Source organism: Notamacropus eugenii, chromosome 4 (assembly GCF_028372415.1).
Source record: "Notamacropus eugenii isolate mMacEug1 chromosome 4, mMacEug1.pri_v2, whole genome shotgun sequence".
NCBI lineage: Eukaryota > Metazoa > Chordata > Mammalia > Diprotodontia > Macropodidae > Notamacropus > Notamacropus eugenii.
Window position 1 is genome coordinate 123479046 of NC_092875.1, and position 72089 is coordinate 123551134.

The 72089-nt window shown below is 37.3% G+C and overlaps 1 long non-coding RNA gene across 2 annotated transcripts; it reads left to right on the forward strand.

Annotated features, from left to right (window-relative positions):
- Positions 1-22714: 22714 nt before the first annotated feature.
- Positions 22715-44916, forward strand: LOC140500554 (uncharacterized). 2 transcript variants are annotated; one of them, XR_011965788.1, is made up of 4 exons: positions 22715-22894; positions 35207-35366; positions 35501-35599; positions 44643-44916. It is a non-coding gene; the product is annotated as an uncharacterized lncRNA (long non-coding RNA). The 2 variants fall into 2 exon arrangements; XR_011965789.1 differs by lacking the exon at positions 22715-22894 and adding an exon at positions 23748-23818.
- The last annotated feature ends 27173 nt before the right edge of the window (positions 44917-72089 follow it).

The window sequence follows — 72089 nt, forward strand, 5'->3', positions numbered from 1 at the left end:
CATGGGGCCTTCAATTTATTTGCAAACTGAGAACATGACTGTGTCCCTGGATGGGACTGCTATATGCACTTGCTAATAAAAAAATTACAGTAAAGCCTTCTAGAAATATGAAGTGCTATTGAAACATAATGATACCTAGGACATCTTTGTTTCCCATCAGACCCATCCCAAGAGATCTTTCCTTCCTTGCAGAACATGTACAGTCAATGAAGTGTCCATCTGCTAAACGTCCTCCTTGCCAAGAGGAGAAAGGCAAAGTATTCTAAGGTAAACAACTGAGTGCAGGCTACGCAGAGGCGGAAAAGAGACGTGTACCTTGGTTTGGATTTGGCTTTCAGGGTCTCAGACTGGCAATGCCTGCTTGGCAATGCTCTAACCATGAGAGAGGAACAAGTCGAAGACTGGGTACCTAGGGCCCCTTCATTCTAACTCCTTCTCCTTCCACAAACATTACATTTGGCTAATGGAGCTGTAACTTTGTTTGGATTTCCTGCACTGTCTTGAGTTACCTAATATCTGGCTTTCTTCCCTCCATAGCTGCTGCTCAGATCTCTCTGGTAAAGCAATACTTACACCACTTTCGTTAGGAACTGAGCACTACATGATCATAAAGTGCCTCATGAAATGTCTTGATTAGTGGAGATCAAAGGCCCCATTGTTGGTCTTGCTTGACTTCCCTCACTTGACTGCCTTTGTGTTAAACTGCATTAACACGACTTTATGCAGTGTTTCAAAGTTTGTACAATCTGGAAGAGATAAGTTCCCCTGGGACAGCTGGATTTTCTTCTTAGCACATGGGCTGCAGATCCCAGTGACCATGACTTTGGGAAACAAGTTATCCACTTTTTCATTCAGCATGTAAGTTACAGGCTATATTTAGAGTAGATGAGCCTCTAGCGTAGAAAATGTCATCACCACTGCTATAGTTCAGTTTGACATTTATCAATTTATTTTTTAATCCCCTACTGTATCCTAGGTATTGTGCTGGGGGTGGGGATACAATAAAAATAATCAAAGTCCTTTCCCTCAAGAAACATGTTCTTTTGAGGGAGACAACATAAATACCGTGAAGTAAATACACAAAATATACACAAATAAAATTAACCTGACACAGAAAAAGAAAAGTCCTACAACTGGGAGGAATCAGAAAAATTTTCATGGAGGTGGTTAAAAGGGAGAAGATTCTAAGTTTGTGAGACTGTGTGTACAAAGGAAGGGAGGTGGAATTTTATATATAGGGAATAGTATAGGTCAAGTTGGCAGGAATATAGGATGTTTTGGGAGGAGTTGTGTGAAAGAAGTTTAAGAAGATATATAAAATATTTATGTTAAAGTATACATACATATACTGATTCATATGTACATCCTTACATTGTCCATTGGGGCATTAATATGTATATGTGTACATTTATGTGCATTTGCAGAGGTGCTTAGCATAGTCTTTGTGATATGGTAGGTTCTTAATGAGCAATTATTGATAATAAGTATGCAGGTGAGTGTATATGTGTGTGTATGTATAAGTATATACATATTTGTCATGTAGCTAGGTTGCCCAGTCATTAGAGTGTCTGACATGAAATCAGGTAGACTTGACTCCCTGAGCTCAGTCTGGCCTCAGATATTTACTAGTTGTATGAGCCTGAGCAAGTCACTTGATCCTATTTGCCTTGGTTTCTACACCTGTAAAATGAACTAGAGAAGGAAATGGCAAACCACTCTAGTATGTTTTCCAAGAAAACCCTAAATATGGTCATAAGAGTTGGACACAACTAAGGATGACTGAACAATAAATATACATATTCATATATGTACATGTGTATGTATACATACATATGCATAGGTATGTACACATATACAGAGAACATAGGTAGAGTCCAACTGTTCTACAATTTGTAGTCTAAGAGAGTTATCTGAGGACACAGAGAGTCTAAATATCAAAAGCTGGTTTCCTATGCCATGTTGCTTCTCATGTATAATCTCCCGACTTCACTGTGCCAAGGTTGAGAAAGCATAAGATCAATAGTCTGTGCAAAGGATATTGACCCATATCCATCCCCTCCAAACCAACCTAGATAACAATGGCATACTGCCCTAGGCACAACGAGGTAGCAGTCTTTAGCCTAGGAGTCAGTAGCCCTGATTCCTAGTCTCAGTTGCCAGTAACTTATATATTTGACCTTCAGTAGTCACCATCCTTTCAGCCTCAGTTTCCTCATGAAGAAAACAATGGCCCTGACCTAAATGATCACTAAGGTATCTTCCAGGTATAGAATTCTGATTCCAAATTTCTCCAAGCCCCAGTTGTATCAATGATATTCTGTTCCTGGATGGAGCTGTGACAAGTAGTACTTTGTCAGACAGCACAGCCAAGTACTTCTTCAGGAAGGAATTCCAACCATCTAGCCACTACAGCTACCATGCTTCCTCTAGAGAAGTATTTAAGTGAGGAGAGGGATATATGTCCTAGATTTTCCTAATTGGAGCCAAGACAAGTCTCAGACATTCCTATAAGCAAAAATAGGAAGATTAGAAATAGCAAAATTCTAGCTTTCTGTATTGTGCACTTGAGTGAATCAGATTCAAATATTAAGATAGAGTATAGTTTTGCCATACATGAAAAAATGTCTTTGTTTTCTTCCTAGTGGCAGAGCTATGTTTGAAACGTATATTCTTATGATTGCTATCACCACCGCTACTACTATTGAGACGACTGTTATTTTCATCACCACCATCAATCATCATCATAATTAAAGATTGCCTGACACTTTCCTGCCATGCAACTTCATTAGCTCCTGACAATGGATAGAGCTCTGGACTTGGATATAGCAAGACCTGGATTCAAATCCCACCTTAGACATAATCTATGGGATCACAGGCCCTTAGCTTAATATTTTCATTTTAAATTTTTTCATATATAAAATGAGAGGATTGGATCCCATGGCCTCTAGGAGCCCTTCCAAATCTAAATATATGAGAATTTTAACATAGAAAGTCACTCTAAATTCTCCCTTGAATTCCTGTTGAATGCATAACCCCGTAGTCAGCCACACTTTTGTGTCTACTGGTAAATAGACAAGGTGGGACAAAGGGAATGAGCATCTATTGTCTACTATATGCCAGACACTGTGCTAAACATTTTACTAATATTATTGCATTTGGAGCCTCACAACACACTGTGAAACAAGAGCTATTTTTCCCATTTTACTGTTGAGGAAACTAAGGTGGAGTTTTATTGACTTGCCTAGGGGTACAGAGTTAAAAATTGTCTGAGATCATATTAGAACTCAGATCTTTCTGACTTTAGGCCCTGTATTCTCTCCATGCCCTCTTCACCTTTGCTTGTTGGAATCACTGGTTTCCGTGGGGAAGAAGTTGGGTATAAGAATGACTAGAACACTGAGCTTGGAGTCAGGAAGTCCTGGGTTCAAATCCCATCTCAGACACTTCCCTAGTTGTATGACCTTGGACAAGTCACTTAACCACTGTCTACTCCAGTTTCCTCAAATATAAAATGAAGATAATACTGGCACCTACCTACCAGGGTGGTTGTGTAAATTAGATGAGATAGTATTTGTAAAGTGCTTAGGTGAATGATTGGCTTATAGCAGATGCTCTATAAATACTTGCTGTTTTCATCATCATCATTATTTAGGTATTATCTTACACATGAAGCCTTTCCCTCCCCCCCCTACCGCCAGCAATTTGTGGTATTTCTCTAAATAGGATTTTGGTTATTTCACAAAGATGATCCCTAAGGCCTCACATAGCTATAAAGTTCTATGCTTCTGGTTTTCCATATTGACTAAGGGTATTATAAGTTGATTTCTCTCTCTTTGTAATTATGAGTCATGATCTCTAGTAGCACAATTGAATCAGCACAAAAGATGTATTGCACATTTTATTCAACTATAGATTCCTTTTTTTGATCATTCTGATAACCTCCCACTTTACACAGATAAATAATGGGTAAAGGCAGCATCAATGTTGTGATTCATTCCCAGATACTAAAAGAGACAACTGTTTTAATAACAAAAGATATGTGCTTTCATCACATTGTTCTTTTTTTTTAAAAAGTTCATTCATGTCTTCTTTTTTTACACTACAATAGTCTCCTACTGTCCCTTCACCACCATAAACCTTCACTTCTAGCAAAGAAAAAAATAAACAAATGAAAGTCAAAAGACAGAGGAACACTGCTATTAGTGTAGGGCCTATTCTGTACCTATGATCCTACTTGTCTCTATTAAGAAAAGGAAGACACGATTCATCATCTGTTCTCAAGGGCTGAAACTGGTCATTATGATTAATCAGAGTTGAGCTACCTTTTGATATTGACATAATTATTGTCATTAAATGTAATTTTGCTTGGTTCTACTTACTCTTCATTAATTCTGAATTCCTCATACTTTCAATTTCTTACGTCACTTTAGGTTCTATTAATTCAGATACATTACTGACATTTGCTTAGCCATTCCCCAATCAATGGGTATATTTTATGTTTCTAGCTCTTTATTATTCGTGAACACATCCTTATTAATTGCCTGCTATGTGCCATGTACTCAACAGACATTGGTGTTACAAAGACAACAATAAAACAATCTACAACTTAAAGACACTAGAACTAACCACTCCAAACATTCAAATGGATTTGAAGCCCCATTAATTTGGGAGTTCCTTCCAATGATGCAGATTATAAGCTATCTTTACCTGCCAATCGTACATTACATTATCTATATCCTTCAATAAATTCATCAGAGAATATCTAGCCAGTGTGCTAGAGTCCCCCCTTGCTTTCTCCTGACATTATGATGTTACATTTAATGTGCTACTCCCATAAATGATGTTATGAATATTCTGGTATGCAGAGAGGTCTTTTCTTTCTCTCTTTAATCTCATTGGAATATATGACTAAAGTGAGATTTCTAAGTGAGATAATATGAAAAGTTTAGTGATTTTTCAAGTTTATCTCTTTGGATAAACCATTTCTACTACTAATGAAGGTTATAATATCTAACATCTCCATGCCTTTGCAGATGATTTCATGTATTGATATACAAAATAATAATAATAATAACAATGATCATAGCAAAAAACTATATACCTGGTGATTGTCCTTCAAAGTATCACGGTCACAGAGTTAGTGAGATATCAAAGTGGGTTTTATCTCTACTTGTCCAATTCTAATTTTTAAGAAATTATTTTCTTCAGTGAACTTTTGAACCTTTTTATTCCATTTGACAAACTCTGCTTTTTAATGAGTTGATTTCATCAGTAAACTTTTGTACCTCTTTTGTTTTTTTTCTATTTGACCAATTCGATTTTTGTTATTTTCTTCACTATTTTTATGGTTATTTTTACCAACCTGTTGTATTCTCACAATTTTCTTGCATCATTCTCATCTTTTTTCCCATTTTTCCTCTACCACTTTTATTTGAGTTTTAAAATCTTTTTTTTCTTGTTTGCTCTTCCAGAAATTCTTCTTGAGCTTGGGTGGATCCAATTGCATTTCTCTTTGAGACTTTGCTTGTAGCTGTTTTCATTGCTGTCTTCTTCTGAGTTTGTGTCTTAATTTTCCCCGCTACCCTAGAATTTATTTTTATGGTCAGAATTTTGTTATTGTTGTTTTTGATTCATTTTTTTCAAGTTATTTCTTGACTTGAAACTTAAATTTGGTTTCTGCTGAGGGGAAGGCATTGTCCTATGCTCCAGGTTTCTTCTGTTAGTTTCAGAGCTAGTTCTAGGAGTTTGTAAATTTTTGGTGCTCTTCATCTGGGGAAAGATGTGGTTACTGCTTTCCTAGCCTGCACTCTGGTCCTTACCCAGGAAGGAACCCTTATCCTTTTTGAGGGCTACTGTTCAACTGGATCCTTACTACTCTGTAATCACTTCTATCTAGAGCTGGAAACTGAAAGTGAATATGGGCAATGGAGCTGCCAAACAGTGTCCAGGACTGTACCCAGTGCTAGCACAGAAGTCCCAAATAATCTCTTTCCAATCCTTTTGATGTCTCTGGACTGAGAGCTCTCAAAGCTGTTGTTGCTACTGCTGTGGCAATCACCTTTAAGGCCCACCTACCACTGTTGTTGCTATTGTGTGAACTCCTGGTCAGTCCCACTTTGGTGTCAAGATCTCTCTTTCTGATGTCCTAAGTTGTCTTGGATTGGAAAAATATCTCATCCCTAGATTTTGTAACTTCTGCTGCTCAAGAATTCAATTATGAGGTGTTATTTCAAAGTTGTTTGGAGGGGAATGTTGGGAGAGCACAGCAGTAAAGCTTCCTCTACTCTGCCTGCCTTTTTGACTCTGCCAGAATATACTCTACTGGAAGTAAGATTCAAATTTGGTCTTCCTGTCTCCAAGTTCAGTACTCTCCCCACTGCATTTCACTGCCCCTCAGCCCTCTTGGCCTGAGCTTTTCTATACCAAATTAAGTAAGTACTTGGATGACACACTCAGAGCCCATCTCTAGGACTGCATTCAAAATCTTTTCATCTTTGTATAACCTGTCAGAATTTTTACACCATTACATATTCTTTAAGAACTTAGGGCAACCTCCTCCATATCCTGGAAAAGTATCAGGAGAAGACTTAAATGTAAAGTACTTTCCAGCTATCTCCTTACTTTGCTGCCTATACTCCCAACTTGATCTTCATCTTCCCATAACCACAATATTGCACTCCATCCAAGGGTCCCTTGGCTCTGATAGGTGACCTTTCACCTCATATCCCTAGGAACAAGACTTCAACACCACTTCTCAGTCATTTCCACATAGCTCCTCCTACAAAACAACTTTCCAGTTCATTTTTAGGTATCGTCTTCTTTCATTATTATGACAACTTCCTGAAGGCAGAGACTATGTAGTCTGTTTATTTCTATATTATCAGAACTTAGCATAGTGCCTGGCACATTATAGGCAAATAATTTTTATCTACCTTTATTCATCAATATAGCAAAAATGGAGAGAGACATGAAGGTTAATTGTAAACCCCTGTACTCATAGCTCTCAAGAGGATTAAACCAGTAAAAGTAAACACACAATTAGCACTAGTAAGGATTCAGGATAGCTAGATGGCATGGTAGATACAGCACCAGGCCTGGAGTCAGGAAGCCTCATCTTCCTAAATTTAAATCTAGCTTCAGTCATTTACCAGTTGTATGACCCTGTGCAAGTCACTTAACCCTGTTTGCTCAGTTTTTTCATCTGATTAATGAGTAGGAGAAGAAAATGGCAAACCATTCCAGTATTTTTGTCAAGAAAATCCCAAATGGGGTTATGAAGATTAGAACATACTGAAAAATGATTGAATAACAAATGACCCAGGAAAGAATGACATGAATGACCCTTAGGAATTTTACACTTACTAGAGAGACTCTCCATGGTGGTAAAGGTTCACTTCTGTGTCCTGTGTACTAAGAAGGAAAGAAACTAATAAATAAAACAAAGTGCTGGTTTTATGAAAAAACCAATAAAATTGATAAATCTTTGGTCAATTTGATTAAAAAAAGAAAGAAGAAAACCAAATTACCAATATCAAAAATGAAAGGGGTGAACTCACCTCCAATGAGGAGGAAATTAAAACGATAATTAGAAATTACTTTGCCCAACTTTATGCCCATAAATTTGACAATCAAAATGAGATTGATGATTATTTAAAAAAAATATAAATTGCCCAGATTAACAGAAGAGGAATTTGAATACTTAAACCACCCCATCTCAGAAAAAGAGGTTGAACAAGTCATCAATGAACTCCCTTGGAAAAATTCTCCAGGGCTTGTAAAATGGATTTACAAGTGAATTCTATCAAACATTTAAAGAACCGTTAATTCCAATACTATATAGACTATTTGGGAAAATTGAGGAAGGAGTCCTTCTAAATTCTTTTTATGATACAAATATGGTTATGATACCTAAACCAAGAGACAAAACAGAGAAAGAAAATTATAGACCAATTTCTCTACGGAATATAGATGCAGAAATTTTAAATAAAATTTTAGCAAAAAGAATACAGCAATTTATCACAAGAATAATACATTATGATCAGGTAGGATTCATACCAGGAATGCAGGGCTGGTTCAATATTAGGACAGTTATTAGCATTATTGATCATATCAACAACAAACAACAGAAATCACATGATTATCTCAATAGATGCAGAAAAAGCTTTTGACAAAATACAACACCCATTCCTATTAAAAAACATTGGAGAGCATAGGAATAAAGGGAACTTTCCATAAAATAATAAGCAATATCTATCTAAAACCTTCAACAAGCATTATATGCAATGGAGATAAGCTAAATACATTTCCAATAAGATCAGGGGTAAAACAAGGACGTCCATTATCACCACTATTATTCAATATGGAACTAGAAATGTTAGCTGTAGCAATTAGAGAAGAGAAAGTGTAGGAATTAGAACAGGCAAAAAGGGAAACTAAGTTTTCACTCTTTGCAGAAGATATGATGATACACTTAGAAAATCCCAGAGATTCAAGTAAAAAACTACTTGAAATAATAAACAACTTTGGCAAAGTAACAGGTTACAAGGTAAACCCACACAAATCTTCTGCATTTCTATATATTACTAACAAAGCCCAACAGCAAGAGATAGAAAGAGAAATCCCATTCAAAGCTAGGGTAGACATTATAAAATATTTAGGAGTCTACCCGCCAAAACAAATCAAGAGACTATATGAACACAATTACAAGACACTTTTGCGCACAAATAAAGTCAGATCTAAGTAAGTGGAAAAACATCAGGTGCTCATGCATAGGCCAAGACATTATAATAAAAATGACAATTCTACCTAAATTAATTTACTTATTTAGTGCCATACCAATAAAACTATCAGATAATTATTTTCTAGAGCTGGAAAAATAATATCAAAATTTATCTGGAAGAACAAATGTCTGGAATAACAAGGAAACTAATGAAAAGAAATGGTAGAGAAGGTGGCCTAGCTCTACCAGATCTCAAATTATATTATAAAGTAGCAATTATCAAAACTACTTGGTACTGGCTAAGAAACAGAAGAATAGAAAAGTGAAATAGACTCGATACTCAAGACTCAGTAGGCAATGAATATAGCAATCTATTGTTTGATAAACCCAAGCACCCCAGCTTCTGGGATAAGAACTCATTGTTGGACAGTAATTGCTGGGAAAACTGGATAAAAGTGTGGCAGAAACTAGGCATAGACCAATGCCTGACACTGTACACAAGAATAAAGTCCAAATGGGTATATGATCTGGGTATAAAGAGTAATACTATAAATAAATTAGTGGAGCAAGGAATAGTGTATTTATCAGATTTATGGAGAAGGGAAGAATTTTTTACTAGAGAAGAGATAGAAAGCATTATGAAGTACAAAATGGATAATTTTGATTACATTTACCTGATAAGTTTTTGCACAACCAAATCCAATGCAACCAAGATGAGGAGGGAAACAGAAAACTGGGAAAGAATTTCTGCAACTAGTGTCTGTGATAAAAGCCTCATTTCTAAAATATAGAGAACTGAGTCAAATGTACAAGAATACAAGTCATTCTCAAATTGATAAATGGTCAAAGGATATGAACAGGCAGTTTTCAGAGGAAAAAATTAAAGATATCTATAATCACATGAAAAAATGCTCTAAATCATTATTGATTAGATAGATGCAAATCAAAACAACTCTGAGATACCACATCACACCAATCAGATTGACTAACATGACAAAACAGGAAGATGATAAATGTTGGAGAAGATGTGGGAGAGTTGGAAAGCTAATTTATTGGTGGTGGAACTGTGAGCTGATCCAACCACTCTGGAGAGTAATTTTGAACTATGCCCAAAGGGCTACAAAAATGTGCATACTCTTTGACCCAGCAATATTGCTTCTAGGACTGTATCCCCAAGAGATCATAAAGATGAGAAAGGATCCCACATGTACAAAAATATTTATAGCAGCACTCTTTGTGGTGGCCAAAAACTGGAATTCAAGGGAATGCCCATCAACTGGGGAATGGCTGAATAAATTATTGTATATGAATGTAATGGAATACTATTACACTATAAGAAATGATGAACAAGAAAACCTCAGAGAGACCTGGAAAGACTTATATGACCTGATACTGAGTGAAAGGAGCAGAACCAGGAGACCTTTGTATGCAGCAACAACCACAGTGTGCAAGGATATTTTTCTGGTAGACTTAGAATTTCATTGCAAGGCAAGCACTTAAAAAATTCCCAGTGGTCTTTTAAGACAAAATACCTTCCACATCCAGAGAAAGAACTATGGAATTCAATTGCAGACTGTAGAAGATCATTTTCTTTTGTATTATGCTTTGGTTTGTTATATGATTTCTCCTATTCATTTTAATTCTTCTATACATGACTATGGTGAAAATGTATTTAATAAGAATGTATGTGTAGAACCTATATAAAATTGTATGCTGTCTCAGGAAGGGAGGGAGGTGGAAGGGAGGGAGGGAAAGAAAAATATAGGTTGTATGGTAGTGATTGTGGAACACTGGAAATAAATTTAAAAAATAATAAAAAAGGAAAGAAACATGAAAAGAAGAGCATCCTACTTCAAGCAAAAGTTCAAACCCTCACTGGGGTTCAGCATTGTAAGACCTGTCAATCCATGGAAATCAACTAGTGGTAAGAACCATCAAGGTTGATATAATTATATGTTTTAACTTACAGATTTAAGGATTTAAAGAAATTTAAGGATTTTAGGATTTAAGGAAAGATGACTTCACACCTCATCAAGGAGACACTAAATGGGTGTATCTACACTTTATAAAAAGGAGAGGATCCTTTTGATCAGAAACATTTCCTTGAGTGGAACTGAATTTCTCTTGCTTTCAGTTGTGATAGGAAAGAAGCTCCAAGAGAGAGAAATGGCTGCTGATATGGATACAGTCCAGAAACTGCAGAGGGAAATCACCTGTGGCATCTGCTGGACTTACTTTTCTCAGCTAGTCACCATGAACTGTGGTTACTGCTTTTGCCAAGAATGTCTGTCCTGGAGTTGGATAATTGGAGTCACACCTTTCTCTTGCCCTGAATGTCGCCAAGTTTCTTAAATCAGGGAATTTCCAGCACTCAGTGTGAGTCTGGGAAATTGCACTGACATTGGTAAGCACTGGTCAGCTCCCACCATTTGCAGAATAGTGAAGGTCAGAGGTGATGTACCACTCACAAGGAAGTCCTCAAGTTTTTTTGTGAGGAGGACCAGACATTACTCTGTGTGCTCTGCTGCCAAAAGCTCACAAGTTCTCTCCTGTAAAAGAAGCTGCTCAAAATTAGAGGGGAAAGCTCCAGAAGATTCTGGGGAAGGACTTTGAGGAAGCTGAGAAACTTCTGTCTCAAAAAGAGGAGGTGGCAAGACCTCTTGTTGACAGGCATTAGATGATTACAGGAGAATATTGCAAACCTCAGCATTTCCTGAGGGAGGATCAGTGTCTGGAAAGGTTGAAGCAAGAACAAAGAACCAGCAAGGCATACTATCCCAGCATATCCAAATCCTTCAGAAAATCATGCAGGAACTGAAGAAATCAAGTCACAAATCCAACATTGACATTGAAATCCTACAGGACTTCAGGGAACTGTTGGGAAGAAGTTAGTCAGTGTTGTCTCACAGGCTCAAGGTTTCCAGTCCAGAACTGAGAGAATATCACATTGCTGGGATGACAGATATCCTCAACAAATTCAGAGTGGATATCAAAGTGCATCCCGAATCAGATGTACTGGTATCTATGACTATTTCTGAGAATTTAAAGAGTACGAGGGCTGGAGAAGGCTGGCAGGTGGGGCCCAACCATCCTGAGGACGCTGCTTGCCATTATGTCTTTGCTGAGCAGTTCTTCACCTCAGGCAGACACTACTGGGAGGTGGATGTGACACAATGACCTCAGTGGATACTGAGGATCTACATCCTATTCATGAGGACAGGAATGGGGAGGAATTCCCATTCATGTACCTCTGTGTTCCTGCTTCCCTTTGTGAAGAAGGAAGATCATTACAATTTCCCATGATTGAAGTGTACCTGGAATGCAGTTGTGCTACTGTATTTTATATTGCTTTGTAATGCTCCTTCATTTATAGAGTCTATCCTAGTCTATTCACAGAGCCTGTCAGGCCTGTCTTTTCACTTGACCTCCCACTTCCAGGAACGAAGGCTAGTCCCATGACTCTATGTCCAGTTGACTCATCTTTGTACTTGCCGCTATTTGTCATCTTGAGCTTTTCTCCAGTGAGCAACTCAACCTTACCACCAGGCTGTCTGGTTGGGGTCCTTCAATTTCCAGGCTGCCCCTGGGGAAGAATGAGCATCATCTACATGATGTTGAAGGAGGACAGCAATGTTCATCAATTTGAGACAAGCTGAAAGAAATCATTCCCAATTGTTTTCTATTTTCTTATCCTCAGTGGATTCAATCTGTTCATGTATTTTCAGAATAAATCAATTTTATCTCAACAAAAATAAATGAACAAAAAGGCAAATAAACAAATGAATGAATGAGTTCTACTCTGTAGTGAGAGCATGATGAATGGGAGATCAAGAAAAAAACTGCCCCTTCTGTTTAGAAATGAACCTAATTTTCATGAGCCCAGAACTAAGACCTCTTAGAGGTCTTCTCTGGGCCAATGGGTATATTGTGCTGGCTTATGTCCTGGTTATACCTACAATTTCAAACAAATTATATCCAAATCTCATATCTCAACTCCAAGAGCCTAGGATGTTGTCAAAGTTGACTGCAATACAGACTGGCATGGAAGTTATCTGCAGTGCATATTCTCCAAGGAAGAATTCGCAATCTTTTCATCATATATGTGTGTTCCTGTATATATATATATATATATATATATATATATATATATATATATATATATATATATATATATATATATATATATATATGTGTGTGTGTGTGTGTGTGTGTGTATGTATATGTGTATATATGCATGTATATGTATATATGCATATGTGTATGTAAACTATGTGTTCATGTGTGTACATTGTATATATATGTGTGTGTATATAAATATATTGTGTGTATGCACATATGTATATTATACACACACACACACACACACACACACACACACACACACACTATGATCTGCATGACAAAACTCTTCTCAAATGACTTTGCTTTCTTCTTGATGCAATGATGTCCCTATCACTGGTGGTGCTGAATCAGAGGCTAATAGAGACTTGTTGGCAATATTGTAGGGGGCTTGACACTTTTTAGTCTTCTTGCTTAAAATCTTTTTCCATTCTTGTCTGTCTTTCACTAATTTACCAAAATGATCTTCCTAAAATGCAGATCTGAAAATGTCACCTTCCTCTACGCTTGACAAATTCCAGTAGCTACCTATTATTTCCAGTAGTAAATAGAAAAGCCTCTGGCTTTTAAAGTCCATAAATAAATATTATGCTCTCATGCTTTTTCAATTGTCTTTCACTTTACTTCTCTCTATGTACTCTGCTATCTAGTAACACTGACCTCCTTACAATCCCTCTCATGAGACACTCTATTAACAGACTTCATGCAGTTGCAATAGGTTTTTCCCATGCTCTTATCTCCCTTCTCATGTCTATTTCCTGGCTTCTCTAGATTCCTTCAAGTTTTAGCTAAAATCCCCTTCTGCAAGAAACCTTTCCAGATTCCCATTAATGCTAATACCTTCCCTTGGAGAGTAACTCTAAACATCATAGATACATACGTGGTAGTCATTTACATAGAGGTCTATGCTTTTGAGAAATATGATGATGAAAGGAAAGAGAGAAACAGTGTTCTAAAGTGAAGACAAAGAGAAACAGGGTTCTAAAGTGAAGACAAAGAGAAACAGGGTTCTAAAGTGAAGACAGAGAAGAGAGTTGGGGGAGGGAAGGTGAGAGAGAGAGAGAGAGAACTAATTATTCAGTAGCACTTACTATGTGTTGGGGATCCAAGTATGAGGAACAAGGACAGTCCTCAAGACAGCATGTAACGGGGAACTAGAAAGCAGGGGACAGATGCAGAGGACCTACCTCAAGGGCTATCAAGTCCATCCAATATCTGACAAAGAATTCATTCTACATCATACATAAAATTGCTTATCCATCTTTTGCTTGAAAATCTCAAGTGAGAGAAAGACCATGTATCCTGAGGGAGCTTATTTCACTTTGGGACTGTTTTGTTCTAATGAAATTTGTGGGTGTTTTTATTTTTCCCCCTTGCATCATGATTAAATCTCTCTGAACCTTCTACCCACTGCTCCAAGGTCTGCCACTCATGGGCTGACAACAAACCTCATGCCTCTTCTGGAAGTCCATCCTCCAAATACTTGATATCCATGACATTGTTCATAAGCCTTCCCATATCAAGGCTAAACAGACCAAGTCTTTTCAAATAATCTTATGTGAATAGATCTAGAGGTCCCTCCCCATCCTCATTGCCCTTCTCTGGACACGCTGTATCAAATCACTTTCATTCCTCAAACGTAGTTCCCGTATCTAAATAAAATACCATGAACAGAGCACAAATAATTTTGCATGCCCTTGATTCTGCACACTATTTTCTTAAGGCAACCTGATGACACATTACATACTCCTGGCAACATGTCACCCGAAAATTTGATAGGATAGCTGCTCATGCTGAAAGCAGATGAATAAAAATGCTTAGCAGAACAGGAACAAACATATATCCCTAGAACACTTCACTGGAGGCTTTCTTCCAAACTGTCGTTAAGCCATTAATGATGGACTGTTCCCTGGTTCCATTCACTTATTTAGTTCCAAGTATTCCCATCTACACTACTGACAAGGTCACATCTCCCTCTTACTGACAGAATAACATGAGAGGTCTTGTCAACAACCTTGCTAAAATCTAGGAAAACTCTGCAGCATTTTTCTGATATTACCTTATTTTAAAAATGAAGAATGATTTAGCCTGCTTTATCCTTTTGGCAAAAATGTTCTGGGCTATATCATTCTTGCTTTCAGTTGCTGGAAGAGGAGAGCCATATGTTTTACTTTGTTTTCTGGACAAATAAGAAAGGCACACTTTCTTATGCCTCACCTGATCGTTTACTGGTGTTCTTCCCACCAGTAAGAAACTTACTTTGTCACCATGCTCAGTAGCTTCTCTGCTTTGTGTTTGACTCTTTTGTTGCCTGCATCTTATAGTAAGAGGCAATCCCATAAAAGAAGAGGTGTTAGGTATTTATCCCTCTGCAGCCCATATGTGGCCCTGTGAGATTCATTCTCAGACCTTTGCCTCAGGAGTTATCCTTTTATTTTAGGTGAAGGAGGTTATTATTCTTATGCATTTGAGAAGGTCAAAAGAGTGAGCTCTCCGGGCATCCAGGAAATCTAGGAATTCAAGTCCACATTGGGATATGTAGCCAGACCACCACTGATGGCCCAGGGAAGACCTTCTTGACCCAAACCTGCAGAGATGAGGACTTATTCAGTAGCAGTAACACATTTGAATTTGAACTTGGTAGGACTGATGCTATTTTAAATCAGAGACCAATTTCCCTAGAAATTTTGAAGGGATTATAGAGAAAAGTGTATGCCTTTCTTATTGCTATAACTTTAAAGTAAATAAGTCTTTTAAAATACATTTTTTAAAATGCATGATGAAACATTTCTATAGGAGAGGAAACTAATTTGATGAAGAGACTGGCTTATCTTCTTTGCTTGACTGTGATCATGAAGGTTGGAAGGAAGAGAGGAAGGGAACGGATGTTATACCATTAGCAAAATATAGTTTTTCCTATTTTGAAATATCTAAAACAATGACTTTATTTATCTGTCTATTTATTTCTCTTATTCTAAATGGCTTTATTTATTTATGTTATCATGATGGTTTTATTTATTAATTTCATTTATTTTAAACGATTTGTGGAAAAAAGTGGTTAAAGTGGTGAATGACTATTGATCAGAGTATTAATTATTAATATTAACATTTACTATTAATAGTAATTAATATTGGTTATTATTAATTAAGAGTATTATTAACATTGCTTCAAGTATTGTTGATAAGTTCCATGGCTACAAACATAACAGTGAATACAATTGCTTTCCTGGGGGATCTTACATTCAGTCTGAGAGAGATTACATGAATATTTCCCTATTCTTAGTAGCCACTATGCCATTGGCCATGACAAGGGTCACCTCATAGTAGGACAGCACTGCATGAGGCAGAGTGGTATGTGCTAACATTGTTGTGGTTCAGTCATTTCAGGTATGTCTTACTCTTCATGACCAGCTTCTGGCACTTGCTGTCTAACTTTTGACAAGACACTAAATCTCTCCACCCCCAGGTAATTCTTTTAGATTACAAATTGTAGAATAGTTGGTCTCTACCTATGGTCTCATGGAGTGATTTTCCTTACCTGAAGTTCTTCATCCCAATGAAATTACACATGCAAACCAATCTACATGTATCCAGACCTATGAACATGGATATTTGCTGTTCAGTCCTTCTCAGTCAAGCCGAACTCCTCATGACTCATTTGGGGTTTTCTTGGCAAAGATACTGAAGTAGTTTACCATTTCCTCCTCCAGCTCATTTTACAGATGAGGAAACTGAGGCAAATGGGATTAAGTGCCCAACACAGGACCACACAGCTAGCATGTGCTAATACAACTCCTTTATTCTTCATGAAATTGAAAGGGTGGAGAAACAGGGATTCTCTGATCCTGAATAAGATAAAGTAAGAGATCCACAAGATAATGTACATCCTAGCATAAAGTCAGGAATGGATACCAGAAATGGTAAGGGGGAGAGGTGGGTTTCAGATTCACCTCTGAATAAATATTATGCAATAGCATGGGATCTGCAAATCTTCTTACTGATCTGTTCATGCCCCAAGTAAATCCAGCAACATTTGTGTTCATCTCTCAAGAAACACTTCTATTCCATTTTGTGAAGAATAAAACTCAACACATGTTTTCCCAAGCTCTATCCCCTCTCCCTGCTCCAACAATTCTAAACTCATGAGTTTATCAAGGGAAATTTGGCATATATGTGTCTGATTCGTTTACACTTGACTCATCCAATGTTTTGCAAGAGTGGCTTAATATCCAAGAAGCCTCTTGAGCCTCCTTTGCAAGTCTTTAAGACATTTTTTCTGAGAACTGGGAGTCTGCCTTTGGATAACTCCAGAAAAATGGGACTCCAAATGGCAGACAACTCATTCAGACTTTTGACAAGGGAAGGAGCTTGGCTGTCTATAAACTTTCCCCCATAGGTTATATGTTACAAGGAAGTAAGAGACCAAGTTTCATTGTTAAGGTAATACCCAGGAAGTTAAGTCGTTGCTCAATGTGACCTGAAGAATCCTCCAAATATTACTCAATATTCTTGCTCTTTCTGGGATTTCTTTGTCCTGGGTGTCATGTACATTTGCAAATCTGAGGAGTTGAAGGCCTCTGTGCTGGAGACCCTTGGCCTGATGCCAGACAAGGCACACCATTGTAGCTCCGGCCAAGCCAGCTGGGTCCTAGCTCTCCCAGCTGGTACCCAAGTTACCAGGCAGCAGCCAGTGGAAGGGCAGGCTAGCATTAAGGGAGATAATGTAAACCATGTGTTCCCGTACAAACTTCTCTGTTTTTATTACATAGCCCAAAGTAATTTATTCAAAGATTCCAAATTATATTTTAAAGTTCAACAAATAGTTCATTGTAAAGCCGACTTTTGGCCTTAATTAAAAACTGCAGTACTTTGCTCATTTTATGTAATATTATAATGGCCCTTTTCTTCCTTTATCCAAATGTTGTAGCTAATTTATCTTATAAGATGCCTTATGCAGAATACAGCACAGTTCTGTGGCTATACACAATATGGGTGATTATAGCCTTTTTTAGGGAATGGCTTTTAGGGACAACTTTCTTAATGTTTCCTTTTGTCTATGCTCGCTAATCCTATCCAAACCACAGGAAGCCCTATGTAAATCTTATTCTTTCCTGTATCACTTCCTAGTCCACTACTAAGACAAGTAACATTCTTCTTGGAAGTGTTCCTTTTATATAATTTTCAATCAACAAAAAAATCTTAGAGGTAACTTTAAAGGTAGAGAGAAATCAGTTGTTTTGGAGAGTAAAGGGGAATCCTCAGGAAAAGAACTGGCATCGTGAATTCCAAGTAATGATGATGAGGTATCACCAGGAAAGAAGCTGCCCAATACTTGATAGTGGAAGAAGAGATGAGCAGTCATGATTGGCAGCTCCCCACTGAGGGAGATTGAAGTTGCCTTATGTCAAGCAGACATAAAGAAGTAAGGGGCTGTACTTTCTTCTCAAGGCATATGTAAGTATAGGATATAATGGATAGCATCTACCACCACTATCCATTTTGGGTGTGTTACATGAATGGAAAAAAGATTTCTGGGAACAATCTCCAATACATTGTTAGGCATTATAAATACCAAGATCTTTGAGACTCAGGTAAGGGGAGTTACTCTTTTATTTGTTCATTTTAATTACTGTTATTGAATAAAATGAGGGACATTTGAGAGAGACATCAGAAGGAAGGGAAAAGTGAATTTTGAAGGCAAATAAAAAATGATGTCTGAGAATAGAATGTGAATTTCTGGACAATGGCCTAAAATGTAAGAATGATGAGTTTTTGGTCAGGGATGGAATTAATCTAATATGGGCTAGTTATACATATATATACATGAACATACACATATGCATGCACACATATAAATATTCATATTTATGTATATATACATATTTATGGAGTCTTGAAAATATAATTAAGATGGAGGAGGGAAAACAGAAGACTTTTCATATTTATCTGCCAAGTCATATGTCAAAATAAATAGTCAGTATAATGTAAGTATATTAATAAAGAACTGTAATTGACAGCAATTAATACCAGAGAGTCAACAATAAAATCCATGATCTATTATTTCTATGTCCAAAGAACAAAGTATTATTAATGAAGCAGGAAAAGTAAAGTTCCCAACCAAGTTTGACACCATAGGGATCACTGGGACTTGGTGGGATGAGACACCCAGCTGAAGTATAACTACTGAAAAGCATGCCTTATTCAAAATAATGGATTATATAAAAGGGAAAGTGAAATAATTTTGCTTGAATACAATATGCAAGAAGATATGCTCATGACGAAATCCATGAAGTGAAATGGAGAGGCCATGTTGAAGAAAATTTGTGTGAGAAAAAAATTAGAAACTATTTTTTAAAATTTTACTGCATATGTTGTGGGAGTATATGACAGAATACTAGGCCATAACAAAAATATGGATGAGGATATTGGGAAAAAAAAATCTGATACAAACTTATCTTAGTGATTGGGGATTTCAGTTATCTTCTGCCAAAGCCAGTATAGGTTATAAATTTGTCATTTGTCTCAATGCTTATTATTCTTATAAGGCAAATAAATAACAAAGCATAGCTATTTTTCTGGAGCTGATTCTTTCTATTGAGGAGAGATAATTTGTTGACAAATAAATGATGACACTCTTGGGGGAAAGTTATTAGGCCACTTTGACTTCCTGATCAATATAGAAAGGAAACCTGAGAAGGAAAATGATGCAAATTCTAAATTTGAGGACAGCAAAAATCAAGAAATTCAGAAAAAAGCTAACATTCCATCCTGTAAAATTCTACAAGTAAAGTCACCCCAAAAGGAAATAGTTTTTTTTTTTCCCTAGAGAGTCTGAAAAAAAATGAAGACAAATGATTCCAATGAGAAAGAAAAGAGGAAATAGTATAAAAGGACCAGTGTAGAGGCACCTAAAATTCAATTAATTTGATGTGATTTAAAATATGTTCATGGATTGGAGGGGAATAGTAAAGAAGTTATTTTTTTCTATCTCTAAATAAGGGAAAGTAAGAGATCAGTGAGGAGGCAGCTAGGAGACACAGTGGTTGACTTGGAGTCAAGGAAGACTCATTTTCCTGAGTTCAAATCTGGCCTCAGATGCTTCCTAGCTATGTGATCCTGAGCAAATTGCTTCACCCTGTTTGTTTCAGTTCTCCATCTGTAAAATGAGCTGGAGAAGGAAATGGCAAACTGCTCCAGTATCTCCTCCAAGAAAACCCCAAATGGGATCATGGAGAATAGGACTGGATCGAAAAACAACAACCACGAAAAGGATCTGTGAGATAGAATTCCCCTTGTTTGTTTTGCTGTTCTGATAATTATATTTTAATATACTTGGTTTCCTCTGTAATCCTATGAATTTTATTTTATTCATTTAAAAATATCATTCTGGGAAAGGCTACATAAGCTTTACCAGATGACTACAACACACAAAAAAGGTAAGAACCTCTCTTCTCATGGTATATCCTTTGATCCTTGCCCCTATTCAGTTTAATATTTTTTTTAGAAATGACTTAGGTGAAGGTAGAAATAGCATGCTAGTTCAATTTGTGGATGACATAAACTGGTAGAGCTCATTAACATTCTGGATGGCAGAATCAGGACCCAAAAACAACCCTCTCTTTTGCAGAAAGGAGGAGAAAAGGAATACACATTCATTAAATATCTGCTGTTTGCCAAATACTGTGCTAAGCACCTTACAAATGTTACTTCATTTGATCCTCACAACAACTCTGGAAAGTAAGTTCTATTATGATCCTTATTTAACAATTGAACAAATGAGACAGACAGAGTCTAACTGACAAGGTTACATAGCTAGTAGTGCATGTCTGAAACCAAATGTGAACTCAGGTCTTCCTGAGTCCAGGTCCAGCACTCTATATCCACTGCACCACTTACTTTCTTGCTTTCCTAGCTACCCCAGTTATCAGCTACTTACTGATTACCACTAGCTGGCATGTAAAAATAAAAGCCCTACTAGTGGCAGTACCCTCTAGTTCAGCTCAGCTGCCACCATCCCAGGAAGCAATGCCAAAGGAGATGAGGCCTGTGAATTGTTTATCAAAACATATTTTGACGGTCCAGAAAAGTAAAATTTTCCAGTGACATTTATTTCCTTGGTATTTGTCAAACAGTTCAGCATCAGAAAGTGATATGATTTTATCAGCTGAAATGACATTCAGGAATACACAAAAACATCTGCTTTGCTGCTGTGGAACATGAGGTCTTTCCATTTGATTTGTAGTTAAAACCTGTACATGTTGTCTCTCACATTAGAATATGACCTTTGTACTATTTTACTTTTCTCAACCTTTTCCCCTAGCATTTAGCACAGTGCTTTGCATATAGTTGTGTGTAGTAAGCACTTAACAAATTCTTTTTCATTCATTCATTCATTCATTTGTTCATTCATTCATTCATTTATTCATAAAGCAACAGACAAAATCATGTAAGTTAAAACTCAAGAGAGTAAAATGTAAATTCCTAGACTTGGGTGAAAAAAATCAAATGACATGTACACCTTGGGAGAGAGAGTGACTGAGATAATAAAGGGATTTGGATAACCTAATGAGTAAAGATTATAAAACTTCTTAACAATAAGTGCTGTCCAAAAGTGCAATGGAGGGGGAGAGGGATCTCCAGAGATAGTGAATTCTCTGTCTGGAGACAGATGTCACTTCTCCACTATAGGCCGTCAAGTAGAAGATGGATGACCATTTGTAAAGATATTGTAAAGAATGATACTCCTCAAGGACTGGTTGGATCAGATGTTCTCTAAGGGTTGTTCCCACTCTGACACTCTGTGATTCTGTACTTTTGTCATTCGGTTATTCTTTTCTTGAAACCAGAAGTATGTTACCCATTTCTGCTCTCTCTTGCCCCCTACCCCACCTAGAGAGGTTAGAATAGAATTTTCTCTCCAGAACGCATGTATCTGGACAAAAACTGAATAACCTAGTTAAGTATTCTGGTGTTTAATTTAGTAGATGCCAAACATCTGGATATTTGGATGTATCCTGATGTTTCACTTATTTTTTTCCATTTTTCATCCAGATGTTTGACATCATGTGGTTATATCACCTAATGTCTCTGAAAAAAGTTCCATAAAGATTATCCCTCTCCAGAATGGAAAGCAAAAGGCTGAGAGGAGAGAGGAAATAAGTCTATAAAATCATGAGGAGCATGAATGGGATGAATATTAACTCGATCACAAAATTTCTGAATCCTTATACTTGGGCAGATTCCTTGAAAGATAGATTTAGGAGCAAAAGGAAGCACTACTTGATCACATAGAGAGTAAACATATGGAAATCATTACCCCAAGAGGTAGTAGAGGCTGAAAATATAAACAGATTCAAAAAAGATTTATACAAATTCATGGATGACAGATGTGAATTACTAAAGGGAATTCCGATGCTTTGGTTACATTCGTAACCTTCCGAGGTTGGTGTCAGAGAGGACAACCTTGACTACCTCTAACACATCTCTCGGTGCCACTATTATTTATAGATAGAAAGAGGACTTGTTTGGAATCTAAAGAGTAAAGAGAAAAAAATCTGAGTGCTGAAGTATCAATGTGACCATAGGCATATTATTGTACTCCTTTGGACTCAACTTTCTCATCTTTTAAGGTAGGAATTGGATGAGATAATTGTAAAGATTCTTTCTAGCTCTGACATTGCCTTTTTCTGCTAAGCTATGCATTAACCATATATAATATGGAAATCTTAGGGTTCTAATGCTTATCAATGGACACTGACAAATTTTCGATATCAGAAACGATATTTGAGGCAACTCCAGGGGGAAATAAATAACGATGGGAAGCATTTTGATGAAACCTTAATAGTAAATAACCTATTCAAACTACTACTACTACTGCTACTAATACTACTACTACTAGTAATAATAACTAATGTTTCTATTTCTATTTAAGGTTTGCAAAACATTTTAAAATTATCTCATCTAATCTTCACAACAACCCTGAGACACAGATGCTATTATTGTTCCCATTTTACAGTTGAGGAAACTGAGGCATCTCAAGACTAGTAAGAGTCTGAGGTAAGACTAGAACGCAGTCTTCCTAACTGCAGATCTCTCACTCTATCACCTTTGTGTTGATTAAGATCAGGGAGAGGAGATTCAGTTTTGGGAATTTGCTAATAAAAATAAAAAGTATATATGTATATACATATATATGTGCATGCATGTAGACACATGTCTATATATGTATGTATGGAGAGAGAGAGAAAGCAAGAGAGACAGAGAGAGAGAGAGACAGAGAGACAGACAGAGAGAAAGAGAGAGAATTGACAACTTGTAGTCAATGAAGAACTGTCTTTAGAGTCAGAAAGAGTTGGCTTCCAGTTCAAGCTCTCACACCTATTAGTTGTATGACCTTGGACAAATCACTTAACCTCTCCATGACCCAGGCCATTCTTCAAAACTATAAGTCAAGGGTTGGCAAACTTTTTATATAAAGACACAGTAAATATTTTAGGCTTTGCAGACCAAGGGGCAAATCCAACGATATAGGAACTTATATAATAAAAGAAAAGAAAATTCACAAAATTTTATTGATGAAGTTGAAACTATAAGAATGATGATGATGATGGGATACAATTTTTTGTAATGCAGATATGCTAATGAGAAAAAAGGACTTATTTGGGGGATAACATTCTGCTTTATTGGAGCTCAAAGTTAGTGTTATAAAATTATTTGCAAATGTCCACTTATTAATGTTGATCTGTAATAAGATTTTATGTGTTTGATATTTGAAAATGTCTTTTCACGCAGATAGAAACTGCCAAATATTGATATCAATACACAAGCACATGATTTTAATTGAGCATATTCATTGCTTAGAAGATATTTATAGCATTCTATTAGATTCTTCTCTTTATTTCTACTTTTTAGAAACTATCATTATATTATAGATTAATCACTTCCAATAGAAGATGAGTTAGAAGCCCTTCAATTGCACAGGTACATGAATTTGAAATAAGGACATTTCTTTTGTATTTGCATTAAGGTCTGAAAAATTCTATTAAAATTATATTTTGAGATCAGATAAAAAATATAGCCACCTCAAATTTGTGTGGGAATGTAAATCCCAACTCTTATCCTACCTTTTGATAACAAGGTAAGTGGATAAAGCAACTTGACTTTACTTATGATTCAAACAATATCTGGTGTCATCACATTGGCTTTTTTCAAAATATAAGGGTTTTTTGTAAATATATTTAATTATTTTATTATATATTTCCCAATGTCATTTAAAAAATGACCTTAAAAAATGAGTCCTAATTTTTCTCCCTCCTGCCCCTTCTCTGTCCCTTGAGAATACACGCAATATGATATTGATTAAGCATGTTAAGTCATGCAAAACATATGTTCATATTAGCCATGCAAAGTAGAAGTTTCATGGATAATTGCTGTTTTAACATATAACTTTATGTAGAATTCACTAAGAAATTTAATCAAGTCAACGGCAAAATCTAATTTCTAGTCATTCAGCATTCAGTGTTAATGGCTGATGGTGGTTCTTAGCATTCAGAAAAATAAATGTTTTTCTTGTCCTGAAGCTCAGATATCATAATGAAACTTTCATCTTCTTCTCTTAATTTTCCATTCTGGATATGCAATGCTAATAAAAAATTCATAAAATATCACAGTATGGTCATATATGTGGTACGGGAAACATTAATGAATTGTAATGGAGTCCCTGTGACGTGAGGTGCCCTGAGTAGCAATGTGAAACCATGGGAGTTTCATACATGCCACAGTCTCTATTATATCTCCTCAGCGCTATCTTTTAGTGAGAAAGCAGCCATTGGCAATACATTAAAAATGAGAATGGCTCTCTTCCAAAAAGATTTTATTTATGGGCACTGAAATGTGAATTTTATGAGCTTTACATGTCTCAAAATATTATTGTTCTCTTGATGTTTTTCAATCATTTAAAATTTTAAAAATAAAATCTTATATTATAGGCTATACATAAACAGGTGGCATGCCAAATTTTGGCCCTCTTACCATACTATTCTGACTCACGCTATAAACTGTAGAACAGTTGTTCATTTGCAAAGATAGAGTTTCCTCACCAGGATTCCCCTATGTTACTGAACTCACAGATCCAGACTTCCACCCAGGGCTCTTGTGGAAATATCTGACTTTAGTTCATTTCTAACTCTCATCTGTGTATCTTCTGTTTCCTTGACAGCTTCAGACTAATAAGGCAGAGAGAATATAATGAGTTTATCAAAGATTATGATAAGGATTTTTACCAGAGCACATAGAGCCAAGGAAAAATTTCCCTCTCAAAAGGTCAGCTTTCCCTGGAGATGCACAGTGCTGATGCATAAGTATAGTGTCAAACTTGAGATGATTCCCCCACCTTCCAACCAGATGGGGGAAAAAGAAAAGAAAACAAAAAAACTAGGTGCTGAAAAGACTGAAAACTCTTTCTTTTGTAGATTCTACTTTCCTTAGGAGCTAAACTGTCTAGATGACTCACAGAATGAATGAAGGACAAGGTTCCCTTCCCATTGTGATTGGATGCCTTCTAGCTCTTCAGCTCAAGCACCCATAGCTCTTAGGCATGGTCTAGGAATTCACTCCATTGCTCTATCATTGAGATTGACTAGATGCTGCCCCTACTGAGGCTTGGAAGCTCCATCTCTCTGTTGTCACTCCATTCTAGGTCTGTAGTTGCCAGTTAATTTTCACTATGCCCCAGCCATGGCTACTTCCCTTGTTACTGGCACTGCTATTGCCTCTGCCACCACCACTACTGCTTTCTCAGGGAAGTGGCATCAGTTTTTTAGAATAGACTGCTCAGGTCATCATGTCTTGGTGCTAATCAACACACTTCCAAGCTAGTAATTTTCCTTACACTTGTGCTGGCACACAAAAAGGGGTCTCTTAGGCAACTGTTAACGACTCACAGAGTAGCACTATTCTCATTATTCTCCAGTTCTTATTCCAAAATGAATTAGGAGAACTAAAATTCATTCATCTTTTCCATACTTCTGGGTACAGATTATGTCTGTACCCAGAATCAGTAACTCCCTTCAAAACTTTTTGAGTTTGAGGATAAATATTAACTCTCATTTCTTTCACAATAAATAGAGCCCTAGACCTGGAGTTAGAAAGATCTGAATTCAAATCTAGCCTCAGATACTTGCAAGCTGTGTGAGCCTGGTCAAGTCACTTAACCTCTGTGTGTCTCAGTTTTCTTAACTGTAAAATAAAAATTAGGACAGCATCTACCCTCCAGGATGGTTGTGAGAATTAAATGAGATAATATTTGCAAAACATATAGTACCATAACTAGTAAATTCTCATTTCCTTTTAAATTGTAAGACTATACATTTATCTCTATCACTTTTCATCTTGATAAATTCAGCCTAGATATTTTTGGATGTGGACTCTGTCATTCAATATGCTAACTGTCCCTTATAGCTCTGTATTAGCATCAAATATGAGTATTATACTGTTTACCTTTGTCTAAATCATTGGTTAAAAATGCTAAAAAACACAAAGCCAAACAGAGATCCCTGGTGTGCTCCACTAAAGACCTTTCTCTAAGCTTACATGGAATTAGGAATGATTAATTTCGTCTAACAGTTACTTTTCAGGTATAAAATCTGACCTGTTGCATATTGCTTTACCACATCACTACCATCCAAGGCCTTAGAAAGAGAGATGGGACCAAGAGAAGGCTAAGGAAATATTTTCTTGTCCTCTAGAGTTTACAGCATACTCAAAGGGTAAGGTAGGAAGACAGATTGATGTAATTAGTACATTCTGAATGAAGGCATCATGACACAGAAAGAAAAGTACAAGTTCTGAATTCAGAAGACCTGGATTCAAATCCAGTCTCTGACATTACCTATGCTACTCTGAGAGTAACCTCATTGGCCTCCAAAATGAATGGATGAGCTATCATCTGGGGTCCCTTCCTGCTCTAAATCTATGTTCCTACAACTCACATCAAGAGGATCTGAGGAGCTCAAAATGATGTTAGGCTTTCACATCCCAATTATTCAAAAGAGTTAAGAATGGAGTAAATAGAATTGGGAAGCTGACTAGGCAAAGGGTTCAAGTTGTCAGATGGACTCTGAAAGGTCACAGGTCCATCTAGTAGTTGTGGAACCAGGGAAACATTCAGTGCCTAGCTGGCTAAGAACACCAAGGGCATATGTTCAGTAAAATGCCTGAGAGTCCTTGCTGTAGGAACTGACTAAGGACACCAAGGGCATATGTTTGGTGATTATGCCTGAGAGACCCTTCAGATAGGTCCTCAATTCCATTTGGGTTATCCGGATTTCATCCATCAGTGTTGTATTCTGAGGAATGTGACCCACCATGGTGGGGCAGAGGAAAAGAGCTATCTGAAGTTATCTGAAAGTGAAATATGACAACTTCCTGAAATTGGGTCCTATAATTACAGAACTCCAACTGGCGTTCTACAAAGTATTTATAGAGAAGTCCAATTTCTTCATTTTTCAGGTGAGGAAACAACCTCCTGGAGGCTAAGGGACTGGTCCAATGTAGTCCAAGGTCACATAGGTATTAAGCAATAGAGGCTGTTCTGAGATTTTCCCTTTGTATCACTCCTTGTGTAAAGAACTAGAATAGGTTACAAACCAGACCCTTCTTTTTTTGTTCTCTTTTGTCATTGTTCACTCAATCAGTCAAGTCCATCTCTTTGCTACCAATCCCATTTGGTGTTTTCCTGGCAAAGATATTGGATTGGTTTATCATTCCTTCTCTAGCTCATTTTACAGATGAGGAAACTGAGGGAAATAGGGCTAAATGACTTGACCAGGGTCACACAGTCAGTAAATATCTGAGGCCAAATTTGAACACAGGTCCTCCTAACAGCCAGCATGCTATCTACTGCACAACTCATCTGACTGCACTTCAGGGGACAAAAGTTGATCCCCAATCCTCAGCCCCCATCCCACCACCTCTGCCTCTAGCATGATGGAGACTTGCAACAATCCCCAGATGAGCCCTGAGTTCTGCACATTCTCACCTCCAAATTCTAGGATCTACTGTGAATCCTCCTTGTGAACTACAGGAGAGGGAATACAAATATGCAATTTTAATAATTTTCTTCTGTATTCAATGCCTTGGAAACAAAATATTTATAGAGGTTTGGGAGCTCTCTAAGGCAGTGAAACTTTGGTAGTGGTATCTTCTTTTACATAGAAGATTGTAACAGTACCCCCCCACACACACTTTTTACAAAATATTCTACATGAATAATTTTCTTAGTTTGTATTTTATTCAAATAAAATAATTTATTACATTTTATAACAACACAGATAAATCTCACATAATAAAAATGATGTATTTATGCAGATATTTATTGATAAAATCCTTTATAATTTTCATATTTATATTTCATATGAAATAATAATCCTTAGTAGCATTTCTTTTTTTAATCACTAATATGCACTTGTTTTTGGTGTCTAAAAAAGTAGCATCATTGAGGACATTGCTCTCCACAATTCTTTCTCTAATCTGATTCAGATTGATATTTTGCCTTTATTTTTTAAATTTATTTTTTTTTAGTTTGTGACATTCACTTCCCTAAAATTTTGAGTTTTAAATTTTCTTCCTTTCCCTCCCTTCCTCTCTCACCAAAGAAGCACACAATCTAATATAGGCTCTACATATATTCATTCATATTAAACATATTTTCACATTAATCATATTGTAAAGAAGAATTAGAACCAATGGGAGGAGCCACAAGAAAGAAGAAAAAGACAAAAGAACAGAAAAAAGAGTAAATAGCATGCTTCAATCTGCATTCAGACTCCATAGCTCTTTCTCTGGATATGGATAGCATTTTCTTTTGGAGTCCTTTGGAGTTTTCTTAGATCCTTGCATTGCTGAGAACAGTCAAGTCTATTGAAGCTAGACATCGCACAATGTTGCTGTTACTGTGCACAATGTTCTCCTGGTTCTGCTATCTTCAGTCAGCATCAGTTCATATAAGTCTTTCCAGGTTTTTCTGAAGTCTACCTACTCATCATTTCTCATAGCACAATAGTATTCCATTATATTCATATACCACAACTTGTTCAGCCTTTCCCCAATTGATGGAAACCTCTCAATTTCCAATTTTATTTTACACAAATCAGATGTTACAACCTAAAGAAAAAGAAAAAATATTTTTACAAACCAGAGAACTCTTTATCTATCCAGTGCCAAAACAATGGAAGATTATCAGGTTCAAATGCTCTTCTTCAGAGTATTGAATCTTAAATTAAGAAAAGAGACTTCAGAGGCCATCTAGTTCTTCCATCTCCATTTTGCAGATGAAGAAACTGAGATCCAGAGACTTGTTTCAGCCACACATGTATCTAAGCAAGCAAGTCAAAATATCACCCTCCTGATGTAACTGGTCCTCTTCAAGAATAAAGGACAGATAGCGAACAGTATTAGGCAGTTAGATGGCAGAGTGGATATAGCAAGGAACTTGTAGTCAGGAAGATTTGAATTCAGTCGTGCCTCAGAAACCTACAAATGATGGAACCATGGGCAAGTTACCTTCTCTATTTGTCAGTTTCCTCATCTGTGAAATGGGAATAATAATGAAATCCAATAGAGCTGCTGTGAAAATCAAATGAGCTGGCTACTATTAGATTTTATACTATGAAAGAAGAGAAAAAGAAAAGAAAGGAATAACGGTCTTATATGTGAGTCTTCGTGCTTTCTTAATAGAACTTTCTTTAGCTGTTAGAATGTTATGTTTTATGACTAATGTGGAAATATATTTTGCATGACTTCACATGTATAATGGGCATCATATTTCTTATTTTCTCAATGGAAGGGTGGGGGCAAAAGGGATAGAGAGAATTTGGAATTCAAAATGTTTTAAAAATGAATGTTAAAAATGAAAAAATAGGCCTTCTTGGTTTAAACTTTGAAAATGGTTATGTTTCAGAATGAAAAATTGAACAAGAGTAAAAAAATTAAGTAACTAAATGTACAATAGTACTGTCCCCTAAAGGAGAAAATTTGAACCCAGGGAACCCGCTAATCAGCAACTGCTCTTGGGAAGAAGGAGTGAAACCACTTCTTTTAACATGGTGGTTGCCTGGAAACTTATAACCAATTTTCTCATGGTTGATATTGACTAGACCTTCTCATATTCTCATGAGAAGTTTCTCACGTTCCTCATGAGAAACAAAACAAAATATAAAGCATCCTATTCTAAAATAAAAGGCCAGAAAGCATCATAGTCACACCCGTAATGCCTCAGTCCAAATATGAATTCAGAATTCAGTTCTAAGTGACCTTCTCAAATTTTTTTTTTTCTGGTTGAGAAACTCGACATTACTCATGAAAAAGGAGCATCATAGCAGCAAAGCCATTACTTTTAATATTCTGGTATTCTTGCTTTGTAAATTCAAAGTAAAACTCAGATTTGTTGTTTTCCGAGGTGACCCTGAAAAGGAAATGCTCTAAAAAGGGATAAAAAAAAGGAATTGTGAAACATGATCCTTAAAAATTTTCAAGGGAGCATTGAAATCTGAACATTTTACACCGGAAAATATTAATGTGGGAATAATATAGTTAGATTTACTGTCTGTGCACAACCACCCTAGCTACAACTCACCCATACAACAAAAGTCTGAAAAGACTAATGCAATTCATTTCACAGAAGGAAATATTGGCTTTCCTCCTCTCTCTCTAGGCAGGACTTTGCAGCCAAAATAAACAGAACCCTTATTTAGAGACTGGTCAGTGGATCTAGGAAGGAGAAATAGACAGTCCTCAGTAAGTTAGGCCAACAATTTAGCTGGAGGTACTGGATGTGTTGTCTATGATGATCAAATTCTCCCAGCTATGGTTTATCCTGGGGCTATCTTTTTCTTAATACTGCTTCTGATGGAAAAATGGGCTTAGCAAAGGAGACCAAAAAGTACCAAGTAAGGCTCAAATATCAAACTGAAGTTTTGAAGTGAGAACGAAATATATGTTTGGCTTTTGTTTTATAGGATTAGACAAAATTTATATTCTCCTGGAGCCTATTTGAGCATTCAAATTGAAGGTAGCTGAAAATGAATGTGAAATGAGCCTTGAATAAAAGGAGGGGTGGAGAGTCTTGGAACAGGGTTTTCTAGAGTTAGGAATAAGATTTTGCTTTTTGATGGAAACAGCCCCCTTCTTCTCAAAATCTAGCGAGCCCCCCATACTCTTCATGTTTTGAACTCATCTATAAATTTCCAAAGAACCATGAGGAAGACCCAGTGGGGGTGTGGGTAGGCTTCTAAAGAGAGATTTTCCTGGAAATTAATCTAAGACTTAAGAAATAGTTTCTGACTCTAAGCAAGACAGCTTTCAAACCATAAGACTTAGAAAATGTTTGGAAAAATAAGCCTTAGAATTCTCTGAAGAAGAAAAAAGAAAGAGAACTGTTGACAGCTTTAAGTAATTTGAGATTTTATGATAAAATAATATCTCTTGAGATGGCTGTTTGGTCACATCTACATGGGAAGCTGTCAGTAAACTGCCTTGTCATAATGCCATCCCCTATGTCTTTGCAGAAGTGGTTCCCCCATTCCTGGAATACATATTGCCCTTGCCTCCCACTTCATAGAATCATTTAAAGTACAACTAAGGTGTCACGCTTTATAATGGAGTTTTTGCAAATTTCCCAAGTTATTACCTCTTTTCTTTTGGAATTACTTTGAAAGGATAGATACTTAGATAGACATACATATATATATATATATATATATATATATATATATATATATAGATAGATAGATAGATAGATATATACACATATCTATATATACATATGCATATATATTCATAGGTATGTGCATTGTCAAGTATGTATCATATGTATGACATATATAAAACCACACATATTGCATCATATTCTCACTGTATGTATATACATGCATATGCATATGTGTATATGTATATCCTCCCAATAGAATGTAAACTCTTTAAAGGCAAGGTCTGTTTTGTTTTTGTCTTTTATTATAGATTTTCAGTATACTTTGAAATCTGATATTGCTAGGAATCTTCCATTCCACTTAAAAATTTATTTCCCTTTAGATTCTTGACTTTTTCATCCTCCAGATGAATAGTGTATCATTTTTTATGATTCTATAAAGCACATATTTAGTGGTTTGATATAATGCTGAATCTTCATTTTAATTTAGGTTGACATTTTTATTATATTGGCATAACACAATTATAAGCAAATAATATGTTTATTTGTCTGTAGATAATATTTTTGTTTTGGCAGCAAAAGCTATTTAACTGTGTATCCTCAGCAACTAGCACATTTAGTGATTATTGTTTCCACATTCACAACGGTTCATCCATAAGCGTGCACACACACACATACACACACAGATGTGTGAAGATGTCACTGATTCCATTACAAAGATAGAGGCTTCTTAACTTTGAAATAACAGCAAGAAAATAAATTTTTTAAAAGTAGATGCTAACTGATGTTATGAAGAAAAAAATACTTGCTATGGGTAAGATAATACGAAGACTGGAGTACTGAAGGTTGGAAAGAGGTAATTTTTACTCATGAAATCTATTTTTCCTTTCGAGGCTACAGCAAAACTATTGTCCAAAGTTGAGGTGAGCCTGTATGATCTGGGAATTAATGGACTAAAAAAACCATCAATATAAAAGGTTTATTTATTTTTTTCCTTTTACTTCCAATGAGTCTGGAAGTCTTATCTTAGAGAATAATGAGCTATTATAAATTTTTTTTATACCAAGAAGTAGAATTGTCCTGGGATTGCAGAAATTCTCAAATGTAGATGCAATTCTGCAACCTGACTTTGAACCATGTCACATATCAGAATATTCAGAAATATATCTAATATATCTAATATATCTAAGAAGTGTAGGAGAAAAAAATACTTCAGTGGACTAAGACAAAGCCCTTTGAAAACCTATCGACTACAGTCAAGGCTAGATTTGGGAAAATGTACTGTTCATCAAAGGTTTACTTAATAGCCAATGTGTTTGGCTTCAGGCAAAATTTACCTCTCTGTAACTTCTATTGCAAAGCTCCTAGCTCTGCTCTTTAAGGATAAACAGAGCAAGTTTCACACGCTTTCTACAAGGTAATTCTTCAAGTTCTTAAATATTACTAAAAAAAAAAAAACTTTCTAAGTTTTTTTTTTTTTAATGTATCTGTGCAGTGGAAAGCCACTAAATCCTTTTTGCCTCAGTTTCCTCATCTGTAAAATGAGCTAGAGAAGGAAACGGCAAGCCACTCCAATATCTTTGCCAAGAAAACCCCAAATGGGGTCACGAAGAATCAGATATAACTGGAAAGACTGAGCAGCAAGAAGTAGATATGTGTATGTATCAGCAAGCATCCTGGTGAACGCAACATGGTCTGCTGGCACAGGTTCTTGGATCTGCTTTTCAAAAAGGATAGCAACTTCCGGGGGTTCAACAACCTTCTTTAACTGCATTCACCAAGAGAGAAAAGACAAGCAGAGGAAATAAAGGCCAACAGACAGGGCTTCCAACCATCTGACCATAAGCACATACATCACAGATCAGTAGACAAATGCAACTATCTGACCATTACATACATACATAGTTACCAGAGAGAGAAGCACCAACATTTGGCTTTTCAAAGCCAGAGGAGGGCTCCTTAACAGCTACGCAGAGCCTCTTCTGGCACATGAACCTTCTTCCAAAGAGTAAGGCCCCAAAGCACAACCTTACCTCAGAGAATATATACACTCTTCAGAGCCGGAGGGCATCAGGACACTCCTGACCCAGTGCCTCATTAGAAATTAGCAAAAGGTGTGGGCCTTGCTACAAAACCAGCCTCACAACACTAGTTGTGCCTACCTGTGTCTCTCTCTCCTCTGCCCCAACAGCCCTCACCAACTTCCTCCCAGTTCTATTCCACCTTTCTTGATCCACCCATTCTGCACCTGCTCCCACCAGAGGCTTCATGTGATTCAGACTCATGTGGCTTAGGCTTCCATGTGGCTTAAGCAGGCTACATAGGCCTATTAATGAAGACAGAGATCTTCCCATTCCTTTAAAATATACATAAAATACATGAACAATATAATGTGCTGTATATGTATATGTAGGTATTATTTATGTTCGTACAAATACACAAATGCGTAAATATGTGCATGCACATATGTGTGTAGGTACATATATGTACATCTATATATATGCATATGTGCGTGCATATGTACATATACATATGTGTGTATGTGTGTGTATATGTATTTTTTCCCCCCCGAAGTCTAAGAATTCATATCAAAGGCAAAGTAGACATATATTTCAGGTTCCAGTAAATGCATTCTCAGGCTTGTTGCCTGAGCTTTTAGATATTCTTCCACAGGTACATTATAATTTCTTTCACTTCTAAAAGTTTTGTCACAGCCTTTTAAGAAAATGTTCCAGAAAAAAAAACCAGTATAAAACAGAAAGCTTATTTTAAAGCTCTCTGGCTTACTCAACTACCAGATAGACATATGTTTTGGATAGAGACAGCTGTTTTTCCTGGCTCTTCTGAGTATTTAGGCAGACAAATCCTCAAAGGCAGCAGCAGTTAAAGATGAGTATATAGCCAGCTTCTCTAAACGGAAGTTGGTAATATGAGTGGAATTTTCTTATGCCAAGTGCACAGTATTTTTTCTGATTTCAAAAATGGTCTTTATCTTGTACAGTGGAATCATTACTAATGCTGGTACTATTTTGAAAGGCATGAAATTCTTATTCAGGGAGAACATGTGAATCTCGCAGTGGAACCAGACAAAACTCTCATGAATGATCGCTTTGGGGAAGTCTTGGTTTATGCAGTGACATTTTTGTCCCATCTTAGGTATCAGAAATTCTACCCCAGTTTTAGCAGATGGAGTCATTTGTAACCGTGAAGGGTAGGAAAGGCTAACTTCAATATTTTCTGCTAGTTTGACAATGAATCTGTTGCCTTATGTGGATATTATGTTGTCATGGTGAAAGCTTCATATTTTTTAGGAATAAATTCCCCTAAATAAGGAAAAGTACAATGATCCATCAACTGAATTGTTAATATTAACAAAGGAATAAAGTTGAATTGAATGGCTCATCTCTCTCTGATAGACTTGATTTGTGAACTCTGAGCACAGTTGGAATAAAAAGCCATTTATCAACAACATCTTATGTTGAGAATATGCTCACCCCACTAACGCTTTGTTAGAGAAGGCCCAGTTCATTCTTTCCTATCAGTAGTTGCCCTCTCAAAGTTGAATTTGTGTCAGAGATAATCATTTCTTGATGACAAGCATGAATGAATTCTCCTGAAAAAGTTAAGAATATTTCTCTGACCTTTCAAATTTCTTTGTGCCCTAGTTGCTTTTGCAAAGTCATCCTGGATGTCTAGTTTTGGAGCGATCAGACATTTGATGCCAGATTTTGAAAGATCCTCAGACTGCCAAGAAATATTTTTCTAATTAATTATCTCATGGAAAGATCAACAACAAGAACAAAAAACCCCAAAAAGATCTAGCAGGTATCTCTGTATTCCCGAAGTCTAGAACAATGCCTATACGTAGTAATATTTAAAAATCAATTCATAAATACTTGTTTCAATTTTTAAAAATGATAAAAATCCTACTTAGGAACTAAGGATATTTTCCCCTCCAGGTCACTCCAAGCACCCCAGGAAGTAGTGGATAAAGTGCTGAATTTGGATACAGAAAGATGATTGGAATCTCACCTCTGACATTAGCTGTATGACCCTGAGTGAGTTATTTCAACTGCTTTACAAGTTCAATTTTTTTCTTCTGTAAAATAGGAGTAATTATTATGCCTATATGTAAATGTTGTTCATTCTTCATTTTGAAGAGGACCAATGATATAACAGCTGAATAGATCAACGGGTCTGGAGTCAGGAAGATAAGAGTTCCAGTTTAGCCTCAGACACTTCTCAGCTGTGTGACCCTAAGCAAGTACCTTAGCCCTGTTTGCCTCAGTTTCCTCATCTATAAAATGAGCTGGAGAAGGAAATGGCAAACCACTCCAGTATCTTTGCCAAGAAAACTCCAGAGGGGATTACAAAGAGTCAGATGTGACTGAAAACAACTAAACAGCAACAAAATTATAATAGCAAGGATGAACCGAGTTAATGTTGAGTATTCGGCAAACTTTAAAATGCTGTATAAATGCTAGCTATTAATATTTCCCTGCAATGGAACAATATAATGGTATAAATGCATGACCTTTTTTGATTTTTAAAAGGCAAGTTTTATGGATACTTGAGAAAGCCTGCCTTTCTATAAGACTCATCTCTGTCTCTGTGATATCTGCTTCACCCAAAGAAGCACAGTTTTAGGAAGGAACTGCAATTTGTTCTTCAAGAAAAATGAAAAGATCTTCTATCTGAGCTTTAATATTTCCAGACGGCTAAAATATGAAGCACGCTTCCTCCTGATGTGTGGAGAGCTGAAGTTTCATTCAGCAGTAAGTGAACAAACTCTCCTTTTGCTTGTGTGGTGGTGGGTCAGTGAAACAATTGATTCGTCCTAGAATCTTTTTTGTCCTAGGCCCATACCTCTCATCCTCTACTTTCAGATCAGTCATGACCCTAGAGATCACCAGTTTTATTTCATATTATTTCATTTCTTTTCAGTGGTCTTGGAGCAATGGCTCAATTCTTTGGTTTCATTAATATTTTTTCAGTTAGAGGGCTTGGAAACTTGCAGAAAGTATCCCAAACTGTGGTGAAAAGGAAGAATGAAGTCGATTTACTTTCATAGATGCATATTAAGATTTCACTGCTGTAAGGCAAATGTGACTCTCCTCCCCACCCCCACTTTTCTCCCATTTGTCCTTGGAGCAGTTATTCTGCTAACGGTCTGCATGAATTCAACTTCTGTGAAGCCCTACAGTGATTAAAAAAATACTGTCTTGTTTTCAAGGTTAATAGATCAAGGATTATGGCTGGTCTCCAATTAGCTGGTTTAATTTATACACTGAATATAATACTTCGTCATTCCCTTTATTGGCAAGACACATTTTTCTTACCTATTGTATTTCAAATATTGTTACAATTGGTGTTTAGCTTGTAATTAATGGATGGTTCAGCTAAAAGGGTTGAAGAGTCAGAATCTGAGAGACTGGGTTCAAATCATGGTTTTGCCATGTACTGTGTGGCCTTATTACCATTGGGGGTGCCTAGTTTTTTCATCTAAAATGAGGAGATTGGATTAAACAATCTAGAAGGTCTCTTCCAGCCAGTGACATGGTGGAAAATGATCAACAACCCATTTACCAAAGAGGGAAGGAGGGAGGAACATATACAACACATCTTCAAGTTTGATCTGCCATTTTCTCTATCCCTTTCTTAAGCCTAGACAGTCATTTGAACAATAACCAAGCCCTGATGTGATATATTTGCATATTTCTGAGGTGCGAATGTCCACGATGAAAATTTAACAAAGTGATGTTCCTAAATGTTCCATCACACCCCTCCATTCATTTTTTAATCTACTTAGACTTTTTTGAGACTGATAGATGGAAAAGTAGATTTTGTTGGACATGGAGTCAGGAAATCTGACTAGCTATGTGACTGGGAAATTTACATAATCTTTCTCAAACTCTGTTTCTTTAAAATGGGAACAGTAACAGCACCTACCTCATAGGGTTGTTATGAAGGTCAGAGAAGATCATATCTGGAAAGTGCTTTGTAAATCTTAAAGCACTTTACAAATAGTAGCTATTATTATTTTTTTTTCTTCTATCTTGAACAAAGAGAATATTCCTTGATATTCTACAATCCAACTGAACCTATTTAGACATCTACTGTATTCTCTATATTACTATCCTAAAAATTATGGATAATATTGTGGCCTTGAAATCAGGAAATGTTGCAAATCTCATATCAAAGGATAACTAGATATGTGAGCCTGGGTAAATCAATTAACCTAAATAAATCTTAGTCTCCTCTAAATAAGGGCAGAGAAAGGTTCTTCCAGCTTGGGGATGGGGGGATGGGCTGGAAAGTTTGAAGATGAGGTTAAAAAATAGTGATTCTGATAAATTTGGAAGGATTATCTATTTTTTTTCTATTATGTCCCTGTATCCCCAAAACCACAAATAGCTGAGGGCTTCCTAGAGTTGTTAGTATAATTATTCTTAGCAATTAGGCTTTCTAGTCCCTCTAAAAGTGCCCTCCCTCCATTTCCTTTTCATATGAAACTTGGAGCTTTCACTGGGGAGTTCCAAGTGGACACAAATGCCACGGAGCAGCCGTTACAGAAATTACTTCCATATTCAAGAGAATCAGCCCTGCCCTGTGACTTCTATTATCCATCATCCCCTGGTGGTTGCTGAAATTTTCCTCCCACTTATAATAATAACTCACTTTGCTATAACACTCCAAAGTTTATACAGGGAATTTTTAACTACAATCTTGTGACATGGGCAGTGCAGGTATTATTATTTCCATTCTACATGAGGGAATACTAATGCCCAGGGAATTCAAGTGACTTGTCTGAGATCGCTCAGCTAAGCAGCTGGCAATCAGGATTCAAATCCAGGTCTCTCCAAATCCAGCATGCATTCTTTCTGCTTCATGACTCGCCATCTGAGCAGGGTATGCAGTGCTCAACTTCATTCAGTCCATCTTGTTTTACTTCTATCTTAGTACATAATGGAAGATCCTAGCTCATTTTCTAATTTCCAGATGGTTTATAAAGACAGTGATACAAGAATGCTGTTGTTTTTGCTCAGAAACTCAATGGAGACCCAGCCCCAGCAGTGTTTAGAGTGGCCCTTTCTAATCCTCCTAACGGAAACTGTTAACTCTGAAGCTAAAATCCAGTGGTTAAAAGTCCAGTCCCTGACTGAACATTCTATTCAGCAGTTAAATCAAAGTTCCCCACAGGGAGGATTATGAATCAAATGGTTAGAGCCAGTGTTTAAGGGGTTATTTGTATCCCAGAGGATAATCAGCCTCTCCTTGGGGGGAATCCACATACTGACAACCCACCCATGACTTCACACAAGGATGTTACTATTACTTGTTAATCAGTAAACTATTGGGTTTGACAATGGAGATCCTGCTCTGGCTTTATAGAGACTTTCAAGCCAGAACACTGCCTTGAACTCTTTTGTTTTAGGAGCTAGACACTGTTTTCTCCTGGGACATTTATGGTCCAGCTTTTGGTAAAAAAATCCCCTTAGCCCTATTTAGACTGATCATTAAGAAAATAAAACCCACTAACACAAAAAATCTCGGATCTTTTTAGGGTGGGTGATGGTCATAATACTTGGGTTACCTCATATAATTGTTAGGAGGAAAATGCTTTTAAGTGACCAAGAGATCAATTAATTAACAAATAGTGATTAGACTTTTATCATGTGCTAGGCATTGTGCTTGGGGGTGAGGAAAGGGACAAGAAAATAAAAGTCTCTGACCTTTATATTCTTTCAGGTAAGTATAGTGATGGTGAGGAGTGTAAAGCTGTAGGAGCATCAGAAAAGGTTTCGAGTAGAAGCATACAGTCACTATATAGTCGGTAAGCTGCAAAGTGCTATAGAGATATGAGCTATCATAAAGAGACCAATTAGTCATGACACTGGAAACATGTATTTTGGTTCTAGAATGATGAAACTGAATTGGTTTCTAGGACCCTAACAGGATCTCAGATCTGCTATATGCATACATACGTGCATACAATGAGAGGAGAAGTTCTGGAGCTGAGGTTATTGGAAAGATTTGAGAAACATTATGAACTTGGATGGTATAAGACCTCAGTTGCTTCCCTGGCCTGTAAAGGAGGATTCACTAAGGAGACCCAAAACCTCTGTCACAATCTCAAAGTTAAAGTTTGCACTAATGAGAAAAAGCCCTTTTTCCCCACTTAGTCCCATAGTCAGACTCACCTCACCCCCTTAACAGCAAGTCCAATCAATACTCCATTCCCTTAATGCCTGTCTCTGCTTCAGCCAGATAAGAACTTACACAAGATTTTATCAGTTTCCTGGACAATTCCACCCAAGTGGTGTGCAATATGCTCTGCATATCCTATCTTTATTGTATTTCTCCTCAATAAAGCTAGATATCATTAATTTATCTTTGCTGATTCAGTCTTATACCCTGGGCTTCCTTGTATGATACCTTGGAATCCCCAAACTAACCAAAAGCATAACAACTGTTGTGCTTTCAGTCCTGTGTGACCCCATTTGGGGTTTTCTTGGCAAAGTTACTGGAGTGGTTTCATTTCTTTCTTCAGCTCATTTTACATCTAAGGAAACTGAGGCAAACAGGGTTAAGTAACTTCCCCAGCTCATAAGTGCCTAAGGCCAACTTTGAACTCAGATCTTCTTGACTCCAGGCCTAGAACTCTATTCACTGTGCCACCAAGCTGCCCCTGACAAGATGGACTTCCCCTCCTAAAAATATCTTCCCCCCATTTCACTACACTGCAGACTGGGGATACAAACATTAGTGGTAAATGTCATTATTAGTTTGTTAACAAGGGATATTTGGTATCTTTTTTCTCTCAAAATGAATACTAATTAATTCAAAGAATTAATTTATTAATTAATTCTCAAATTTAATTCTAAGAACTGTCCATGTCTCAAAATCAAGGAAGGCACTAATAATGGGAGAAAACCCCTTTTTCCACTTAGTCAATCACAGGCTGCCCTCCCACCCCTTCATCAGCAAGAATCAATACAAATCCTTAAGTCCAGGATCCTCACTTCCTCCCCTCAATGCCTGCTCCTGCTTGACTCAGATACAATTCTTCCCTTGCCACCTTTTATTCATTTAATCTCCAAGGCAGAGAGAAAACTGTTTTTGTACAGTCCCTATTTCTAGAAATTGCACATCTTGTGTTGCAATGTCAAGTTATCTTGGAGGAATGAAAACCCCAAATTTCATAGGAAAAAGATGATTAGATCTCATTAAAAAAAATTCAATTAAAAAGTTAAATCATCAAACAAAATTTATGATTTAACTTACATGACAGGCATTTACTATTTAAAAGAGTTTTATTTTCAGGTGTAAACAGTTTTACAAACTATTATAGAATGATACCAAGTGGATGTCCTATGAAAAATTCATATGGATCGATGGTAACTCACACTCTTGTTCATAGTAATTTGGAAAGTTTATTGTTTTAAGTATATTAGTCTTCCTGGAGATTTTATTAATAGTACTGTGTTTATCAAACCTTTGTGTGTGTGTATGTGTGTGTGTGTGTGTGTGTGTGTGTGTGTGTGTGCCAAATGCAAACATAAAGATAAATTCTGGCTCAAAGGATCCCTTCTCGATTTGTCAGATCTGAAATAATAAAGGGTTATATTCTAATATGCTCAGCACTGAGCTTAGTATATTAAGCACGATATTGTTCAGTCTTTTAATTCATGTCTGACTCTTTGTGTACCCACTTGGGGTTTTCTTAGCAAAGACCCTGGAGAGGTTTGCTATTTCCTCCTCCAGGCCATTCTATGGATGAAGAAAGTGAGGCAAACAGGGTTAAGTGTCTTGCTCATGGTCACAGTTAATAAGCATCTGAGGACAGATCTGTATTTAGGTCTTCCAGACTCCCGACCTGGAGCTTTCTCCACTGTGCTACCTAGGGGCAGGTAGGTGGTACAGTGGATGGAGCACTGAGTTTAGAACCAGGAACACCCTTCTTCCCCAAATGGGGCCATGAAAAGTAGAAAATGACTGAAACAACTCAACAACAACAACACAAGTCGTCTGTGACCAATACATAACAATATCACCTTTAAATATTCCTATAAGCACATATTTCTAATTTCTCACTGTCATCTTTTCCCATTGAGTTTTTCAAAGCATTGTTGCTATAGATTCAGAATGGAATACACACACATACACATAACACACACAGACACACACAAACAAACACACACACACACACACATGCACGCACAAACTCGTAACAAGTTGCCTGTAACTGAAAACTTGAAAACTGACACCAATACCATCTACAACTTATTCACGTGTACTTATTTCCAGGGACAAGGATTTGTTTCATTCATTGAATTAATGCCAGTTCTAGAAAAATGATCTTTGAAAGGCAGTATTCGTGGGAAATGATATTGCAAGACTGCAAAAATGAAGAACAAATTCACCCGGTTTGAATCATCCATTTCTAGGCGCTTCCCTCTCCAGTTTATGCTATATTAAAATGTAGGGGTATATTTATACCAACACATATTCAACAGCTCCACAGCTAACAGAATCCTTCTCTATATGGGCAGGTGTGACTGGAAAACCTCTCCTTCCCACACTCTGGATCAAGTCCACCTTTGTTTGTGTTTGGGTAGATTCTCTCTATTTTGTGAGCTCCCTCAAAATGGCGTAAGGGAATATTGTTGTGTGTTGCTTCTAGGAAATCTAGAAAGACTGTGTGATGCAGAAGTAGGAAAAGAGGGTAGAAAGGAAAATTTTCTTAACAATTACAAGGCTTTACTGGCTTCCTTCAAAACTCAGCTCAGATCCCACCTTCTTCAAGAGGCCTTTTCCATTCCTTACTCTTCCCCCAGTACCTTCCCTCTAAGATCACCTCCCATTTACACTCTCTATACATGTATATATGTGTGTATATATATATATATGTTCATAATAATTAATCATAATAATAATTTATAGAGATAATACTGTAAGATTTGCAAATTCATTTTATTTCATTTGATCTTCACAGTACACCTTGACGTAGGTGCTATTACCTTTATTTTATAAATGAAGAAACTGAGATACAGAGAGATTAAATCACTAGCATCAAATAGCCAGTAGGGTAGATTTGAACTCAGGTCTTCTTGACTCCAAATCCACTGCTTGTACCCACATACAATCTAGAGAGTTATAAGTATAGATGTTGATATATAAATATGTTGTATATGTACATAATTGTTTACGTACTATCTCCTCCATTGAAATATGAGTTCTTTAAAGCAGGGATGTTGTTTTTGCCTTTCTTTTGTCTTTCTTTCCATGTCCAATCCATAGTACTGCTCCTGGCACATCATAGAAATTTAAGAAATACTGCTATCCCCAAAATGGAATGAAATGCCTATAAAAGTGGTAGGTTTCAGTGAGAAGATCATAGCGTCAGAATTGGAAAGAACCTAATAGGGCATCTCCTTCAAGCAAAATATAGATTGGTTGTTCATTAGGAATGTTATTTAGGACATTCTTGTAAGGCAAGAGTTAGGCTAGATGGCTGCTGAGGAATCTTCTAAGCTTCATACTCTAAAAAAGAACTATAACAGAAAGAATTATAGGCCAAGAGTCAGAAACCTTGATTATCCTATTACTACTTTTTCTTATTGTGTGATCCTGGGCAAGTCACCTAAGTTTTCAAAGCCTCATTTCCAAAAATGCGTAGTACCCACCTAAAGGATTGACATGGAGAGCACATAAGATCATGTAGCAAAGTGTTTTGTAAGCTTTAATGAACATATTCACTTACATAAATGTAAGTTGTTTTATTATTCTATCCATGCTGATAGTTATATAGGTGATTACCTTTAGAGTTGTGAAGGTGGTATTTTTCCCTTGGTAGTAGCCCCAGAGTTGCTTACCAATCTTAGAAACCCATTACTGATGATGGACTATTTTAAGTTGATTTTTAAAACCAATATGCCATCTATGTATATATCTGTGATGACACGTGCATTACTAGTTGTGTTGCAAGTGGTTTCTTTGATTATGAGTACTCAGTGAATTTGTGGTCCTGGTCATTATTATTTAGTTGTTAGGTAGATTGTGCCTTAGAGAATCACCTGCAAGGTACTACTTATGTCCCATGTTCTAAGAAGATAGTTAGAATTTTGAATTGAATTGAATCTAAGAATGAAGGGATCTCAGAGTTCATGTAATTTAATATTGAACAGGAATTTCCATTAGGACATTCCCTATAAGTGATTATCCAGTCTCTGCTTGAAGACTTCTAGTAAAGAAGATCCTTGATTATCTTTCAAACTAGTCCATTCCAAAATGGCAGACTAAAGGCTCCTGAGGTCTCCCAAATTCCTGTCCAAGCAACTTGAAAATAATACCTCAATAGGAATTCTAGAACCAATAAAAGGACAGGATGCAACAATTTTCCAGCCCAAGACAACTTAGAAGGTCAGCTAGAAAGGTCTGTTTCATTGGAGTGAGAGTGAACTGAGTGGCAGGCCATGCTTTGGGGACATGAGTATCTGTGGAGATCTTTGAAGCTTAGCCCCAGGGATGGTGAGGAGATTGAACAACTGGTCAGGAGATTACTGGGGACCCTTTGCTGGCATTTGGTGCAAGACTCTTGCATTTCCCACACAAAGTCCCAGGGGGAGGAAGAACACTAGCACTCCACAGTCTGTGGCCACAAGGGAGCTGGGAAGCTGGTTACAGTTCCAGGGCAGAAAAGAGTGTATGTAGCTGCTCACAGACTAGACCACAGGCCAGGAGAGCAGTGATCATACTCTTTTTTAGATCATACTACCTTGGAAGAACTGAAATAGCTGTGAAATCAGAAGAGAATTTGGAATTCAACATTTTAAAAAAAAGAATGTAAAAATTGTTTTTATATATGATTGGAAAAAATATTTAACAACTAAAAGAAAAAAGTAGTCAATTCCACTTGTGAACAATTCTCATTTTTAGGAAACTTTTCCTTACAACAAACTAAAACCTATACCTCTTTTTCTTAGTTGTGCCATCTTGTTGAGGAGAAATTATGATATCCAAGTGATGCCTTGGCTTGCATCTGAACCAGATTTAAGTGAGAAAGAGTTGCACAGTTATGAGTCTCACTTTCTCTTCCAGAGTCATTGAAATGCAGTGGCAAGACAAAAATCGGGCCATCATCTTCCTCATATGACCAAGTTTTAAGCACTCCACAGTGCCTGCTTCGGTCACCTTCATGGCCTTTGGGACAAACTGTTTTCATCTACCAAATCTACAGGGGGAAGTCTCCATGTATTTAAGGTAACTATCCCCCCAACTCACCAATGGGTCTGAGACCTGTCAGTCACCTTCCATCTGGTTTAGCCCAAGTGGCCACGGCCCATTACAGCTTCTCAGAGCCGTGTGTGTGTGTGTGTGTGTGTGTGTGTGTGTGTGTGTGTGTGTATGTGTTTATCCTTCGTTGCAGAAGAAGACCATGCCATCAGAGAAATGATGATATAACTTGCACTTGACTTTGTTTTGAGTGAGGAAGGGCTGTACAGGTCACCAGCCTCACTTCTCCTCCACAGCCATCTGAATCCAGTGGCCAGATATTCATCAGGATGACTGGAGATGACCCAGGATGAGACAATTGGCATTAAGTGACTTGCCCAAGGTCACACAGCTAGTGAGTGTCAAGTATATGAGGTGAGATTTGAACTCAGGTCTTTCTGACTCCTGCACTGGTGCTCTATCCACTGCACCACCTAGCTGCCCCCTCTCAGAGCCACCAAAGGTGGATGAACTGAATTGACTGAATTGAGCATAAATGGAACTTGTTTTTTTACTTGATTCTCTGGGGTTCTCTAAGTATATCACCATATCATCTCCAAAGAGTGATAACTTAGTTTCTTCTTTGCCTATTCTAATTCCTTCAATTTCTTTTTCTTCTCTTATTGCTGCAACTAACATTTCTGGTACCATATTGAATAATAGTGGTGATAATGGACATTTTTGTTTCACTCTTGATCTTATTGGAAATGCATCTAGCTTATCTCTATTGCATACAACACTTGCTGATGGTTTCAGGTTTTGTGGAAAATGCCCTTTATTCCTATGTTCTCCAGTGTTTTTCATAAATGCAACTTGTACAGTGGCAACATTGTAAAGAAGCAATAACTATCCAACACAGTGACCAGGTATGATTTCAGATGGCTGATCATGATGTATGCTATTTCCTGAAAGAGAAGTGATGGATTCAGGATGTGGAATGAGACAAACAGTTTTGCACCAGGCCAATGTGAAAATTAGGTCTGCTTTACTAAACACATTTATTAAAAGTTGTCGTTGTTGTTGGTTGGGCGAGGGGAGGTAATGTGGGGAGAAAAAATACAAATTTGGTAAGTGAAATTTCTCTTTATTCTTTTAAAGAAAAGCTTCTAATGACCCTGGAATATAATTGAATGATTGCCACTTGCCACCTTCTCCTCACAAGGGGTCACATTAAACATACACTGACAAAGGGTAGGAAGTTTGTTGATAGGACGCAAGGGGTTCAGAACTGTATTTTTCAACATCAAGGGTATTCCTTTTTTCCTTCTGCTAATTTTGTATTGGGACTCACTGGCCCCCATGCTGTTGACAGGGGCTGAGTGGTTGCTGCTTTGACAACTCTACTGGCAGGATTGCCCTCTTGGGGCTTCTGGCATTGTTGAGTTTGCCTGATCCTGCAACAGAGACAGGGAAAAAGCAGAGAGGTGAATTTCAGTTTCCTCACATTGTCAGATAGCATTGTGAATCTCATCAGATGTTGGGCTGAAAGGGATATTGGCAAGACAGATTTTGCAATTTTCTCATTACATAATTCATAAAATGGTAGTCTTCTATCTTGTAGGAGGATAGCTAGGTGGCACCTTGAATAGAGTGCCACCCCTGGAGTCAAGAAGATGAGCAATATGACTTCAGCCCCTTACTTGCTATTTGACTGTGGGCAAGTCATTGAACCCTATTTGCCTCAGTTTCCTCTTCTGTAAAATGAGCTGGAGAAGGAAATAGCAAGCTACTCTAGTGTCTTTGCTAAGAAAACCCTAAAATGGGGTCATGGAGAGTTGGACATCACTGAAAGATGACTAACAACAACAGACTATCTTGTAGGTTTAAGAAAGGCCTTGAGATAGAAGCAGAGATAATATATAGCTATAGATCATATAGATATAGGTATATCATTACATGTTCACTATGTGCTGGGCACTGTGCTACTTTAGTTGCTGAGGATATAAATACAAGCAAACAAGACAGTCAATACCCTCAAGGAAGTTAAATTCAAATAGGGGAAAACAACACATGAAGCAGAACTGGAAAGGAGGTGGCATGAGGAAATGAGGAAAGTCATACAGAGGGCAGGAGGGGAGAGGAGGAGAAAAAAGTAAAAGGGAAGGGAAGGGAAAGAAAGGGAAGGAGTGGAGTCTAGGACAGAATACTAAGGTACAACCATATATAGTGGATGAGGAATCCAAAATGATCCAGCAATACACGCTGAGAACATAGGAAGGGAACCAAGAAAGAATATTGTGATAAAGATTCAGGAAAGAGAGAGCACCTAAGTCTAGTCAGAGGAAGTGGTAAAATTTCAAAGATTGTAGAGTTTACAATATGTAATTCAGTTTTCCCTTATAACCTGCCTCCAGACAAGTTATGAGGGCAGTAAACTAATCACCTATGTCAACCCAGTAGTAAGAGAAAGGGCTTGTGAGTATACTCATGCTGAGCCAGTCACTGAATCTCTTTGGGTTTCATTTTTCTCACCCAAGAGGATGAAACTACAGGATTTCCAGGAACCTTTCCAGCTCTACAATCCTGTGACTATTTTAAGAGCAGATAAGAATGAAATTTTTTACAAGTAAAATAAACTTCCTGGTTATATAGATGTTTTTTTGTTTTTGGTTTTGGTTTTTTTTTTTTTTTTTTGGTTTGAGGACCTGTACCTCTAAAGACATCAGTATGGGGAAACTCCCACTATGGAAACTCCCTCTACCAATGCAGATTAGCAGCTTTAATTTATTGAAGTTGGTTAGGGTACTAAGATGTCATAGAGTCAATATACATCATAGGCAAGATTTAAATCTAGGTTTTTTTCTGACTCCACACTACATACCTCTGTAGAACAGTTTAGCATTTTATGTACCCATCCTTATAGATTTGCCTATAACTAGATAATTGTATCCAGCCCTTTGAGCAAATTCTCAATCCAAAATCCTATTTCCTGATTAGCAAAGAAGTCTATGTTCTTTCTCTGAGCTAATGCTATTAACTTTCCTGGTATCACAGTGATTTTCTGGTCCCTACTGCCTAAAGGCCACCCCCCCTAATGTCCTCTCATAGTAAGACTGTTTTTAAGGGAAGGTAGTTTCTCATTTCTTCCGTTGACTTTAGTCCTCACAGATTGTTTTCCTCCAATTTGGGGGGTCTAGGTTCTCCAGTTCCATTTAATAATATCATTAGATTTTATTCAAAGCCATGAAAAGAACAAGCACATAGACACTAGTCCCAATCCCCCGGGAACATAATTCCCCTTACACCACATCACACACTCTGAGAGGGGAAGGGGATCAGGTGCACAGGTTAGATCAGTTCCCACATAGCATTAGTCCCATGAAGTTCAAGTCTAAAACATCCTTCCCCCCTCTCCCCACCCCTGGGCTTTCATCTTGATACACTGGCTCCTTAGGACGTTCATTCTGAGCTGGTTTGCAGCATCTGGCCTGGAACGCTGGGATCCAAGGTCCCTATGGCACAAAGTGAAGGTCAAGAACTCCATTCTCTGTGCTTACAAATAAATAAATGAAGCAGCCTAAAACCCCAAGTCCATTTCTTGAAGACACAGCACCTAAAAAGAGGCAGTCTAGGCCTTCTTTACCCTCTCCTTTACCGCCTCTTCCCCGCTGCTTACTGTTACTGGTTTGATTGAGAGACCTTTTCTCTGCCCTTGGATATTACTGGAAAGAGAGAACAAGCAAGCTTCAGTCTTATAGATTCAAAGGTAGAGCCAGTTCAAGCTATGTAGGCAATGGAAACAGGCTGCTCCCAACCATTTGGCAGATCTACACATAGAGTCTTCTGCTAGAATGAGGCCGCTAGCATCTCCCATATAGGTGTCTCTGGTTTAGGTGTTCTGGAAATGACCTGAAGTCTTGTTACACCAATAAATTACATTTTGACCTTGTCCCTCTGTACTCAAATCCTTCATCTTTTCATTCCTATCTTTCTTGCACTCTCCAAGTTTGGACAGTTTAGTGGTCTTTGTCCTTTTCACAAAGAATGGCATGATTGAGAGATGTTGATTGCTGCACCAGAGTGGACATGAATGGAGGCTAACAATGGACTGAGTCAAAAAATCTGCTTCTCACCCCAGTTCTAACACTGACTAGCTAGATGGCCTTAAACAAGGGACCACATCTGTCTGAATCTCAGGTTCCTTCTCTGTAAAATGAAGGTATGATGACCATACCTCTTGAGTAATAGTGTCAAGCATTTCCTCATTTCTCAGGTTCAAAGATGAAGAGCTGCAAAGGTTTGCAGAGGGAAACCCTTTCATTTTTCAAATCAAGAACCTAAAATCTATGAAGAGGACACAATTTGCTCAGTCGTACAAGTAAGAAGGATCAAATGTTGAGGTTTGAACCCAGACCTTCTGACTCCAGTTAATATACTTTTTACTACCTCAGACTGCCCTCCTGAGGCTAGGACAAAAAAAAAAATGCACTTAATTTAGATATGAGAAAGAATACGGTGATTAGTAGTTCTTTAAAATGCTGGAATTCCCTTCGCTATTTTTTCTCATTTGAAAAAAGAAAGTCACAATCTTTCTATTTTCATTCCAAAAAGAACTCACAATGATTTCAACTTTATAAATTCATTATAATGAAGTATAAATATGTGAAGTGGAGCCATTGTCACACAGTGGAAAGAATACTGGATGGGGAGTCAAGGAATCTGGGTTCAAATCTTAGCTCTTATACTCACCATTTATGTGATCTTTGAAAAAAATCTCTTTTCCCATTTTTTAAAATCAAGATGTTAGTTCAAGTTATCTCTAAGGTCCCTTTTAATGCTAATATTCCTATAGGAATCTATTCATATGAGTGAAATTAGAAATGAAGGTGGATGGGCACTGGATGGAATTGATGGGAAAAGTGGAGGGAAAATGTGATGGAAGAAAGGCTAAAGAAAAGTTGGATCCAAAGTCTTCATCTTTTTGATGATGGAAGAGGAATTATTTTTTTTTTATTTTTAGCCTCAGGGGACAGAACCAGTATCAGTGTGTTGTATTTGAAAAGACTCAAATACAGGCTTAATATCAGGGAAATACAAAATCTCTTATGACTTGTGGTATTTCAATAGGGATGAGCCACCCAAAGAGATAATAGATCTCCTAGTTGGGGGTATGTATACAGAAGCTTCAGGATCTCTTGGAAGATATGTTAGGATGATGATTCTTCTCAGTTGTAGATTGGACCAAATGGCAGCTGAGGGCCCTTTCAATTCTCCATTTCCTACAGTTATGTGTTTCTATAACTATGAATGTACATGCATGGTTGATGCAGATTCAGGGTACGAGTCAGTATTAATACTGTTAAATAGAGAAGATAACTATAAGAACTTACACACTATAGAAGTAAGTGTAATAATAGTTATTTATGTGAACTACTTCCTACTTACTAACTGCTATGTGGCACAGGAATAATTATCCAGGTTGTAAAATGCCATATTAACTTAATTGTGCATTTTATTTGAATGTAGCACCATACATTCACTCATACCTATATTTTCAAAATGTAGTGCAAGTGTACTAAGTACAGATTAAGATACACATTTAAGATAAGACACTAGAATGAATGGTAAAACAGTGCTATGTAAGATCTTTAGGGAAAAGTTATTCTTTAGGGGCAGGGGAGGAATTAGCAATAGCTTCACAGAGAAAGTGACATCAAAGTTGAACTTTAAAGCATAAGTAGGAATTTAATGGAGGAAGAGAAGGAAAGACATTTTAACTATATAGAACAGTGTGGATTATGTCTTGGAGACAGGAGAGTGTAAGTGTATAAAGGGCTAGGAAACAGTCTAGCTTGACAAGATTGTAGACTGCTCTTAGAAAAATGAAATGAAAAAAGCAGTATGCATTTCACTCAATAGGCAACAGACAGCCAGTGCAGATTTTTGAGCAAAGGAGTGGTGGGCTGAGATTTGTGTACAAGAAAGTGGATTCTGTCAGCACTGTGAAGGGTGGATTATAGTGGGGAGGGAAGACAATCTATTAGAAGGCCATTGTAATAGTCCAGGCAGGAGGATTGATGAAGGTTTGTATTAACATGATAGTGATAGGAATATGAAGAAAGGGATGGATTCTAAAGATGCTGTAAAGATGGAGCTGATCCACTTGGCAACTGACTGGATACAAGAACCAAAGAAAAAGAAAGAGTCAAAGATAAACAACTCTAATGCTTGGACATAATAGGCAGCGAATAATGTTGTCTCATATAGAAAAGAATTCATTTTGCATAGAAAGGCCAACTGGATTATAAGCTTTTTGAGGGCAAGAACTTCTTTGTTCTAAAAAATGATTTTGTATTGCTATGTTTTAAAATATATTATCTGTCTTTCCTTTTCCCTATCTCAAAAGCTCATTATTTATAATAGAATTTAAGAAACAGGAAGAATAAGAAAAAAACACAACCGTTAACATATCTCCCCTCAAAAGGACATTATATGCAGAGTTCCAAACTTATGGACACCTATCCCTGCAAAGGAGTGGGGAAAAGGTATCTTTTCATCTTAAGAACTACACATTTGTTCCCCAAAGTCTAACAGAGTGACTTGTATGGTGAATATGAGTTATAATGAGTTAAGTTGTATTGAATTCTTATAGGATCAGTCATCATAATTTGTTAATATAACAGAGATTGGTAGATAGAATAGAGGTGGAGATTTTCCTTCCCAGATTTCCTCTGCATTTACTAAAGCAATAAATGGCTAAGGAGAAAATATTCTCTACATGTCCTGAGTACTTTACAAAGTCTGAGATACATAGCTTAGGAAGCTCAACAATGACAACAAAAGAAATGATGGATAGAAGGGACCTTGGGGATCATCTTCTAACCCCAATTTCTCTTATTTCATGAAGGAGGAAACTGAAATCCAAAGATTAAATGACTTGCCTATAGTTACATAGGTAGTGAGCATCAGAGATGGTCTCTGCTTTGAGAGACAATATTCACTGTACCAAAGAAAGATCAGGAAAAACAGCAAAGGGAAAGGTGTGTATGTGTGTAGTGGGACAAGGGGGGATTGCACTGGAAACCAGGGAGCTACCTGATAGCTGTATCTAACATCTGTCATTACAATGAGATGTTTCCCATTTTATCTCACTGCTGTCAGGCTTTTTAGATATTACAAGAAGAGCACCTGTCAAGCCATAGGCTTTCTTTGTTCATCTGACAATAAAATCAAAATAACTCTTTTTCAGTCCCCTACCTGAGAATACTGCTCTAGTAATGCAGCTCAAGAAATTTTGAACAAAATGACCTCTCATGCTCCTGGGACTGGGAGCAAGTAGTATGAGGAAGTAAGGAATGCCTTTTGATTTTAATTTCTTGTTATTTAGCTTGAATTCTCTTTTCTGTAATTTGACTTCTCCCTTCCTGGGATAATAGATCTAATTCTGATGGGTGGGGGCGGGTGGATAAACATCAAGAGGAAAATGAGGTCACAAAAGCCATAGTTTTGACCAGATAATAGGCTCAAACAGGTTCTAGGCACCTGAATATAATAATGGAGAGTTACTTTACTCATAACTGTTTTCTACACACAAATTTAAAACTTAGAGGTAGAATTGAAGGTTACCAGGCCTCTTCAGTGAGCTAAAGAAAGACTCATCTGTGATTTGTCACATTATATGACTTACATTCTTTCACCCTGATAATTAGAAGGTAATTATAAGCATCAGATTTTGCCCAAAAAGTATAGAAAAAAATACAGAAACCAAACTATTAAATCAATTGATCTATCAATTAAACATATTTTTTAATCACCTGTTATAGAATAGTCACTTGTCTCATCCCTGGGAATAGAAAGACTGAAAAAATCACCAACCTCAAGGTTCTTGAATTCTGTTGTTGGTGTGGTTGTTTGTCCTTCATTTTCAAAGAGGACCAATGACATCTTAGGGTGATGTCTTGACTTCTGTACAAATTGGATTTAAGTGAGGCAGAATTATACAAAATCATTAGCTTCCATCTCTCTTCCAGAGTCACTGCAGTCCAGTGGCAAGACAAAAGTCTTGAATTCTACTAGAGGAGACAAACAACTACATAGACAAGTATAACACATACAAAATAAACGCCAGGTAATAGGGCAGGGCAACACTGAAAGTTAATGGGAATCAGTAGTGACCTGATGTATAAGCTGAGTTTTGAAAGAAGCTAGAGAAATTCCTAAGACACTGATATGGTTAGGACCATCCTGAGAAACATGAGAGGAATGTAACTGTAATTTTAAGTGATGACCAGGAAACACATTCTACAGCATCTAGAAACAACTCCACTGTCCCTAGAAAACAGGATCATGGTCTTTCACTTCTCCAGTTATCCTTAAATGCTTTGCATCTTCAATATTTAGCGCAATGTTTTTATGTTTAGCTCAATTTTTAGCACAACATTTAGCACATAGTTAGCAATCTATAATCTTTACTGACTGGTTGATTCAAACTCTCAGAGCACCAAATGGAATTTTTCACCAAAGGAAAATTCTGGGGTGACAGTGGATAAAGTAAGAAAAAAAGACACCCAAAATGTCTCTAAGAGGAAGATATTTTTAAAAGACAGAAAGTCTCTTTCAACCTCAAACAGATCTAACAACCCCTTCTCTTCTTTTCCCAAAAACTGTACTCAGCCCCCTCTTAAATTGATTTACACCATGTCAGACTCCTGCTAAATTTGGCTGTTTGTTTCATAGATCTCAATCTCCCTTTGTGTGAAGTATTTGCCCTTTCCTTTCTGAACTGGTATTTCAAATTAAAAAAGAAAAAATAAAAAGTTGGCCAGGCGTCTTTCTGGGACACAATCTGCTTAGTTGCACATCCTCAGGTTCAGGCCTCTGGGCAGACTGACCAGAAGAGCAACTACTGGGATCTCTAAACCCACGTGCCAGAAACTGAGGAAGTCTAGGCTGGGCTGGGGAAAAGAGGAAATGAAATGAATGGGATTTTTTAGATTTTTTTTTTTTCTTTTTAAATGTAGTGGAAGGAGTGGAGGTGGGATGATGGGAGGGAGAAGGGGAATGCAAAAAATTGCTTCACTAGACCATCTTCCAAAGGGAAGTAGGAATTTTCAAACATAATATAGCTAAATCCCGAAACAAAAAAGTTCCTTTTCATCTACACAGAAGCGCCGTTGAAGCAGAAATACTTGTGGGACATGAGGAATGAAAAATGTCAGCCTGCCCACTGCCCAAGCTTGCCTGGTTTATGGCTCCCACCTCGTGGCAATCATTACTGAGCTGTAAAAGGCCCTCTTTGTCTCCGGAGGATTGCCTTTCAAAGACAAGAAAAATCCACAGGCAACCTCTCACTTTGACACATACGTTGTGACATTCAAAGAATAATGCAGAGGCCCTGCAAACTGCCACTGGGGTGAATCATGTTGGGGTGGGGGCCTACTGATGCTGGGAGGGGCCAAGCTTGTTTACTCATATGGATTTCCTTCCTGAGTAGAAAGTACATCTATTCAAGGGGAGAAGGACCAGAAAGGGGCCTGTCTCTTCCTGAGAGGTGTGCCTCTGAAGCATGAAACTGAGAGTCTGTAAACTAACTTGTGGTAAGAAGAGGCAAGAGAGGGCAAAAGGAGGGAGGGATGACTGGTGAGAGAGGAACAGATGGTACATATTTAAAAGACTCTTGAAGGTCTTCCTCCATAAGCTGTAATAAAGGTGTGGGTCTGGGGCTGCTTTGCATCCAGGAGAGGAGTGCCAGCATCCTCACTCAGAGATGAAGGGAAGCGTTAGAAGGAGCACATTTCCGGCTGGCTGTTTGGGTATATCTCAGAAGGTGCAGCTCAGCTGCCAAGATTTGAAACTAGGGCTTGTCCCCACCTCCATGACCCCAAAGGAAGATTGGATTGATGTGTGCCTTCGTCCTGTAGTAAGAAATCCAATTCTCTCTGTTTCAATGCAAATTGTTACTAGAGAGGGTTGCTTTCTGGCTGAGCTTTGGAATGTAGTAGGCCATTCTAGAGAGGTGAGGCAGCTGTGGTGGTTGGGGGAAGGTCTTATTCCTTTCCCAGGTGGCCTCACTTCCAAGTACTTCCTAGTGACTACTGTGGGAGGCCCTCTTCCAATTACTGCAAAAAGGTTAGGGTCTGGAAAACTCTTTTTGAAACCATGTGAAACTGTGATTCCTACCACATAAAGATTAACTGAGACTATATTTCACAGTGTAACAGATCTAAGGAAACTGGAAGAAATTATGCACATACAAAAAAATAAAGAAAACTTTAAAAACATAAAATTACAGGGATTCAACTGGAAATCTTTCTCAATCTCTCTTAGTTCTAGTGCCGTACCTAAGTTAATTATTTGCTGTTTTTCTTATATACAGCTTGTTTGTACATATTTGTTCCTTGTCGTCATTTAATTATGAGTTCCTCAAGGGCAGGGAGTGTCCTTTGCCTTTCTTTCTATCTCCAACACTTAGCACAGTGCCAGCAACACAGCAGGTGCTTAATAAATAGTTATCTACTTACTAACTGAATTACTTAACTGTATCCTTTAGTATCCCTAGTTTTCTTAAAGGCAGTTCAAATGTTATCGTCTGTAAGAGGACTTTCCCAGATGCTCTAGGTACTGACTCTTTTTCCACTAAAGTCAACTGATTTCTACTTTGCACTTGTCTTATATATACACCTATTAATGTACATATGGGACATGAAGAATGAAAAATGTCAGCATGCCTGCTGCCCAAGCTTGACTGGTTTATGGCTCCCACTCACTTCTTGAGGACAGGGCCTCTTCTATTATTTTCTTTGTATCTCCAGTGTTTAGTAAATTGTCTAGCCTATAGCAAGTCCAAAATAAATAATTGATTGTAAGGGACCTCAGAGTGCAATTACTGAGACCCTGAATTGTTGGGATTGGAAGCTTCCGTGTGGACGGTCTCGGGCGGGTAAAAGTGGGACTTCTAAATCTTAGAGTCTTACGAGGCCCTCCATGAACAGCGGGGATTCGAGAAGGTCAGACCGAGCTAGCTTGGCTAGCTCGGGTATTTCCGCCTCTCCCCGGGAGATACGTGATGGGTGGAGTCTCCCTGCCCTCGAGATTGTCCCGGATTGGAGCACACCTAGTTACCTAACAGCACGGTATTGAGATGCAAACTGTGCGGCTGAAGGTTAAGTAGGATTAAGGAAGGCCTTTAGCATGTGAGTACCCTACAACACTGAATCAAGGACGAATCCCTCTAAACCATGTCTACAGGAGGTCATCTAGCCTCCACTTCAAATGATAAGTAACAGAATCTCTTCCCTAGAGAGCTCAGGCTATTTTTGGAAAACTTTAATTGTTGGGAAGTTTCTCCTTCATAGTGAGTGGAAATCTGTCTCTCCCTATCTTCAACCTTAATTCTCCTCTCTAAGAGCAAACAGAACAAATCTAATCCCTTTTCCATAATTTTGTTTTCCATTTGGAATTGAATAGCATGATTGACAGCTCTGTGGTGGTGGTTGCAGGGATGAGTAAAATATTCTGTCCAACATAAACATCTCAAAGTTTAAAAATAGAAAGTCAACAAAGAAATGGAGTGGCTGAGTAAGAGACCTCTAACATGAGCAATGGAAGGTCGAGAGTCTATCAATAAATAAGTCAAAATGATAAGCATTGTTGAATGCCTACTATGTGCCAGACACAGGGCTAGGCACTGGGGATATGGAGACAAAAATTCTAGCCCTCAGTGAGTTTACACTTTATTGGGGGAAAGAAAATCTATGCATATAAAGGCATATAAAAATCACAAAAATGCAAAATAAATATGACTTAATTTGGGAGGAACACATTAGCAATGGAGGAGGTCAGGAAAGGTATCATGCAGGAGAAAATACTTGAGCTGAGTTTAGAAGGAAAGAAGGAATTCCAATATTATGTAGTATTCACTACATGTTATGTACTTTACAGATATCTCATTTAATCATCACAACAATCCTAGAATGTTGGTGTTTATTCCTTCCTTGAGTCGAATGTGATGAGAATAAGCTTCATGTTTTCTCTCACCTCCCCTCTTTTTCCCTCTACTGAAAAGTCTTTTACTTGCCTCTTTTATGAGACATAATTTGCCCCATTCCATTTCTCCCTTTCTCCTCCCAATATATTTCTCTCTCACCTCTTAATTTCATTTTCAAGATATGATCCCATCCTATTCAATTCATCCTGTGCTCTCTGTCTCTCTCTCTATGTGTGTGTGTGTGTGTGTGTGTGTGTGTAATCCCACCAACTACCCAGTTACTGAAAAGTTTCAAGAGTTACAAATATTGTCTTTCCATGTAGGAATGTAAACAGTTCAACTTCACTAAGTCCTTTATGATTTCTCTTTGCTGTTTACCTTCCCAAGCTTCTCTTGATTTTTGTGTTTCAAAGTCAAATTTTCTTTTCAGCTCTGGTCTTTTCATAAAGAATGCTTGAAAGTCCTCTATTTCATTGAAAGACAATTTTTTTTCCCTGAAGAATTATACTCAGTTTTGCTGGGTAGGTGATTCTTCGTTTTAGTCCTAATTCCTTTGACTTCTGGAATATAATATCCCACACCCTTCGATCCCTTAATGTAGAAGCTGCTAGATCCTGTGTTATCCTGATTGTATTTCCACAATACTTGAATTATTTCTTTCTAGCTGCTTGCAATATTTTCTCCTTGACCTGGGAACTCTGGAATTTGGCCACAATGTTCCTAGGAGTTTCTCTTTTTGGATCTCTTTTAGGAGGTGATTGATGGGTTCTTTCAATATTTATTTTGCCCCCTGGTTCTAGAATATCAGGGCAGTTTTCCTTGATAATTTCATGATAGATGATGTCTAGGTTCTTGTCTCTTCTGGATCTATTTTCCAGGTCATTGTTTTTCCAATGAGATAGTTCACATTATCTTCCATTTTTTCATTGTTTTGGTTTTGTTTTGTGATTTCTTGGTTTCTCTTAAGATCATTAGCCTCCATCTGTTCCATTCTAATTTTGAAAGAACTATTTTCTTCAGTGAGCTTTTGAACCTTCTTTTCCATTTGGCTAATTCTGTTTTTGAAAGCATTCTTCTCCTCATTGGCTTTTTGAACCTCTTTTGCCAATTGAGTTAGCCTATTTTTAAAGGTGTTATTTTCTTCAGCATTTTTTGGGGTCTCCTTTAGCAAGGTGTTGACCCACTTTTCATGCTTTTCTTGCATCTCTCTCATTTCTCTTCCCAATTTTTCCTCCACCTCTCTTACTTGATTTTCAAAATCCTTTTTGAGCTCTTCCATGGCCAGAGATCATTGAATATTTATTTTGGATGTTTGGGATACAGAAGACTTGACTTTTATGTCTTTCTCTGATGGTAAGCATTGTTCTTCCTCATCTGAAAGGATGGGAGGGGATAGCTGTTCACCAAGAAAGTAACCTTCTATAGTCTTATATTTTTTTCCCTTTTTTGGGCATTTTCCCAACCAATTACTTGATTTTTGGATCCTTTGTCAAGAGTAGGGTATACTCTGGGAATCTGTAAATTCTCAGTTCCTCCAAGGTGGCACAATCAAGCTTGTACACTGGTCTGGGAGCACGCAGAGATTTTTGTGCTCAGAATCTTAGCAGCGTTTCCTCTCCACAGCCACCTGGCTTCCAGTTCTGCCAAGCCAGCACTGGGGGCAGGGCAGCCATTCAGTGTGAGATAAAGATCAGCTGCCCCAGGGCCTCTACACAGGGCTGAGGTAAGAATCAGCTCCTCAGTGCCCCCAGGGGTTTTACGCTCCAACAATGGATGTGGGCTGCTGTAGGGCTGCTGTGGGAACTGCTGCTGCCTGCCTGATGTGGCCTCTGGGCTGCTGCCTGAGGCTGGAGCTGTGGGAAGGCCCTTCTCCCTTCTCTGTCAGCTGAAAAAAACCCTGTCACTGCCCTTTGGCACCTGGGGGTTGAGGGATCTGCGAACTACTGCTACTGTGACTGGAGATTCCGCCCCCGAGGGCTCCTCTTCCCAGAGCTGCAGGGCACAGCCAAGGCTGGGCTGGGCTCCACTCTGTGGCAGTGCAACACACATTTCCCATGGGCCTTTCAGGTCACCCTGGGCAGGAAATCTCCTCCACTCTGTTGTTCTCCACTTCTACTGCTCCAGAATTTTTTGAGAGTCCCTCCTACAGGTATTTTATGGGCTGTGTGGGAAGAACCAGCATATGTGTGACTTTCTACTCCATCATCTTGACTCTGCCCCCTCAGGCCATACTCTTGATTCTCCTTCCACTAGAACTCCAGCTCTGACTCTGGTAACCTGGACTTTGATAGCTAACTTTTACCTCACCTAACCTGAAATCAGGCCACCATAGCTACTTCCAGGCCATTTGATCTTTCCTCCTCCATCCTTCTAGATCCCCTTAATGTGTTGTGTCTCCCCCATATAATGTAATCTTCCTGAGGGTAGGGGCTGTTCTTTCCTTGTATTTGTATCCCCAAGATTTAGCACAGTCTTTGACCCATAGCAAATACTTAATACATGTTTTTTGTCTTCCATTTATTCATTCTTCTCAAAGTTGAAAGGCACTTCAGTGACCAGCCATATGAAAAGAAGAATCTTCTCAATAATACATGAGACAAAGGCTATTTGGCCTTTCTTTCAAGACCTTTGCATCAGTAGCCTTCCTGGTAAAGTCAGATCAATCACTCACCCTTTGTCTCCATCTTGGTGACTTTGAATTCCAAAATATCCCTCCTTCACCATCACTCCCCTGTATATGCTGCTTTTGGCTTTTAGAATATAAACTCCTCTATGGAAAGGACCATCTCTTTTTTATCTTTGCATATCCAGAGCTTGGTAAAGTACTAAGTACATGGTACTCATTTAATAAATGTTTTATTTGTTCATTCATTTGTTCAATTACACTTGCTCCTGACAGTCTTTTGAGTTCTTGAAGACAGCTGTCAGGTCCCCAGTGAGTATTCTCTTTCTCAGGACATTGCTGTACCATGTCCACTAAACATTTTAAACTAAATATGTCCAAAATAGAACTTATTATCTTTTTCTCCTAAATGTTCCTCCACTCCTACCCTCCCTATTACTGCAGAAGGCAATACCATCCTCCCAGTCCCATAGAACCTAGAAGTCCTCCTCGATTCCTCATTATCTCTCTCCCATGCCCCCATATCCAGTCTGTCACCAAGGCCTATCCATTTCACCTTTGCAATATCTCTCTAATACACCCCCTTCTCTCCTCTTACACTGTCATCCTTCTAGTGTAGACTCTCATCACGTCATGCATGGATTACCATTATAGTTTCTGGTGGGTCTGCCTGCCTCAGGTTTCTTTTCACTCCAATCCATTCCTCATTCAGTCAACAAAGTGATTTTCCGAAAGCACAGGTCCAATCATGTCATCCCTACCCAAGATACTACAGTGATTCCCAATTGCCTCTAAGAACAAATGCAAAATTTTCTGTTTAAGATTACTTGTTTTCCTCCTGCCTTTCCAGTCTTCTTACACCTTACTCCCCAATATTCAATTGCTCTTCAATCCAGTGACACTGCCTTTCTAGCTGTTCCAAGAAGAAGACATTCTATTTCTTGGCTCTAGGTATTTTCTCTGGCTGTCCCCCATGCCTGAAATGTTCTCCCTCCTCTCTACAGACTACTGACCTCTCCAACTTCCTTTAAATCACAAATAAAATCTCACCTTCTAAAGGAAGCCTCCCCTGCCCCTTCTAATTTCTCTGTTTCCTCCTTTTAATTATTTTCTACTTCATTTCTCTGATGTCATTGTCCTCTCCCAGAACAAAGAACGAACACAACCTGTGATTTACCTCATATATAACTCGCTTGGTATATGTTTGTTTTCGTGTTGTCTTCCTCACAAGACAAGAAACTTTTGAGGTTAGGGTCTGTGTTTTGCCTCTTATTGTATCCCCAGTGCTTAACACAGTGTCTGGTACATAGTACATGCTTTATTGAATTGAATTAAACACTTCTCCTGGATGTTCTCTTCTCCATTGCTATTCACAACACTTGATTGGCTTTATCTGATCCTCTTTCCTCTGCAGGATTCTACTGTTACCACTTTTCTTTCACTACACAGACATGGTGGAGAAATGTAGGCTGCCCCTGACTCTCAGAAAAATCCCTCCTCCACTAGGTGTAGATCTGAATGAATCATGAGTGGAATCATGATGTGTTGAAAAGAGGTCACTTCTTGTTAGAAGCCTTTTTGCATGTGAAAACTCTAAACATTTTTAAAAAGTAAGGATAATTATTTGGAGAAGTAGGATGACTAGAACTTGAGGGAAATTTTTATTTTCCAATTATAATAACAACCAATTATTAAATTAGGATCAAACTTTGTTCTCCCTTATTTCATTTCCTCATTTAGGGCCCAGCCCCTGTAAGTCAGTCAGTCTCTGAAAGACATGGTAGATTGATCAGATGTCCCTAACCCTTGGGGAACATGATAGGACCCCATCCAGCTAGGTGATCTTTCTTCTGTTTAGGGTATAAATAGAATCTCATCTAAATGAATTCTTGCCCCATAGAAATAAGCCTTTGTCTTTGAATCTCTCCATTGGAATTTAGGGTGACCCAGTTCATGAAGGAGAAAACCAGCCAGAGTGGTCTGAGTGGAGATATATTCCCCTGTCCAGATTGTTGGAGGTGGCTGAGTCCCATGATCAAGTCACGTTCACAGCAGGAAAAGCTGAACACTTCTAGTCCAGATTCTCATTAATTATCCACCAATAAGAATTGATTTCCATTTGTCAGGGGCATTCCCTTTCAAAAGAAAGAAAATTTTGTTAAGACATTTAATGTCTCCATTAGGGGTCTTTGATTATTATGAGAAACCAGTGACCATCAATTAATTGATTATTAACTAGCTTAATTAACAAGCTATTATTACCCAGAAACTCAGTCTTTCAGATTTTTCATTTGTTACAAGCTAAAGCACTAGGTTTTGGAGACAGAGCTTTAATTGTGCTGGAGACATTAAATCCATATGTAAATATGGAAAATTTACTTTTCTAACAACCTCAGTTTCCTTTTCTGTAAAATAAATATAATTATACTAACATGGGCATTGTGAGGAAAGTTCTGCAAACTTTAGAAGTGCTACAAAAATGTGTTATTTCTGTTGATGTTGAGTCATTTCAGTCATGTTCTACTCTCCATGACCCCATTTGGGGTTTTCCTAGCAAAGCTACTGGAGTAGTTTGCTATTTCCTTCTCCAGCTCATTTTATAGTTAAGGAAATTGAGGCAAATAAGGTTAAATGACTTGCCCAGGGCCACACAGCAAGAGTCTAAGACCAGATTTGAACTGATGAAGATAAATCTTCCTGGCTCCAAGCCCAGTACTCTATTGTGTTTCACCTCTACAAAGAAAAATGCCACATAAAGTCATTATTACTATTTTATTATAAGTATAAATTTTCTATGTGCTCTTGAATCCTTTTTGTTTTTCATTTTGCTAAATTCAGCCATTATAATGAACACCCTTTAATTTCATTCAAAGTCATTCTACTTTAGTAATAGATTTAGGGTGAAAAGGAAAATTCAAGGTCATCCAGTCCAACTCCTCCATTTTACAGAGTGGCCACCAAGGATCTGAGAGGTTCGGGAACTTCTTCTAAGACAGACAATAAGAGAACAAAGCTGCAATTTGATCATTTCCCTGATTCCAAATCCAGCATTCATCAAATGCCCTAATTCCATAACAATCTCTAGAATCTAAGAATGGGAAACAGGATTTGCAAACCCTGTACAAAATGAACTCTTTCGGTTACAAAGTTTTCAAAATACTTGATGACAACATTTCTATTTGCAGTTGGTTCTGTAAAATTCATATTTAACCAGATCTAATTTTGTAACCTACGTTGACCATTAAATGGATATTTTAGACTTGTAATTTTATTCCCAACATAACAACACTATGTTATTTGCTAAACTAACAAAGAAAATGGAAACCTATCCAAAAATCTACGTAAGGAGTATCCTTTTTACCTTACATATTTCACCTTAGAAAGGAGGGGAGGAAAGGGGGAATGAAGTGGAAATTAGACCTATTTTACTTGACTTTGGTGGAGAGAAGTAGAATAAATTGGTGAAAGTTACAGAGAGGCATATTTTGTCCGAATCTAAAGAAGAACTTCTTGACAATTAGAGCTGTTCAACGATAGGAGAACTTGCTTTAGAATTAAATGAATGAATTCCTTTTTACTGAAGGTGCGATAATGCAGAATACATGAATACTGTATTGTTCTAGACCAGATTTGTGATATGAGTTGGGTTTGGAGTAAATGATCTCTGAGGACTTTTTCTGGTACCCAAAATCTATCATTCTCAACCTAACCAAACACATCTTTCTACCACTCCAAGAGTATATAGAGAAACTGATGGTTTGAAGAATCAAAGCATTAAGATTTGGACCTGAAAGGGACCTTTTAGGCCATTGAACCTAATTCCCTCATTTGATACATGGGAATATTTGCCTAGGATCACAAATAACCACTAATCCATTGTAGCAGACAGCCCTTCCCAGCCTGCCTCCCCAAAATATCTCTTACATTTTTACTGCTGTTGCTATATCTTCACAGACTGTCAGACTCACTGACTCTTAAGTGACCCTAGAAATCATTTGGTTCAATGTCCTCTTTTTAAAGATTGAGTTTCCTGAGTACCAGAGAGGGGAAATTACTTGCAAGGGTGACTCTTTTATGTAAGAAGAAATAATTCATGTCTTGTATTCATTGGTTAGAGCCCTGGGTCAAGAGTCAAGAAAACTGAAGCTCAAATCTAGCCTCAGACAACTAGTGTGATCATGGGCATTACCTCAGATTCCCCAACTGTAAAATGGGATAACACTAGTACCTGCTTTCCAAGTTGCTGTGAGCATCAAATAAAATGCCATTTATAAAGCACCCAGCAGAGTTCCTGGAACATATTAGGTACTTAATAAATGCGTGTTTCCTTCCTTTCTTTTCTTCTTTTTAAACATATAATGAACTCAACATGTTCTTTTCAAAGGACTTCTGCTTTTCCAAGCTTCTCACTAACCTTCCTTTTCTTTTGTGCATTTCAAAAAAATACTTGTAAGACTCTCTCACTTTTTTTCTTTTTTCTTTTGTTTTGACAATCTTTTTGCTAGGTTCTCCTTCCCCTCTCGCTATCCCTGAGTTAAAAGAAAGAAAGAACACTTGTATCGAATATGTATGGTCAAGGGAAACAAATACTTGAAATGGCATCTCATTCTGTACCTTCAGTGTATCACCTCTTTGCCGGGCGGCAAGTTATCACATACCATCATTTATCCCCCAGAATCATGTTCAATCATTGCATTGATCAGAGTCCCTAAGTATTTCCTAGTGATTTTACTTTACTATATTCTCATCATTATATTAATTGTTGTCAGGATTCTGCTTACTTCACTTAGCATCAGTTTATATAAATCTTCCTATGTTTATCTAAAACTGTTCCTACATAACAATCTTTAGATAACCTTATAGCATTTCTGTGAGGAAAAAAACTAGGTTATTTTTAGATGCAGGGAGGACCAAAACATTGAGCAATGGAAACAGATATATACAAAATGTAGAAGGAATTGTGGATGGCTAAGTGATGGATATTAAACTGACATGGACGCTAAAGAGTAAGAAAAGTGTCAAAAATGCTGAAGTTCTGAATGAGCCGAAACAGGGAATGAATATATGGCTAATAAAAGTGCTTTTCTTGTTTTAAAGCTTTGTTGTAGGCAAGATCAAAGAAAGTGTAGGATCGCTGCTCTGGCTTCATGGAATGAAGATGATGGATGATGGAGAGAATACTATGCTATTATAATGCTTCTGCTTTCTCTATCAAGGCTAGTGATCTTTTGACTTAGGGAAATAGAATAAGGGGTTAATAGAGAATTGAAACTCAAGAAACTGAGGAAATGAGAGCCTTCCCTCAACAAATCCAGTTCATTAGGACCAAATGAATTATTTGGGGTACTGAACCAACCCGAAGATGTGCTTCCTAAGACTGGAGGTGGGCCAATATCCAGATTTTCCCAAAATGCAAGGTAAAGTCTCCTTAAGGGAGAGGCTTCAGTTTCAATGTCTGACAAAGCTTTAAAATAGGGGTTCTTAACCTATCATTGATGATTTTTTAAAATGATAACCATATTTCAATATAATTGATTTCCTTGGTAATCCTGTGTATTTTATGTATTTAAAAACATTATTCTGAGAATTAATCGACAGGCTTCACCAAACTGCGAAATGGAGCTCATGACACAGAAAAAGTTTAAAACCTCCTGCTTTAAATGTATTATTCAAGGGAAGTAGTATTGCTGAGAGACAACATAAGCTGTCCAAAAATTGTCATTTCCCTTTTCATAGGGGAATGTCATAGAAATAATGATTATATATAATGTGTGTGTGTTGTGTGTGTGTGTATATATATATATATATATGGAGAGAGAGAAAGAGAGAGAGAGAGAGACAGAGAGAGAGAGAGAGACGGAGAAGTAGAGGGAGAGGGAGAGGGAGAGGGAGAGGGAGTGCACTTTGCATAGTTTTCTAATTTGATCCTCACAACAACCCCAGGAAGTTTGTGCTATTAGTATCCCTATTTTGCAGATGATGAAAGAAAGGTTAAGGAACTTGCCCAGGGTCACACAGCTAGTAAGCATTTGGGGTTGGATGTGAACTAAATTTACCTGATTCCAAAGCCAATATTCTATACACTGTGCCATCTAGCCACCTCAAAAACATAGAATAATTGGGCTCAAAGTATTTGGCAAAATATTTTTATGATATCCTTGTGGACAAGATGGCAATTAGTGGGCAAGATGTCAGAACAGGTAGCTCGACTGAATGGTTGATTCACAAGTTGAGTGACTGGACCAAAAAAGTAGTGAGAAATAGATCAGGAGACCAATATTAGCCTGGATGGAAAACCCTACTGGAATAACCCAGGTCCTATCTTTAGACTCTCTATTCAAAATATTTTTCAATATTTTCACCTAAATCATGATATTAAGATTTAGATAAATATATATAATATGTATATATATTACATATATAATATAGAAACAGATTCAGATTTAGGTAACAGATTTACCTAAATACATAAAATGATCATCAAAATTGGAGGTGACAGGATTCTTGGAGGGAAAATTAACATGATATAGCAAAGAATCAGAATCCAAAAAAAATCTCATTAGGTTATATCATGGGCCAAATCTAATAAGATAAAATTAAATAACTGTAAATATAAAGCTTTGTGTTGTTTTTGCTGATGTGTCATTGGTCAGTCATTTGTCTAGGTGGTTTGCCATTTCCTTCTCTACCTCATTTTACAGATGAGGAAACTGAGGCAAATAGGGTGAAATGATTTGCTCAGGGTGATGCAGGTATTTAATGTCTGAGGATTAATTCAATCTGGAGTCTTTCTGACTCCGGGGCCAGCAGGAACTGAATTCCAATTTGAATTCAGACACTTGCTAAAAATCTAAGCTAAGCAAATGTAAGGTGCGCTTGGAGGACAGTATATAGTTGCCAGGCAACAGTATGGCTGAAGTATAATGAACATATATATATGACTACATACGTAGGCATGTAGAAATATCACACTTTGTTCTGGACCTTGAGTGCGAAATTAAGTATTAGGAGGATTTGGTATTTCATTTATTATTTATATGTTGAGGGGGGTGCGAGTGTGTATGTGTGTGTGTGTGTGGGTGGGTGTGGGTGAGTATGTATTTAGCAGTCAGAGGGTATCATTATAGGATCTGATTAGGGATTCATTGTAATAAGAACTGTATACTAGTAAGAATGATATTCATCAGTGGCTTACAGAGCTGAATGGAAGAGAAAAGATAAAAATAACATTTACATGGTATTTAGTATGTACCAGGCATTGTACTAAGTGCTTATAAATATTATCTCATGTGATCATCACCATAACAACCCTGGGAGGTAAGTGCTATCATTATCCCAATTTAAAGGAGAAAATTGAAGCAGACAAGTTAATACAGATATTGAAGGTCCCACAGTTATTAAGCGTTTGAGGTTGTATTTAAACTCAGATCTAGCACTCTATCTACTGTGACAACTAGCTTCCTACTGAAGGTGAGAAGGCTTGTTAGGAAGCTGTTGCAGTCTTTTATGTAAGATGTATATATCTTACCATCTTAGAGAAGAGGGAGAACAGAGAGGGAGAGATAGAATTTGAAATTCAGAACTTAAAAAAGCCAAATCAAACCAAAACATCAGCAACAAAAAAAGAATATTAAAATAGTTTTTACATGTAATTGGTGAGAAATAAAATATTATTTAAAATATATAATCTATGTAAATGGAGAGCTATGTAAAGAAATGAAATAATACAGTGCTTAGAACAGAGTAGGTACTTAATAAATGCTAAATGACTGCACCTCATGTCAGTAGGAGATGAAAGGGAGACCAATATGAGCTATCTCTATGGAGATAAAATATGTAATGAATTAGCAATAAATGTGGATCTGGTGAAAAAGGAAGGAAGAGTTATCACAGATGAATGTAATGCCTCAAATGTGGATGAAAGCTAGAAACTGAAAAGTTAGGAGGAGGAACCAATTTAGTGTTAGAAAAGATGAGTTCTGAAATGGTAGGACAGTTCCACAGAGCTGTCCAGATTCATTTGCAATGTTCGACTTTATCTCAGGGAGGAAGATAGAAAATAAAGAAAAATCTGCATAGAGAAGATAGTTGAAACTGTTGAAGTAGATTATATTTCCAGAAGAGAGTGTGTTAGGGAGAGAAATGTCACAGGGATAGAGAGAGCTTTGATGACTTGACTACATGGAGTGAGAAAAGGAAGATGAGATTTCATCAACTGGGTAAGACTGTAACTTCTGAGATCCCTTCTAATTGAGCTAATCAAGAGTGGAATGGGTCTCAGGAGGTTATGGGTTTCTTGCTGCTGGAGTTCTTCAAAAGAAACTTGATGACCATCTGTTAGGGATGTTTTTAAAGGAGATTCTGCTAGTTAATTTTTATAAGTTGGACTAAGTGTCTTCTCTGGTTTTTTTCAATTCCGAGATTCTATGAAATTCAAGGCAAAGTGTAGATTTAAAGAAATCAGAAATCCTCAGTTCCTTCACATTAGAGGTATTTTCAAAGGAAAGGAGATATTTTGTTGAAGATGATGTTTTCTTTTTTTTTTAATCTGGAAATCAAAGTATATGTTTGATAAGTCCATCTTTCTAAAACTTTTCTTTTAAAAAAAAAACCTTTAACATTTTTATTTAAAATTCTGAGTTCCAAATGATATCTCTCCCTTCCTATCCCTCCCTTAGATAACAAGCAATCAGATGTAGGTTATATGTGATCAGTTATGTAAAACATTTCCATATTAATCATTTTGCACAAGACTCAAATGAAAGAAAAAAATGAAATGAAGAAAGTATAAATATCATGCTTCAATCTATATTCAGTCAATATCAGTTCTTTTTCTGGAAGAGAATAATATGCTTAATGATTATTCCTTTGGGATTGTCTTGGATCATTGTACTAATGAGAATAGCTAAGTCAATCACAGTTCTTCACAGAACAATATTGCTATTACTATTTACAATGTTCTTCTGGTTCTGTTCACTTCACTATGCATCAGTTCATGTAAATCTGCTTTCTAAACTTTTGTAATTTATTTGGGACCAGAAATACTGGGGGAAACATGAGAGGATTGTGAAGCTGGGGGTGTGGGCACTTGGTCAGACTAACTGGACAGTTTCGGACAAGTCAGATTATAAATTCATATACTGGTTTTCCCATATGTAAATGGAAATGATAATGTCTGTCTATTATCTACTTAAATGAAGTTGTGAGAATATAAAGATGGCAATGTGGAGTAGTGGAGAGAATGCTGGAATTGAAATCAAGAAGGCTTAAATTCAAAATCAAACCTCAAATATTTACTACTTGTGTTACTATGGAAAAGTCATTTAAATTTTCTCTGCTCAGTTTCCTTCTCTATACAGTAAGCAAGTTGCACCCTTGAATTTCTTAACTCTAAATCTATATTCATTTGATATGCAAGTTCAAGTAATTATTACACTTTTAAAAAAGATGCAGAAACTTGAGTAGATATTCTGCATTTGGTAGCAAAATCCAATGTTTATAAAGACATCTTTTTTAAAGTTTTTACTGCGTTGAACTTCATATTTAACAGGAGACCAAGATTAAATTTGGGATTTTTTTGGAGGGAGAGGGGTTATTTTGGGGTTTTGTTTTGTTTTGTCTTCAATATCTTCTGTACTTAGCCCTAGGATAAAGAATCTGACCTTAATAATAATGTTGAGTGTTTTAGCCATATTTAAGAAGAAATGGTGCATATTTCTAGATATCATCATTTTTAATCTGATATCTGTGGTGGACAATATAACTGAGAAATTAATCAGAGATGAGATCACAAAACATCTGGAGGAAAATTAGGAGATTTAAAAAAAACTATTCTGTATCTTCATGTAAGGGGTAGCATTTATCTGACAAATCTGGCAAATTCAAGGGAGGAAATGATGCAGAGAACAGACAGGGTGAAAGAGAAGGCATGGTCAGTTTGGTTTACTGTCGTGATTTTTAAGCTGTGTATGAGAAAGCACAATCCATAGGCAGACCTATAGTTCAGAGAAAGGGAGTTCTGAAGGAAGGAGATTTTAAAAAATCCCTGGAGCTACAACAGAGGGAATGGGCAATTCAGCAGTCAGTCAGGGAGACCTTTTGACCAGCCCTGCTTATATTGCAGAACAAGAGATATATAATTATTATTGTCAACTCCTTTCAGACAAACAAAATAGAATGCCAGGATTAAGTGTGTGTACTTGTGCATAGAACATCCTCTTCTAGCTAGCTACCTATCATCTAGCTGTTCAATCATTTATTTATGTGTTCATTCATTCATCATTTATTTAATTAGTCATTTGTTTACTTATTGGATATTCTAGGGAATTGAGGTAACTTGAAAAGTTAAAGAAAATGTAAAATCAGACAATTAAAGCTAAGTAAAAAAAAATGAATACCTTCTCTTTTTAGATAATACACGATACCTGGGATAAGATGATCTCTTCAAATGGGGCCTGAGTTCCATTATAAACTCTGAGGGTCTTCCCCTCCCAGATTTCTTTTTTTCTTTTTACTAGGTAAAGAGGCCATTCTCTGCCTCATTTTTTACCTAGCCTTAATCACTGAAGGGGTGCTGTCTCTGTCAAACTGAGACCTGTTAAAGATCTTAAATTAGAAAGGCCAAGGTCTCCCATTGTATCCAGGGTCATCTCCAGTCCTCCTGATCTGTATCTCACTACTGGACACAGATGACTCTGGAGAAGAAAGTGAGGCTGGTAACTTTGCATGGCCCTGTCTCACTTAAATCCAGTTCTCTTGAATGTCATAACATCATCTCCATGATGTCATGATCCTCTTTGAGAATGAAGGACAAACAATAACAAGCAAGTTAGTAAAAATGCCTATTTAAATTGTTACTTAGTTTTACTTATTTAATACTAAAATGGTATTCATTTACGATTTATATTTTTGTTTTTGTTGTTAAATTGTTTTTCAGTCCTGTTCTACTTTCTGTGACCACATTTGGGGTTTTCTTGCCAAAAATAGTTCAGTAGTGGCCATTTCCTTCTCTAGCTCATTTTACAGGGGAGGAACTGAGGCAAACAAGGTTAAATTAAGTGACTTGACCAGAGTCACACACAAGTAAATGTTTCAGGCCACATTTGAACTCAGAAAGATGAGTCTTCCTGATTTAAGGACCACCACTCTCTCCACACCACCACTTATCTGTCTCCTTTGATTTATAGAGGGCACCTTTATTTCTTAACATCATTGGGAAGGGGCAACAGATTTGAGAACAAAGAACTTTGGTTCAGATGGACTATGATGTACACAATTTGGATGACCTGGGGCAAAATGATGAATCCCTCTGGGCTTAGCACAATGACTGGCACACATAGGAAGTACTTAAAAAGTGCAAGAGATACAGTGAATTGGCTGAATATAGATAGATAGACAGACAGACAGATAGATAGATGGAGATACGTATGAATACATCTTTTATGTACATACTTCTTTACATGTTGTTCTCCCTCCCCCATTACAATGTGAGCTCCTTTAGAGCACAAAGTATTTTTGCATTTCATTATATCCCCTGCACTTAGGTCAATTACTGGCATATAGTAAGTAATAAATACTTATTGACTACTGAACTTGAACTTCCTTTGTCTATCATCCTTGCAAAAATGGAATCACTTTGACGTGAGGTTATTCCCTTTTCTGACAAGAGAACAATTATGGGGGCAGTATCAGAGCAAGGAGGAAATCACCAGCACTGGAATATATTTCAAGCAGGAAGCTGGCTTGTCATTCAATTCTGAATGCACAAGAAAGGCTTCATTTAGACATCAATCAAAGAGAATGAGAGCTTGGGAGTACACAGATTTCTGTTGCCTAGAGCAGGCAACATATCACCAGAAAAGATACTGACATCCTTTGCTACAAAGCAGATGCCACATTTTGAATATATTATTTAGACAAAGAAAATCCTACCAATGAAGCATTTGAATATGGGGCACATACCTGAAGTAGAGAGAGTTTTCATCTTCTTAACAGCTGAACATAATCCATTGTTCTGTGATTTAAAAAAAAATTACTTAAACTTCATACTGAAGGTTCTTTATGAAAGTAGTCATAAAACTTCATTAATTTTATATTTAAAGATCCTCATTTAAATTCGCTTAAAATTTAGAAGATACAGACTATTTCCTACAACATATTTCTGTACACAGTATCAGCAACATTGTGTGATGATCAGCTATGAACTACTTAATTCTTCTCAGCAATTCAATGATCCAAGACAATTCCAAAAGACTCTTGATAAAAAAACAAAAACAGTCCACATCCAGAGAAAGAACTGATGGAATCTGAATGTGATTGAAACGTACTTTTTAAAAACTTTTTTTTGTGGTTCTTTTCTTTTGACTTGTTTTTTCTTTCACAACATAACCAATATGGAAATATGATTTGTGTGACTGCATATACATAGCCTATATCAAATTGTTTATTGTCTTAGGGATTGGGTGGTGAGGGAGGTTTGGTATAATATGGAACTCAAAAATTTTTATAAAAAAAGAATGTTAAAAATTGTCTTCACATGTAATTGGAAAAAATACTATTAAAAACATTAATTTTAACAAGCTTTTGATGAAGCATCTATTATGCAGTAGGCACTGTGCCCAGTGATGATATAAAGACAAGAATGTAAACAACCCTAGAGGAGATTACAATCTAACAGAGAAGTTTTCATTTTATTATCCATTTGGTGCTTTTTTTTCCCCATTCT